Source organism: Aythya ferina (genome assembly GCF_964211825.1).
Source record: "Aythya ferina genome assembly, chromosome: Z".
NCBI classification, from domain to species: Eukaryota; Metazoa; Chordata; class Aves; order Anseriformes; family Anatidae; genus Aythya; species Aythya ferina.
The window spans coordinates 55,001,958-55,073,552 of NC_140299.1; the positions used below are offsets into that span (position 1 = coordinate 55,001,958).

Sequence of the window (71,595 nt, forward strand, 5' to 3'; positions counted from 1 at the left end):
GTAACTCTTCTGCAGTGCTCCTCTGAGCAGTGCTTGCTTTCCTCTAGCAAACATCTGCAGCACAAGCAGACTTTACACACCCCATCTGCCAAAGCTCCTATGTCAAAAATGTGACAAGCTGGAAAAGGAGAGCCTCATCACCCTGTCTTGCTCTTCCACCCAGAGCTGGGTGACCTGGGCAGAGGTGAAAGGAGAGAAGGGCTCAGTCCTGCACGGGGATATTATTCTGTTGCAGAAGTCATCTTTGGTACCCCTGGCCTTTCCTGGAAGAGATCTGCTCAGGGACATACAACAGGTTGCTGGCATGTGTGGGAGCAGCAGTTTCCCAAAATACCCCCAAAGTGAAGCATTCACTCTCGGGTTGCCTTGGCACTTGACTTGTCAATATGCATGCATTTCGAAAGATTTTTCAGGCTCCTTACAGGAACGCAGGATTAGCCCACCCCATTGTAAAGGGAAAATTTAGGGAATCGCCCTCACATAAACAAGCGTCTCACACCAGTGGCAGAGTCAGATTGAAGCAAATGAAATCACCCTACAGTTTCCACACTGGCAGCCAGTTTTGGGTACTAGCCCACAGCCCTGTCTATTTCACCAACAACTGAATCATGAGGAGGTGTCAGGATGCTGATTGCTCAAGGAGTGATTTGCCAGTTCTGTCACTTTGCTCTGGGTGGTGTCTGGAGAAGTCAGAGGCACTGGGGACAGAGAGTTGCCAGGAAGGTCTCAGTCAGAGATGTACAGGACTATCACTACAGAAACAGGAAGGGAAGGAGTTGTGTAGTACTTGAACTACCCATTTGGGACCATTTGGGAAATACGATATGGGACAACTGCCTACACAGCATAGCAAGACCTTCTGTCCAGCACCATGATATCTAATAGTGATGTTTCACTTGATCAAGAAAAACTGCCATGTAGGCCCCTTCTACACAGCCTTTAATTACCCGAAGCACCAAGGCAGAAAAGAAATCTGGGTCAGACTAAATGGGCCTGTGACCAATTTCCACTAAACTCAGCTGGAAATATCTTTGAGAAGAGAATTAAGACAAGGTCAGGAAGTAATGATTTTGAAACAGAAAGACTAAAAGCAAGAATGAGCCCAAGAGAATAAAATCCAAATGGGTGGGGCCCAAAAAAAAACTGAAAGCAGAAGACGGATATTCTTTGGGGAAGATACTGGAAAATACCTGGGAAATACTACGTGGAAAGGTGCTGCTACCCTTGGCAAGGCGTGTGTGTGTGAGAAGGAGAGGAATGACTTGAAACTATTTCTGATATGTAGACATCTTATCAAGAGCGATAATCAGGGACAAAGTAGAAGTCTCAGTAATAGATGGGTTTAAAAAAGGAATCAACCCACTCTGACAAATGCAAGTGCTAATTTCAGAAAAATCCTGGTTCAAAGCTATGTGATGAAGGAAATACCTGAACAAGGACATTGTAAAGACAGAGAATGTTCTCTAAACAGGGATTCAGATCTCAGCCTGAATTCCAGCTGTTCAGCATTCAGGTTTTTCACACTCTGGCTTCACATGGAAAATGGGAGCAAAGGATCATGCAGCGACTGTTTTGACAAGCCGTTTTTCCAGTTGCCTGGGATCTCATGAGTTCTGATAACTGTTCAGTTTATGTGACCATGCAGCCAGGTTCCTCTAGATGAGTTACATTTACCACAAGTTAATTACATCACTTTTCTGTAGATTGCTTCCAAGTTTTACCAGATATTCTGTACTAGGAGAAGGAGACTTTGCCTCCCAAAATCCATTTTGACCTTGCCAATTTTCATCAATTTAATTCAGCTGCAGGGTCTCACTCCTGAGTATCCCTTTCTTGATGGGGATAATGTGTTTAATGAAGGGATGATGGGGTTAACGTGTTTAATGAAGGGAGCTCAACTGAGACGGTTGTTTCTTGATCCCCTGTAGGCTTAAAACATCCATGATTCTCTGGTCGCCTTACATGCTTAGCCAGGTGGGTTTGTAAGGAGGAAAAAGTATTTTTAATAAGACCACCCAGTAGCACAAGAAAAGCAAGGAAGTTTTGGGGAGCAGAAGTTCTCCACATTTAGGCAGTCATTTGGAGAGACAGAGACAGACAGACACACTCAGATACAGACACAGGCACTGACACAGACAGACAGACATGGGATAGAGAGGAAGGAGAGAAGGGAGAAGAAGACAGAGTGGAGAAGAAGGAGAGAGGAGGGACAAAGGGTGACAGAGCAGTCAGAAAAACACAAAGGTAGAAAGAGAAAGAAGAGGGAGAAAGAGAAAAAGTAAATAGAGAGAAGGAGAGAGAGAGAAAATAGAGGGAGAGACAGAGGTAGACTCTGAGAGTGACTGAGAGACAGGGACAAATATTTTGGTGTTCATTTTTTATTAAGTAATGTCATATATAAATTTTGTCCATGTGTTATTATAAATGCCTGAGAGTTTACATGTTATTCTAATTATTTCCTTACAGTCCTGCATTCTTCTACAATGAACTTGGTGTAAACCTATCAAAGTCCAATCTCTTTTTCCACAGATATTTCTTTTCAGCCTTCAGACTGTTTAAGGAGTTTAATCTTTACTTTTATATATAAAGATCCATTTTTAGCGCTTCTTAGTTTTCAGAAATTATAATATCATTTGAAATTCTCATAAACTCCGTTCATAATTTCAGTCACCCAAGGAAGTAACTCAATATTCCAGTGGGGCCTCCAGGACTGATCAAAGAGGGTTGTGAATTCTGTGAATCAGGGTTAGCTACAGTTCAAAAAAGGCTTGCCAAAAAAAATAAAAAATAAGATTTCATTATCCATTCACAAACAATTCATGAACTAGAAGGGTGGGCAGGGGGAGGTGTATTTTGTAATATAAATTTTTCCCTGTAAGTCATTATTTACTTATATCTGAAAGATACAAGTCTGGCAGGAAAAACCAACAGGCAGAGGTTAGAGAGCTTTAGCAGGAATATCAGCTCCCTCTATGGAGCTTAGCAAATAATTCAGAGTAAATATTATAGATGATGAATTTTATCTTTTTCTCTGTTTGCAAACTGCCTTGAACAGCTTACAGTAAATTAGAGTTAAGTCAGATTCTGCAGCCCAGTAATGGAGAGGGCTTTTTAGACTTGGAAATCTTATTTCTTCAACTTCCAAGAAAACAGACATACTTTTTTCTTTTTCTTTTTCTTTTTCAAAAATACCTATTTTTATGATACTTCTGAGAAATCGTTTAGGCTGCAGAACATACCAGGAAAAAATCCAAGGAAAAAATCATACTTCATAACTGTCTTCCATCAAATCCCATAATGAAATGGTTATCATTTTCAAGCTAACATTATATTCTAAAAATCATATCTTTGACTTTGGTGAAACTGTTCACAGAGGTATATTCAGTTCAGGCAGACTTTTCTGCTCAAGAGATCAAATGAGCTCATGTGGTAGTCCCACTTAAACCTAATGAGTATAAGCCCACAATTTGGTGCTTTTATATTCTAAAACTTACATGAGCTCTCAGTGTGAGAAGGGGGGCAGAAAGTCACTTCATAGCATTTGTATGCTGAATCTTTGGTGTCTTGGAGCTATGAGGGTGCACAGGAAATAGAAGCAAGGGCACTTGCAACTTGAAAAAAAGCAGAGTCAGGAATCATTCAGGTGGGCATGCAGTAAAATGAAAATTCTACAATTCTTTAAGAGGCTGAAGGAACTGGATCTGTTCAGCCTAAAATGAGAAGGTGAAGTGGCTTCATGGCTGTCAGCAACTAAAAGATCAGAGGGTACAGAAAAGACAGAGGCAGACTCTTCACGGAGTTGCATGGGGATAGTACAAAAGGCAATGTGTACAAGTTACAATGCAAGAAGTGCTCATCAGATATTATAAAAGCATAGAATCAGAACATCTGAGTTGGAAGGGAACCCACAAGGATCATCACATCCAACTTCTGGGTCCCTGACAGACCACACAAAAATCAGACCATGTGTCTGAGAGTGTTGTCCAAATACTTCTTGAACTCTGGCAGCTTGGTGCCATGACCACTGCCCTGCGGAGTCTGTCCCAGTGCCCGACCACCCTCTGGGTGCAGACCCTTTCCCTAACCCCCAGCCTGACCCTCCCCTGTCCCAGCTCCATGCCGTTCCCTCGGGTCCTGTCGCTGTCCCCAGAGAGCAGAGCTCAGCGCCTGCCCCTCCGCTCCCCTGGTGAGGGAGCTGCAGGCCGCCATGAGGCCTCCCCTCAGCCAACCTCCTGGCAGGATCATTGTCAGCCAGCACCATCAACTCAACACCAATGTGCAGCTACACCTCAGCAGAGCTGAATTTTATAAACGACATTAAAATACATTTCAGAAACAAGTGCTGAATTCCAGTTTCATCAGCAGTTCAGTGAGCACCAAACCAAATTAAATAATGCTTAGGGAGACCATACCTCATAAAAATGGCTAATACAAATGGGGCTGTTAGAGTTGGCCTAAATAAAATTATTTGCTAAAATTAACTTCTCATGAGCAGTGACCTTTCTCGGCAGCATTCATTAGCTGGATTTTGAATTGTTCCCTCCAGCCTTGCTGTTAATGCAGTTTTGCTGGAGTTGAGTGAGGTGAATTGGGTTCTGAGCTACAGAATAATTTATAGTCACTGGATTGGAGCATATGTCACTCAGGGTAGCAATGATCCCACTGGCTTTTTTAATGGGGTAGGGATATGTTCCCTGCAGAGGAAAAGAATCCAGCTGCTATAATGAAAGAAAAAATCTGGATATCCTAGGCACATCATAACTAGGTACAGCTACAGATAAGACAACTCTCTCCTAACTTTTCTGGCAAACATTACAGTAGTTTCTTTTTCTACCTGGAAAGTTGTCTTCCTTGGATACTTTTGGGTTATTTAATAGCAAAACCCTTGAGATCCTCTTAAGCGGTTACAGAGTTTGTCATCTAGCAGTTCTGGGGAAAAAAAAAAAAAAAAAGATCTAGTCTTTTTTCAAAGTCTGCATTTTCCTCCTTTGGAATTCCACCAGACCATCCCTACCTAAAGAATAGGAGAGAATTGTTCCCAGGAACACTTTTTGCCACAAGCATACTCCAGAATGTCAGCCCTTTCTGCTTACCTGCCTGCTTGCCTGCTATTCACTGTTCTTAAGATGACACTGTGGTTCTGTGGCAGAACTAAAGACAAAAAAATACTGTTTTCCTTATGACTTAAGTGAAGACATGAACAAAGGAGCAAGTCTGCATATCATTTCTCTACATCAGTAAGAGAAAAAAATACTTAGTGTTACTTGTGTACCTCATACTACTTATTTTAGTATTATACTACTGTGACAACTCCTCCTTGACCTTGTTGTGGTAGATGTCATAAAAAAGCAGAAAAAAAATACTCATCCCAGTCCTCTAAAGCGTAGCATTCAAGCATGAGATAGGAAGAGGCCTGGGGGAAGCATTTTTAGGTAGTCAGTGTCAACAGCTGCAGTCTCAGCACACCACCAATTTCATCAGTGTTGAGTTTTGGGTTTCTTCTAAGTGTAGAGAAAGCTCCTCTGTGAGGACACCTACGAACGGGAAGAGCTGTGGCTTAGGAGGTATATAGAGATGTTGTCTGATCATACAGGAATAGGATTACAAAAGCCAAAGACTATCTGGAGATAAACTTGACAAAGGACATGAAGAGCAATGAGAAGAGATTCTTCAGGCACATAAACAGCAAAAGGAAGGCTAGGAATAAGTGAATATGAACGATGATGACAATGGTCATAGAAAAGGCCAAGGTACTCGATGCCTTCTTTGCCTCAGTCTTAAATGTTAAGACTAGCACTCAAGAGTCCCAGGCCCCTGAAATTCAAAGAAAGCCTAGATCAAGACTTTCAGGGGAAAGTGACTTTCTGCATTTACTGGCCACTTGGTGTCACTGTTACACCACAAGATGTAATTGCCAGTCATGATAATGAGGGTTGGTAATTTCAGCCTGGAAATGTAGCTACGCTGTCAATGACAGATACAAAAGGAACCGGGTTGCTTGGGCACTACTGCACCTGCTCAGAGAAGATGTCTCTCTTTTTTTTTTTTTTTTTTAAAAAAAAAAAGAACTGGGACAGTTGAAGGGGGTGAAAGTGAGGTGGAAAGGAGTAAGGTCTTTGGAAGAACAGGTAATAATTACAAGGCAGGAATGGTGTAAGGGGAGAGCACTGGAGTTCAAGGTGGGGTAAATATTCAGCTTAGTTTTCTGAGTGGGTGTTTCAAGTGAGCCACCAGCAGACAAGCAGGCTGTCTTCTATGGAAAGAAGGGCAGACCTGGAGAAACACACATTAATAGGACTGTGGCTTTCCTGTGAGAATTACCTGGTATGGTGTGTGTGTTTGCACGTCCCGTGACAGGACAGACTGTGCAATATCTCACCCATGCACACTGCAGCTGTGCTATTGCTCAGGGTGGCCTCTTCATCAGCGGGAAGCGGCCTGGGCCCCCTCAGGCCTAGCTCTCTGTACCTGCCAGCCAAGCCATGGACCAAACAGTCCAACCTGCATCCCATGGTCTTGCCATCCCAAGTGACTACTGAGGTCTTCACAAGGCACTTCCTGGCATCATCACTTCCCCATTCCTCGCCTGTAATCTTCCACCCTCCTCCAATATGTTCTTCATCTGCAACACCTCCCCTACTCAGGCCTGGCTGCCCTGTTCTACAAAACATGGTACCATGGGTGCCCAGCACCCTGACATGTTATTGACAAAGCGTTGCCACAGTCACTAGCACAGCTCTCAAATGAGAGAACAGCACTCTGATGAATTAGGTGCAAGAGGATGCAGGACTGCCATCTGCAATTAAATTCTTTAGCTGTGCCAAAGCAAACCTTAGTTAGTGAGGGAGGGAAGAATTCACCCAGGTGGTGGATCAGCCCTGTGAAGCCCAAAGTGTGCTATTTATGTGCACTAATGCAAGAAATCCAAGGTGGCTGATGCTGGCATGTAGAATAGAAACTCTTTTCCTGACAAAAGTTTGGTTCCACAGCTGTAAAGCATTTTACAGAGGACTTAAGGCTAAGGGAAATCCTGGCATCAGAGATCTTTTTTGAACTAAATAACACAGCATAAGGAGAGAGAAGAACACAAAATGTAGGACTGACATTCATGGTGGAACACACACAGCCCCACTGTCACTCAGCAGGAACCTGCACAGATTCCGTTTCAGTAGTTTGGGGCAGCTCGGCGCCTCCTGATTTTCATTTATGTACAGCCTCTGGGTGTCTGCTTCCTATGACCAGAGTGACTAGCCAAAATCTAAGGCCTTGCAAAATAGTTGCATTAAGAAAATAAAGTAAGTGGGAAAAATGGTAAATCTGTGATCTCGTTTCCAAAGAAGGCATAACATATACCTATCCTAGAGCACAAGAGGAGGTAAGATATTTGTGTTAGCCTCCACACCCCCCAGTCATCACTTGAACCCTAATTTCTCCACTTCTTCTTGGCTTACCCTCAAACTAGGACTCTGTGCCCAGCTCTGCCTTTCCCACAAGTTGCTGTTTGTGCTATGGGTGGGAATGTGCCCCCGTCTGGGCGGGTGCCCCTTCTGTTCCAGCTTTCTGACAGCATCAGGGAGCGTGAGGCCATCAGACGAGGGTGGTGACCACAACTTTCCTGAGGCCCAGCCCAGCGGAGCCATGACGTGCTTAGCATGAAGCGTGGGCCAAGGGACTCTGCAGGATGAGTGGTGAGCTACCAAAATCTTGTGCCTCACTCTCACACACCTGATGGTTTCTCCCTGTGCCTCTGAGAGGGCAGGCTCTGCCAATCTTACAAGGTAAGGCCTAGTGTCCATGCTTTCCTCTCCCTCCACCTCCTTCTCCACAGCCAGCAGCCTAGGGAAGGAGGGGACTCTCCACCAGGCTGAGCTGTCTGGTCTCTGCTCCCACTTTGGCTTGCTGTACTGTCCCTTTGCTCTTCCTCAGGCCCAGTGTAAGCTGAAACTTCCTGCTCCTCCTGTCTGCAGCAATGAGGACAGTTTGCCAGCTCCTCGCAGCAAGCTAAAGGAGCCATCTCCTGGCTCCATGTACAAAGGGAGGGCTCCATTTGGCAGCCACACACTGACTCTTGTTTTTCATTCCTCCTCCTGGTGAGGAAAATGTTCTGGAAAAGCATTCCAGTGTAAGTAGGGAGACCAGTTTGTTGGACTGTGGGAAGCATACTCAAGTTCTGCTTGGTCCTGTAACAAAACAACCTTCAGCTCTCTGCAACTGGTATTACAAATCTTGTGAATTTTTAAGAAAATCCCGTTCAGGTGAACAATTCTTCTTTTTTTTTTTTTCAAAATAAAATAAAATAAAATAAAATAAAATAAAATAAAATAAAATAAAATAAAATAAAATAAAATAAAACAAAATAAATAAATAAGCTTTCTCACACCAGTAATGGAAAACGAGTTTCTGAGGGTTCAGAAATGTGTGGGTTGAGTACCATTTTTGAGCACCATCATGGAGTTTTGAAAACCTGAGGTGGGAGGAATGGTATGTTTGCCAGCTAGGCAGGAAATCATTTTTGCCAAAACAAATAAAAGGCTTCAGCTTTATCAAGACCAAGAACTGTCTTGACTCCCAGCAGCAAACTGAAAAGGTCAAAAGCAGAATTGCATTCAGCTAAACTCTTTAATTTCATTAGTACTACACATTTTAAATTTTTTTCGGTACAATTAATGGACTTTTAAACAATATCTTTAAAGAAGGGAGCTGAGAAATCTCTGAAAATATCTCTCTTCCACTAGCTTACAGCACAGAGGTTTGCTGCCTGTGTCTCCCCATCAGCATAGCATTTCTCAGATAAGGGCACAATGAATTGATGACTCCCCACAATTTTTGGAGTCTTTTGCACTGAGCACAGCTGTTTTCAGCCCCCACAGAAGGGATTTGCTCACACCCCTATGATAGCAATGTGGACCCAATAAACTCCACTCCCTCTGTAGCACACCCCACCATCGGAAAATCAAAGTAGCATTCAGGAACCTGTGTAATTTCCCCATACTCACCTAACTGAGGTTAGATCCTGTTCCGCAGTCTCACCCCCTACAAAAACACTCCTCCATTGGCCTGAGTGTGTGGAAAAACATTTGTGCTGCCACGTGGGCAGTAGCAGCCATCCCTGTTCATCAATAAGTGAAATCAGCCCTGTGTGCTTTTCATACAGGTCTATCTGGATAAACCCTGAAGTCCTGCCTACAAAAGTTAGGTTTTTTTCCTGGCCCTGCTCCAGATGACTAACCATTAGTCCTTAGGAATTCTATTTTGATAAGACATGAGAGAAATATGATGCTTTTCCTTGAAAATAAACATGAGAAGGTGTGGGTTAGCTGTGTCAATTCACTGCTGGGCACCAAAGAGCACTAAGAGCAGTTTACCAGCCATTCCCCTTGCACAGCAGGAGGTCTCCTCCGCATGTTCTGATGTTATCTCTGCTGTGTTTGATTTAACCCTCCACCATTAGACTCTTGTAATCACCTGAAGACAACTGTGACCTCTAGCTTCAAAGCACAGGTGCCAAACACCAGAAAATAACTCTGCTATGATCATGGCTGAGATCCGCATCCCAGGACTCACGGTCCCAGGAGCACCCTAGGAGATGACCATCACACAGTGCTGTTCTCACTTGCAAAATACCACCCTGGCTGTAGTGGCACAACAGACCCAATATACCTGCACCATCACCTTCACTGTCTAGCCTGTCTGGTTTCAACGGAGCAGGATAACCAATGAAAGTCTCATTTTCTGCTTGACTAGTTCCTTGAAAAATTCTTGCTATGTGCTATTGCACCATATTGGCAATGGATTTTGGCAAGGAGGGAAATATTCTGTGATTCAATGCTACTTGGACAAAGCGCAGAATGCTGGGAGAAAAGGAGAAGCAAGCCTTGACTGAGGGTTTCCATCGCTGAATGAGGGACTTCAGCCTTTCAAGTCTCAAAACACAAATCTGCAATAAATATTTCTTGCAAACTTGTAACATTTATTGTTACAATATGCTGTTTCTGTTCTTGAAGTGATGCTCTACATGAAATGTTTTACTGGCTGACCATTCCTAGGAAGCAAAATGGATTTTCAGGGTACCCAGCTGTAGTGACTCAGACCTCCTACAATGGGGAGAAAAGCTATGGTAAACACTTGGCATTGTATAGGAAGAGTTTTTCATCCCAAATTGGGATAGAAAACACCATTTTGGAACCTAAACATTTTTCGTTTCTGTAGATTCTAAGCACCTTTCTACAACACCAATCTGCCTTTTCTATTTTCTTCAAATGGACGTCGTCAAATAAAACTAATTCACATGAGAGATCACAGTTTTTAGGCTCAACTTTTTGTCTGGATTTTTCCTTAAATTAAATATTGTTGAAACTGTAGCAATTTCATGGATCACTCCTTCAAAACTTTATTTCCCGGAAGGTATTACTCTGACAGAAATGTTCTATCCAGCTCTCAGTGACCTATCATTGAAAAAAGAAAAAAAAAAAGGAAAAAAAAAAAAAAAAGAGAGAGAGAGAGAAGAAAAGGAAAAAAAAAAAAAGCCAAAAGCAAAGTTATTTCTCTTCCTGACTAGTCAATGCACAGTGACATTTAGCTCTCCCTCTAGAGACCTAAGCCTGACAGAAACCAAACATACTGCTTTAATTCATCAACAGAAGTGTTTCAAAAGAGCGGGTATGATTCTAGTGGCTTCAGACACAACCTTAACACAAAACCATGAGGGAAGTGTAGTTCAGCAGAATGGTTGATGACTGAAGTCTAGAAATGCAGGCCATGCTCCTGGCATAGTCACTAACTTTTGAGGCAAATATTTTACTCTCCCTGTGGCTTTACATCCCTCCTGCCGTTCCCCGTTTTCTTTCTCTTTCAAAGGCAAGCATTTGATGAAAGGGCTAGCTGGGTGTATTCATAGCATTTAGTACAGCAATGACAGACTTCTGTTGGAGGCTTTCAGAGAAATGTACTGTACCACAGGACATGTTTGCACAACCTCGTCAATGCTTCACTGGACTTGGATGGATTGGTAGGTTCCTGGAGAAATTCCAACTCACTTGCTAATATGTTTTAGTGAAACAACAAAACATGGCTCAGTTCATTTTCAAGACAAACTTATTGGGTCACTATTTACTCCCTTGCAAATTCAAAGCCTTTACTGTTTTTCTTACTGCAGAAGCCAATCCCAAAGTGTTCTGGTAGACTGGATGCAATCACAACATGCTGTGACAATAAGGTTTCTTTGTCCCCTGTCACAGTGCCTGAATTGATTTTGCTGGATAAGTTTGCCTTTACAGGAGGGAAAGCTGTTCCCAGACATCTTCCATTTCCTATCGCTTGACTGCAGAAAGAAAGGGATAGAAGGGCAGTTATTCAGCTGGAGTTTGTTGCTTGTTAGGGAGACCTTTGCAACTCTTCTTCCCTCCCAAATATAGCTGTCTGAGAGACAGCCCACAGGCTCCAGCAGAGAGGTTCCACTGTGGCAGTAGAGATTCTCCCATCCACATTCCAGGTGTGTGACAATCATAGTGTTGGTCTTAACCTACAACAGAGATCTAATTTTTTATCACCCCACTGGGGAATATTTTGGAGTGAATCTCACTTAACTTGCTGAGAAAAGCCCTTCCCCTTCCCTTCTAGACTGAAAAAAGAATTGAGTTGCCAGTGAACAACAGAGAGGGGATAGAGGACAGGAGCAAAATTTCAGAGTCCAGTCCTTCTTTTGACACCCTCTAGCTTCTGTCAGCCTTCCCCAGGCTACAGCACCATCTGCAGAGAATCATAGGATCAAAGAATATCCCAAGTTGGAGGGAACCCACAAGGAGCATCGAGTCCAACTCCTGGCTCCTCCACACAGGACCACCCAAAAATCAGACCATGTGTCTGAGAGTGTTGTCCAAAATACTGCTTAACTCCAGCAGGCTCAATGCTGTGACCACTGCCCTGGGGAGCCTGTCCCACTGCCCAACCACCCTCTGGGTGCAGACCCTTTCCCTAACCCCCAGCCTGACCCTCCCCAGTCCCAGCTCCATGCCATCCCCTCGGGTCCTGTCACTGTCCCTAGAGAGCAGAGCTCAGCGCCTGCCCCTCCGCTCCCCTCGTGAGGGAGCTGCAGGCTGCCATGAGGCCTCTCCTCAGCCTGCTCTGCTCTGGGCTGAAGAGTGCCCAGGGGGTTGTCACAGTGCCATTACAGGAACAAGGGTCACCTTACAGTAATACATGTAGTTCCTGCCTCTGCTGATGTGAGAAAGTACAGGGGAAAGCTGACGCTGTGTTCCAGTTCTCCTGCAAAATGAGACCCTGCAAAATGAGACCCTGCTGGGGCAGGGTCACCCCAGCTTTCCATTCAGTTAACCCTGGGAAAGTGGCAGTGTTTGTTTGTTTGTTACCACACTCAAAAAGGAATGCTTTGTGCAGAGGCAATTGCTTTGTGGTTTAAACAGCCATGGTCTTAGACACATTGTCCACTGAACAGACAATTCACACCATTCCAGGAGCCTGATATGGACCCTCAAATATTTACTGTGGTACTGTTTGAAGAGGGAAGAAGATTCTACTATATACACTGGATCCATTTTTTCCAAATGTCCCAGCTCCTTAAGTCACATCATCTGACTTGCTCCCTATTAACCAAAAATTAAGGTTCTAACCATCACATTTGCAGAGAAATCTTGAAGGAAAAAAAAAAAAAAAAAAAAAAAAAAAAAGGGCAAGCAAATATTCAAAAACTCAAAGAAAGGAAGCTGAAGGAAAAATACATTGATCTGTCATTTTTAAGTAAGTACCAGTATTTTTTGAATGCAGAGGATTGAAAGTACTTTTCACAGCAGAAAAATCAAAATATGTTGCAAAGTAACTGAATGCTTGAGGTTCAGAGGTACCCAGTTTTGACCTATTTCTTCTTAGTAGGAGGAAACTTTGTAAACCAACTCACAGTATACAGGTAATGGCTTCTAAGCTGAATTTAGTGGTACTCTTTGAACAGAGTATGAGAATGATACACAGTTCAGAATGCAGTTCTCAGAGCTCATGAATATTTCTTCTCCAGTTCCTCTTTGAATGGCAGACTACAATGCATGCACAAGCTTTCTGCAGTACAGTATTTTGTGTCACAGTCTTTGGCTTAATTATTAGTAGATAATGTTGGAGTGTCTGACAAACATACAGATCCTAACACTAAGGAGGTATAAACTAAACTTAAATTCATGAGCTGGCTTATTCCATGTCTCATCCAAAGGTAAAGAACTGCAAGACAGGCTTTCTGCTAGTCTTGGACATATCAGAACAGCATTCTGGTGTTACAGACATAACAATGTTCTACATTGCCAGCACTTGCAGGACAACAGTTGGCTTCTGACATTGCAGGAGGGCTGTGAACCTTTTTCAGGATTTCCACTACAAGAGCATGTAGTATTTATTAAAGGAGTGCCAGGGTGCCTGCTGCACCTTCTCCCAGACTCAGCAAAGAGAGTGGAGCTGGTGATAGCTTCTGTGTGACCATTGGCACTATCTCCCTTCCCATGTTACCAGCTCCTTTGATCCACCAGCACAGCTACTTTGGCTCAAAAAAGAGACAAGTTAACCTGTTTTGCCAGTAAAGATTTGCAATATTTTGTGCCAACAATCACGATAGTTCACACATCTGTATCTCATCAACAGTTCCTGGTTGCTAGATATGAAAGCACAGACAGTGTTTATGCAGGATTATGACAAAAGCAGGAGGAAGACCCATGCAGTACCCTGGCTGTATCCTAAATGCCTCTATCATTTTTGCGAACAGCCTCAGACACTGAAATTTTCTCTAGCCTTCCTGCCTCGGTCTGTGGCTTCGTCTCCTGAGGACTGCAAATCCTACAAGACAATGACATAGTTTGGGTTGGTTTGTTACACATACATAGATCTTTACATTGTTGAAAGGGAGCTTTTTATATGACATCACCCTCCTTGAATTTGCAGAAAATAAAATATAGCTGGAGAAGCCAAATTTGCTGTGCCAGGCTGGGTGTTAGCAGCTGTTCCCAGAATGAGCTGGTAAATGTTTTCTTAAGCCCCTGCTGAAATGCAAAGTGGAACAAGAAAATTCAACTGAAATTGTATTTTCTGAAAAAGGGAAAGATTTCAGTGAAACAAATCATTTACTGAAATGCAAATCTAGTCAGCAAGAAAGAAATATTTTGTTTTCCTCCATAATGTCAGATATTCACTGCATCAAAAATGTTTACATTTTCATTCTGAATCAAGTGTTCATTACTTTAGTTCAGCTGAATCTTAAACAAAAAAATGAGATAAATGAAACTTTTTGTCCCAAAACAAAACTCTTAGGAGCTCTAGGTGGTCAACAAGATGGAAATTTTTACTTGGTGAGCTTTCAGCCACCTCAAATGAAAATAAATTTCAGCTTGGCCATAGTATTAAAATAAAAGTCCCTGTTGCTTCTTGTTGTATTTGTGTTTAATATCTTTATTGATGATTTGGGTGAGGGAACTGAGTGCACCCTCAGTAAGTCTGCAGATGACAGCAAGGTGGGGGAAGTGTCAATCTGCTGGAGGGTAGGAAGGCCCGTCAGAGGGCCCTGGACTGGATGGGTGGATGGGCAGAGGCCAGTGGGATGAGGTTCAACATGGCTGAGTGCTGCACTGGTCCTACACTTGGGCCACAACAACCCCATGCAGCACTATAGGCTCGGGGCAGAGTGGCTGGAAAGCTGTGCAGAGGAAAAGGGTCTGGGGATGTTGGTCAGTGCTTGCCTCAACATGAGCTGGCAGTGTGCCCAGGTGGCCAAGAAGGCCAACAGCATCCTGGCTTGTGTCAGGAACAGTGTGGCCAGCAGGAGCAGGGAGGTGATCGTCCCCCTGTGCTCTGCTCTGGTGAGGCTGCACCTTGAGTACTGAGTTCAGCTTTGGGCTCCTCACTACAAGGACATCAAGGCCCTGGAGCATGTCCAGAGAGGGGCTGTGAAGTTGGTGAAGGGCCTGGAGCACAAGTCCTGTGAGGAGCGGCTGAGGGAGCTGGGGGTGTTCAAGGCAAGGTTGGACGTGGTGCTTAGGGACAGGGTTTAGTGGTGACATTGGTGGTAGGGGGATGGTTGGAACAGGTGATTTCAGGGGTCTCTTCCAACCTTAATGATTCTATGGTTCTCTGAATTTCATTGTGAAATAATCCATTTCTAGTAATGTTCACCAATCTCTTGCCCACTATGGTTGGTCCTATACAAGTATGCAAGCTAAAAATAAACTATTTGCTCCAGAATTAGGTCTCCAGACAGAAATATTATAGAAATACTAAAGAACTGAAAGGCATAGTGGGGATCCAAGTGTAAAATGAAGACAGTCCCAATAAAATAAACACTCATCAAATGGCAAAGCAGGTACACAGGATTAAATTAAAGAGGGAAAAAAACAGGACCTGGAGATAAAATGGGACTGAAGAGCCAGCCTCAGCCAGCTCTGAATACCTCACTAAGGTGCAATCCAACCAATAGGCAGCAAGCAATACTTCTGTCTGTGCCTGGTACATGCCAACGTGGGTGTTTCCTGGGCACAGGCAGCCTGCTGCTGCACATGGTCCTTACCTCTGCTCTGCTCCCCAGCTTGGGCAAGGAGCTGTCAGACTCCTGCCCACCACCCCAGAGCCAGCACGGGACAAGAGGAGGGACTGTGGTTCGCGGGCTGGCACAGGCACCTGACACCTGCAATTCTGGTGCCTGTCTTGCAGAGGCCTGAACGCCATCTCACCTCTCTGCGCAGCCAAGAAAAAGCTGAGAAGGAGCCAAAGAGACAGGTTCAGAACCGGAAATTACACGTACACTATTAAACAAACATTTGCACAGAAATAATGACCTTTAAAGACCAGTTAGAACTGGCTTGCTTTGAAAATTTGCCTGCGTGACTGACACTGACTAAGAAACACCATTTAGTTACCTTGCGTAAAACAGAAGGTGTCCTCGGAGCTACTGCATTGTGTTTATTTTTAACTCACAGAGTTCAATAATTGACTACTCAGAACTGGTGGTTGGAGAAGCGGAAAGATTGCCCTCACTGACAGTAGTAATCAGGACTATTTATTAAATGGTCCAGGACCTGGTGAACAGAGCAGTAGTGTAGCACCTTGCCTAGAGGTGGAAACAGACTATACAAAATGCCGCATTTGGGGACCTTTTTACACTATTTCTAGACAACTAAACATTGTCCTCATTGACTCCTGCGGAGGAGCTAAGACCTTTCCTGCCAAGGTCCATATGTTATTTCATTCTCCTGCTCTCACCATCTGGCCTATCCACATGATGGGAGCTCTGGTATCAAGTCTGTTTGCTGTCTGAGGTAGGAGCTGTGATGTGAATTTGCTGTCTGTGTCTTGCATCATTGGACACCATTGTCACCTTCAGAAATACCATATCAATAAAACCTAGAGTGGAAAATGTAGCTTTACATTTACAGGTGGGGATAATCAATGCAGAAAAGATTGATGTAAGTAAACATCTGAAAAACGTCATGTAAAACAAATTTAATGGAGGAGAAGACCATTAATTGCCTTGATGTCTCAGAGTTTTTAGCAGATGCTCAATTCTATGCAAGCAAATGTCTCCAGAAGTTTCAAAAGCAGTTTTTTGTTTAGTTTTCTTTTCTGCTTTGCTAGAAGAGAAGGTGCAAAAAAATTCAGAGCTTTTAGGATAAAAAATCCCCCACAAAAAGATGCTTTCTTAGGATGTGTCATTTCCTGCATTTAATGAAACTGTGAAGGCTGGGGCAGAGAAACAGCACCAAGACCTTTCGTGAGCCTCCTCAGGTGGCCACAGGTTCCAAGGAATCTGTCTGTGTTGACTGACTTTAATTGAATGCACTACCTTACCCTCAAAGATATTTTTAAAAATACCCAGGAAGATGCTTTTGCAAAGTCAAACCCTGCCAAACGCTACCAGCCAGAGGCTCTTCAGAGCCCAGGAGGGCCTGGGCAGTTCGATTGTATGTCCCATCCTCAATCCTCAGGTGCCCAGAATGACCCGTCCCTGACAGGGTAGTTTAGGATAGCACCCAGTTAGTTGCATAAGCAGCAACGTGGTGGTCAATCCTCTTTTCCCCTTTGGATGAATTATACTAGAAAAAAATGCGGTTCCAGCTCCTAGATTTGGGTCTTGCAAGGTGTAATCAGCAGCGTCCCAACAGATAGATATATGTGACAGGTAAAGTGTGTCCTCAGTGCCTCAGGGCAGGCCCTGAAACAGACGTACCAGCATGCTACACACTGTCGATGAGAATGTTCTCCCTGGAGCAAGGACAACCTGATGCTTAGTGGCACCTTCTACCCCAAAACTCCATACAGCTGTGGGCTCTCCCATGAAAAATGCTGCAGCTGCATCTCGTCTTCTATAGCCAGCTCCTGTTTGCCAGTGAAGGTTGCTCAGGAGAGCTGAGGTCACGACACATCTCCACAATCTCATCGCTGCTTTGCTCACTAACTGTCCTGCAAACAATAAAATCTCGGCCTCACAGCTCTCACCAGCTCCATTGTTCCACAGTCAAAGAGAAGTGTCCTCTGAGCCCTGTATTCACCGGTAAGTATTACTGCTGCAGCTTTCCTATTGTGCAGTGCTTGCTGCTGAAGCTGGAACAAAATCTTGGACCCGCAGATTAAAGGAGCAGTGCTATAAAAATGCTCGAGTCAGTCCACTGTCAAGAGGCATTGACTAGCCTATGGTGAGCACACTCGGCACTGAGCCTCACCATTTTGCCAGTGAATAGGGCTGTTGTTCCCCTGGACTGCATGATGTTCCTTCCATATCGGAATTATCTCTCAGAGGTCCAAAGGTCCAGTATGTGGGTTCTTATTTTATCTTGAAGGTTAACACTTGCTTCATTTGGCAGCACGTGGGCAGGAAATTAGGATTACTCACCCAGAGACATGAGGAGAATGGAATCGCAGAAATGCCAGCCACAGCCAGATTAATTTCATTTTATTTTATTTTTTCATAATTGTTTTGTGTCATTTTAGGTTACACCCTTCCTCTTACCTTCAGATAACACGTTCTTATACCCAACAGCTACAAATGCATTTTGCTGCTTGTTGAAAGTCAAAATTCTGACAGGGTCACAGGCAAAAGACCATTGTGAGAAACACTAGGTATCATGAGACTGGCACGTAGATTGTTAGCACTGCCTGTTAACACTGACTCTTTACTGTCAGGGTGGCAGAGCAATGAAACAGGTTGCCCAGAGACGCTGTGGAGTCTCTTCCTCTGGCAATATTCAAAACCCACCTCGATGCCATCTTGTGCGACGTGCTCTAGATGACCTTGCTTGAGTGGTGGATTGGACTAGGTGATCTCCAGAGGTCCCTTCCAACCCCAACCATTCTGGGATTCTGTGAAAACAATGTGCTTCTTGGTGATGATCCCTGGCAAAACCCAGCACGAACTTCCCAAACATGAAAGACTCATTTTAAGTGAACTTTTTCCCAACTCTCTTTGCTAGCTGGTCTTCTTCTCCATAAACTGTCCTGTGATCTTCATATTCACAGGAAAGTCCCCACCTTATCCCATTACACAGCATTTCTCAGAGGTCCATCACCCATCTTTCCCAGCAAAAGGCCATGGCAAGATGTTCATAATTGTCCCTAAATTTAATCCATTAGGGAATCACTGAAGGACCTTGTTCTTGCATCTGCAGGTATGAAGACTTTCAGGATACTGAACTGGTTTTCTCTGACAATCTTCTTAGATCATAGGGTCTTTGCAGTCTTAGGAAATGTAGTTGTGTTCCTCCTCCCAAAGAGAAACTGGATTCAAATGAACTCAAAGAAAGCATGGGGATGCAGAGAGAATCCCAGGTACTTCAATATTTTATTTTTCTATTCTCCAAATAGGCAATGGAAGATTTTGACACCATGCATTTTTTATTTGCTTCATTTCTAGAAAGAAGACCCTTCCTGATCTCTGTTAGAGAGTGTATTATTCTTCAGACCCCTTCTGAAAAACCCACTGGAAGAGACAAAAGTTAAAGGACAAACACTACACACCTTGGTTAATGTACCAATGGAATGACAACAAACATTTGGTACAGGCCAGCTGGGTCTCTGCTGAAAAGGAAAAGTGAGTCACTTTCTGTTGACATCTTTGGAACACGTAAAGTGGAGGTTCCTGGAGACCAGGTAAATAAAGAGATAAATAAAATGAAGTTTCTATTGCCCATGGATTTAGGAGGTGGAAGGGAATGAAGTGCCTCCTGTCCTGAAGTAACATTCCTTTCTCTCTGACAAAAACCTCGTATATCCTGCTCACATACTCAAGATTAATCACCAAGCTAAGTTTGAGTTCAGGAGTGAATTATTTTCCATCTGAAATGAAAAGCGTCTATCAGGACTTTGGTGCAGAATGGGGTGGCAGGGGGAGTATGGCATCTCCTGTGGAAGTGTGGGAACAGTTCTTTGTTTTGGGTCCTCTGAGAGTGTTATTCGTCTGGGACTTTTATTCAACAGACCTCCTTCAACAACTGAGAATCTTGGACTTAGGTGCAAACTCTTCTATGCTTATATAAGTACAGTTATAAAACACTAGTGTTGATTCTGACGTGAATGACACCACCTGACAACACATTCTTCGCTATGAACACAGTAATAAAATTGCATGGATAAGGGAATGTTATGCACATACCTTATTGTCTCTAGGTTTCAAAAGCCACATAGCCATTGAATGGCTATGCTGGAGAGAGCTCCTAAGGACTGAGGAAGACACGCAGAATTGAAGTTGTAAGGCATTTGCATACAACGGCTTTTTAAAATCCTCAAAGAAGAGGAAAAAAAAATGCAGCTTATGGGTTTACCCCATACTGGTTTCAATACCACAGAATCACACAGAATCACAGAATCACAGAATTTCTAGGTTGGAAGAGACCTCAAGATCATCGAGTCCAACCTCTGACCTAACGCTAACAGTCCCCACTAAACCATATCCCTAAGCTCTACATCTAAACGTCTTTTGAAGACTTCCAGGGATGGTGACTCCACCACTTCCCTGGGCAGCCTGTTCCAGTGCCTCACAACCCTTTCGGTAAAGAAGTTCTTCCTAACATCTAACCTAAAACTCCCCTGGCTCAACTTAAGCCCATTCCCCCTCGTCCTGTCACCAGGCACGTGGGAGAACAGGCCAACCCCCACCTCGCTACAGCCTCCCTTGAGGTACCTAAAAAGAGCGATAAGGTCGCCCCTGAGCCTCCTCTTCTCCAGGCTGAACAAGCCCAGCTCCCTCAGCTGCTCCTCGTAGGACTTGTTCTCCAGGCCCCTCACCAGCTTCGTCACCCTTCTCTGGACCCGCTCGAGCACCTCCATGTCCTTCTTGTAGCGAGGGGCCCAAAACTGAACACAGCACTCGAGGTGCGGCCTCACCAGAGCTGAGTACAGGGGGACGATCACCTCCCTAGCCCTGCTGGCCACACTGTTCCTGATACAAGCCAGGATGCTGTTGGCCTTAATTTCCAAAGACTTATTCTGTTTGGCCATCATAACTTGCAAGTGCATATGGATGGCTGCAATAGTCATCCAGCTTTGGTTAAATGTGTATCTCAGCTGTGTTGTATGGACTGGCTGTGTAAAAGAACAGCCGGCTGTGTGGTGGTGCTGGACATCACAGACCTGATGGAGCAGGTCACCCTGTCACCTGCAGCTACAGCAGCACATCTGAGGGCAACACAGCCCTGCCCTTCAACCTGTTTTCTCTGCAATGTCTGAAGCAGGTCTTGTGAGCTATTTGTGATTTCTTGTCACCTGGATTTGTCAAGAAGTGAAAGACTGGTCTGTGTCACGTGTTACGTGCTGTAGATTTCAGCCAAAGACCCGCAGTCTTGAGCTGCTGAATGTTAGGCATGCCATTCTCACACAAATACTAAAGCTATCTCTCCCTGAATGCAGCAGTGTTTTGGCACAGAGCAAAGCTGTGCTTGCCCTTCATGGAGACAACTATGTGCCCTTGAGTTTTTCAGCTTAAACAGAGCCCTAAGAGCAGCCATCCATGAACACGGGGTCAAAGCTGCCCCCCATCTCTACCCCACCAGACTGGGCGCCCAACACAGCGCGGTGCTGCTGGGGGACTGCTTACACAGGAGGGAGGAGTTGGGGTTTGGTGTGAGACCTGTACCTCTTTGTTAACATAACTGTGTGACCTAAAGAAGGAAGCAAGAAGGGCTGCTCACCGTGCTCTGCCTCCTGCTGCGCCGTGACGTGTCCCTGCTGCAAGTCTTCTGGCACAGGGGAAAACAGCCCACATGGGTGGTGCCGGTCCCCTGGCAGGTTTAATACTTCCCCTGACTCCAGCCAAGGCTGCAGTCCAGAATGACTGTGCTGTTGGTTTTGTGACAGCCTAGAGCTCTCCAGAACAAAGCTGGGGGCCTCCCTATCACCTTCTCAAATACGTTGTGGCCCCAACAGCTGGGGGAAGGTCTTGGCTGGGCTAGACCCTAGTGGGCTAAGTGCTAGAGGGGAGAGGAGTCCTGAATTTCAGCAATTTCTCAGGTGTATTTGAAAGTCCCAGTGGTATCTTTTACATATTAAGTGCCAAAGTAGCTTTAAAAAGTTGCCCTCTCTCAGACAAAACTCAGCAAGACCTAACTGCTAAAAATGGCTCTCAGAACTAGGCTGGAAAGGATTGATGTACGTGTCTTAGCACCTCTGCCTTTCACTGCACCTAATTTGCTCAAACAAAATCCTTCAGTCTGAAATGTTCCAGTCTACTCCCTCAAAGGTTGTGTAATTTTCTCCTTTATGAAGCAGTTCAGTTTGGGTATTTTGAGGTAATTAAAATATTCTCAAAAAACTTTTCAGATACCAGAAATCTCAAGCATAAGTAATTCTAAGACACATGAAGGAAAACAAATGATAAAATAAAGTAAAATAAAATAAAATAAAATAAAATAAAATAAAATAAAATAAAATAAAATAAAATAAAATAAAATAAAATAAAATAAAATCTTTCACTAGGTTTAATGTTAGGAAAGCTTGAAACTGGTGCACTCCACACATGCTTTCTTATCCTTTCTAAAAGGATGCACATCTGTGACATTTAAGAATATGAACACCCTGGGGCACTGGGAACAGAGTCTCCTTTGAAGGCTTAGAAGGGACTTAGAGAGTCCTTGGGACTTTCTCTGTGCTTGGGTCTGCACAGCAGTGAATGTCAGGGAAGCCTGACGCAGTCAGTGGGGAGGCTTTCAGCGCAGGATTTTTGACGAGCTGTCACTTATACCTGTCACCTCCGCTGCCTAAAGCCTCCCTCTGCTCCAGGCTGCTGGCCTTACCTAAAGGCCTGCCTGGAGTCAGCTAGGGTCTCCACTTGCACTAAAAGCCCGGTAAGGACAGAATATGAATGAGAAGTTTCTCCAGAGCCTTCCAAACAGTTCCTCAGTGGCACGGAGTGTTAGGATGTCCCTCAGCTCAGCAGGGCATAGCCACAGAGCAGCTCAGCTGCAGGGCAAGGATTTCTTCAACTCTGCATCAAAAAAAAAGGTTTTAACAGATGTTGAGAAGAGGGGAGAAGCACGGTGAAAGCACCAGACTGAACCACAACAACGAGGAGCTGCACTATGAGTTTCTGACATAGGTCTGCAAGGGAAGGACCTAGAAGGAAGCTTCAGACCAACACCTCTACCAGCACAGCTCTGAGGGGCAGGACTGTGATAAAGAGTGGTACTAACAAAGCAGTGTTTGCAGACATCACTGGAGGCGTTAAGGTGCTTCTCAGGCCTCTGCTCTTCTTGGGATACCACATTTTGCTCTTGGAGCAAATATGATACAAGTGTATGATCTGCCTACTCGCAGAGCTTCACTACTGCCAAAGCACATGCTGGTACAGTAACCTGCAGTTCTGGGTAAGCAGGGTGCTGATGGAAATAGGGGCCTCGCTTGTTCTTCAGGTGAACTCAAAAAAATAGTCTCTACGTGTATGTAGGCTTCAACTTTCCTGGGTGCCATCCACACAAGTCCTTGCGAAGACCTTTGCCAAGAACAGAAAAGCTGCTCTTTCCTTTGCTTTATCTGAAACGTTAAGTGTCAGCTCACCTCCATGGCTGCTCTCACTCATCATTGTCAGTGTGAGAAAGAAGGAAAGAAGGAAAGAAGGAAAGAAGGAAAGAAGGAAAGAAGGAAAGAAAGAGGGAAAGAAAGAAGGAAAGAAAGAAGGAAAGAAAGACACTGTAAAAAGTTGAGGCTTAGAAAAGAACTGCAGCAATTTCTGCAGTGTGTCGTTTGACATACCACACCAGCCAACACCTCTAAGTCAAATATCTTCTTCCTTTTCAACAGGATCCACATCCTGAACCTGTTTTGTCATCTGCTCCATCCAGTGGTGCAATACTGAGTGGAACAAATGTAGAAATTACAGCCAAGACACACAGAGTAATTCAGGTGTTTAAACCTGGTGCTCAGTGTCATTGTAGAGACTGTTAGGCACCACTTAAGGCATTCAGCTGCCAGTACATGACCTATGGGGCCTTTTACAAGTTTTCAGTTCTTTACAACATTTATCACAGAATCACAGGATGTTTGAGGTTGCAGAGGACCTCTGAAGGTCACCTTGACACCTCTCTGCTCAGGCAGAGCCACTGACTGAAGGTTGCCCAGGACCACGTCCAGATGACTTGAATACCTTCGTGTCTCCCTGGTACTGCAGGACTGCACACGTGCTCCAGACGTGGCCTCACCAGTGCTGAGGAGAGAAGAGGTATCACCTGCCTCGACCTGCTGGATATAGTTTGCTTAATGCAGCCAACAATACCATTAACCTTCTTTGCCACAAGGGCACATTGCTACCATGTACTCAGCTTGATGTCCACCTTTTGGACCTTTGCTGCAAAGCTGCTTTCCAGCTGTTTGGCCTCCAGCATGTGGTGGTGTATGGAATTATTCTTCCCCAAGTGCTGGAATTTGTGTATCCCTTTGCTGAAGTGCATAAGGTCAGGATCCCTCTGGATGGCAGCATGACACGCTGATGTATCTGCTACTCCTCACAGATCTGTGTCACCTACAAATTTGCCGAGGGCACACGCCATCATCCAGATCACTAATAAAGATGTTGAAACAGACCTGGTCCCAGTATTGATCCCTGGGGTACACCTCTCGTTACTGGCCTCCAACCAGACTTTTCACCACTGATCACCACTCTGTACGCCTGAGTGTTCAGACAGTTTTCAGTGCACCTCACCGTCTGTTCATCTGGCCCATACTTCATCACCTTTCCTTTAAGACAGTGTCAAAAATCTTGCTGAGGTCAAGGTAGACAATACCCACAGCTCTCCCCTCATCTACCAAGCCAGTCATTCCATCAGAGTAGGTCATCAGGTGGGTTAAGCAGGACTTCCTCTTCGCAAATCCATGCTTACTAACACCAATCATTTTCTTTCCATGAATGAATAATTTCCAAAATTAACTGCCCCATCACCTTCCCAGGGATCAAGGTGAGGCTGATCATCCGCTGCTTGCCTGGGGCCTCCTTCTCACCCTTGTTGAAGGTAGGAGTGACATTTGCTTTCCTCCAGTCCTCACAAACCTCTCCCAGTTGCCGTGATCATCACGAGGAGTTTCACAGTGACATCAGGCACTGATGGGTGCATCCCATCCTGGCCTATGGCCAGTGTCCTGGTCATTTAAGTATTCCATGACCTGATTGTTTTCTACCAAGAGTACATCTGCCTTGCTGCAGATTTCCGCCCCACTCCTGTGGACTTCTGAACAAAAACATTACTTCCAAGGAGCTCGATGAGCGAACGCCACGCTGTGCATTGCCAGCAAAGAGGCAGTCACTGTGAACTGACTGCAGCACAGCCCAGTGGGGTGTGAAGCTACGGGCCTGCTTTCTGACCACAGGCAGTGCAAAAAAGGCATTCTTAGTCTGCTGTGTCCAATTCTGGGCTCCTTGGTTTGTCATTTGGGACCAAAGTGAAGGCATTTTTGATCATTCCCAAGAGCTGGAAGCTGCATAAATCCACCAGCATCAATAACTCAGACCCTCCTGTGTGTGCATGTAGCAGAAGTAGGGATTTACAGCTCAACAGCATGAACAGGAGAACAGTGGTGTCTGTTTCCCGTCTGCGCCCTTGTCTGCTCGGTACAACAATTTTCCAGACAGGGCCGGGAGCAGGTTCACTGCTAACTGCGGAATGACCACCGTTCTTCAAAGAAATGACCCGTGTACGTCTGGATCATTGCTGTTCTCTAACAGGAGCAGGTAGCTTCTCTTGTCTATCAGCTGTTAACTAAAGCACTACACGCCCCAGTCCTCAGATGTTCTCTGCTGCTTGGGTACTTTCAGCTGTGGAAGAAAACCTCATACTAACCCTGCTCTGACCAAGGACAGGGAGTGACTGGATGCCATACCAGGGCAGCCTGCCAAATCTTTCAGGGACACTTTTTAACCTCAGACGCAGGTTGCCACAGGGGTGAGCCGCGGTCAGCATGCACCTCTCTGAGAGCTGCGATGGGAGTGCTCAGTGCTCCTCGCTGCTCTGCTGGATGAGACCTGCCCAGAGCTCTGAGACCATCAGCCAGGGCTGTGTTGTGCTCGGATACCTGACCACATTGCTCCCTTCATAAGCAGCAAGCTCTGTGAAGAGCCAGGGCTCGCTGGAAAGCACAGGACTGTGGCCGGCCCCCTGCTGTACAGCAGTGATGTAGAGGGCAGGCTGAGGTATCTTCCCCAAGTTCGGATAAGGGCAGAGGTTGTCTGAGGAGCATCCCCTGACAGTGACGTTGTCTCCGTGACAACCAAGCACTCTTTTCTGCATGTTCTTTCTCTCCATCACATGAGCTTGCCTACCAGTCACATGGATCTCCTTCCTGAAGGATTAATTAGACCTCATGACTTCTGGTTATGGTCACTGGTCTCCTCAGAGAGCTTTAAAATCCACATGGCTTTCCTTGAGCTAATCACTACACTCTCTGTTGCTTTCATTTGTCTTTTCTAGCAGCAGAGCAAGTGTCAATCTATAAGACACCAAGGTAGAAGGGAGTCTTCTGATGTAAAAAGCTGCAAGCAAATCTCTCTCTTTATTTTTTTTAAATTACTTTTTATTTTTAATACAGGACACTGATGCACCCTTCTTGATTTCTAAGTAAACACCCTATGCCATCCCCAGTGAATCCTTCCTCCAGGCTGCTTCCATGCATCTTTATGTATACAAAGCAAATGTTTCCAGAGTTCTGCTTCACATGGAAATCACAGAGATTGTAGTTCAATGCTATATAAACAGTCAGAAGATAATTGCTATTACATTACAGATACTTCCTTGAGCTCCACCTATGCAGGATTCTGCAGGTGTAGCCAAGCCTGAAGCTTTTGAAATTAGCAATGCATGAATAAGCATGCTTTCCTTTGGCATAGCGTAGCTTGTGCACTAAAATATTATTCCAAGAACCTTATTACGTAGGGTCGTGTTATTGGGATTACAACATAGGACTTTGCTAAAACCTGGCTCAGGGATAATATCTGATTTCACTGAGTGCTGGAACAGGCTGCAGACATGGAAATAAATTTGGTGGTTTGCTCCTGGTAGCAGAGAGATTTTCAGATGCTATTGATTCTACTTTTAATGAGTTGTGGCTAACTAGATACATTAAACATTGACCACGCTGTATGCCACTGGCGATGGAAACCTATGCACCTTTTCCATGTTAACACCCTTGGACATTAGGAAAGGGCTTTGACCTTTTTTTTATTATTATTATTTTTTTTTTTTTTAAAAAAAAGAGCTAATATTCATCTTCTGTCTGAATCAGAACAAATTATTGTGTTTTATTAAGCCCGCAAGCCCAGAGATTTTCCACATGGAGCTCTCCCATTCCCCACCCTCTCAACCCAAAGTCCCCACTGCTGAAGGCTCAAGATCCCCTTTCCACTCTTGTCCAGACAAACCTGTCTGGACAGACTCTATATATAGGGGATGAAAAGGGACTTATCCACTACTTCATCTACTTCATCTCTACTTCATCCACAAAAGCTGGCTGGCCCCAAGAGGGCTGCAGAATGCCAGTGGAGAGCCCCAATTGGCCTGAGGTGTCCACAGCTCTTCACTGCAGTGCTTGGCAGAAACCTCCTCTTGTTCTGTCACACTGGAAGTGCAGTTCTTTCCCTTCTCCTCCACTAACTCTACTGTCCTAATTGTTGTACTGAATTCCTGCCTTGTTTCGAGTGGCATTTCTGTAAGTGAGACTGCATGAACTACATAGAAGTGTCTGCCCTGTTCTGAGAGCTCTCGTTCACATGCCTGCTTAGCAGGAACAGCCTAGGGGCAAGTAAAAGGACAGAGAGGAGGGTAGAACAAGAAGAGCTGGTATAGTGAGGTTAATTATTTAATCAGTGTTTTCTGGCCCTCCTTGCCTCAAAGCAAGGGGTCAGAGAAGTTGACATTTACTCTCAGCTTCCTGCACTACCAGCTCAAGGTTCTCGATTCCCACGCAGGAGCAGAAGAAAGCCTACAAAACTCCCAGGTCCAGTTTCAGCTTTCTCCATACCCAATGCCTCCTCACTTGGGCAGGGCAGAGACTCCAGGCCATAGAAACTTCAAAGAGAGATCAAGCGAACCCATAAGATGTTGCTGAGGGCCCTGATGAAATTAGCAGGGAAAGGGAGGTGCTGCCTGCCTCCCAGTAGGAAATGACAGGGGAGAGGTGCGGAGAAGCACTGGTGGGCATGGATTTTTGAAGCCCTGGTGCTGTCAGTGCATACCATATATATACCACTTTACTATCCCTCATATTAATTTCCCACGCAACTGTGCAAAGGCAAAGCCTTTGTTTTTCCACTCCCTTGTTACCAGACAGCAGGAATGTGTTGAGCTGTGTGCCAGCTGCCTGACCAGGCCAGCAATGCAAGCAGAACCTCGTCAAAGGTTTGCTTTGTGCACGTCCCAGCCATGCCTCCTGCACGAGGCCTTGCACACGTGTGTTGTGGTGCCCACAGTCACAGGGATGACCGCAGAACCTGCATGAGAGCATTGGTGACCCCTCAGCTGGGGAAGGCAAGGCAAAGGCACACACACCGAGCTGCTCAGACTGCTTCAGTGCACAGCATCAGGCACTTAGAGGGTGTTTAAGTGCACCTCTAAACACGGGGGCTGTTTTCCTGCACATGGGGGAACGCAGCAGTACAACCTGCATGGCACAAGGGGCCAGGGCAAGAACCTCTGACCGTCCTTGCAAAGTTCATTTGTCTGCTGACAGACAGCTGGTTTGTTTTCAGAGCAGATTCAGGAATGCCTCAGCCTGATGCCCAGTGCTCTGGGACTCCTGCTTTGCTCCTGGGAACAGCAAAAAGACCCAGCCGACAGCCAGAGGCCTAATGCTGGGCGTAGAGCTCGTGGCAGTGACCCACCAGACACAGTTCCTGCCAGACTTGGGTTTTCCACAGTGCCGTACAATACAGTGCTAGAGGAACAACTGAGTTAGATGAATGAACGTGCATTACTGTCAGTCCAGAACAAAGGCCAGTTGTTCTGGAGGTGGATTAATCATCAGGAGAGTAGGAAGTAAAGGCCACATGTGAGGCAAGTGAGATTTGGAGAAGCAGGATGACCAATCTCTGCTGAGGTGGAAAAGTACAGTAAGAGGGGAATTTGGCTCCAGGAGGTGCGTGGGGATTTGGTTTTTGTATGTTTGCTTGTTTCTCTGCTTTGTAGTGCAGTCCCGGGGGAAAAACAGAGCCTCCAGCTCCAATTCTAATGGCCTTTGTCAATGGGGAAATTATAGCAGACAAGTATCTGGTACGGGGAAATTTAAACGCAGCTTGTTTTCTGAAATCTCCCTGGCAAATTTAAAAAATAAAAATAAAAAAATCCACCTGCATATATACTAATCTACATGCAGAAACATATACACATGCATAATACAGCCCTAGGAGAAGAAAATCTATTAAGTGAGTATTTCAGTGCCAAGAAACACTAAGAGCTGCAAGCACATGGGGGGAGAGGGAGGATGTGATTTCAGTAGAAGAGTGTTACACTGGCAGGGTTCAGATTAGACTGAAGAAGGAAAAAATTGGATATTTTTCTGAGGGAGAAAAAGCTAAGAGAGTAATAGAAAATATGCTCACAGTTAAAACGCGTAAGATATACGTGGGGAAAACGGGGAAAATAATGCAGCATACAGTTCACAGCAAACTAACCAAGTACCTCCTTTTTCTCTAGTTCTCCATGTACCCGCTCTTTTAAAGCTTTTTGTTGCTGCGTTATTGTTCTTCCATCTCTGATGCTTTATGCAGCAGCCTGCCTTGTAGGTATGTAATGGGATAAAATGAGCAGCTAGAAACACACTGCTAACAAAATGCAAAAAATGGTAAACTGCCATGGTTACAAAGGGATGAATTAAAGCAGCTAGCTGCACAGCAGGTTGATCCCGAGCTAAGAAAATCTTTCAGCAACAGCCATGACCACTGCTGTTGATTTGTGCGTAGCCGTAAATCTGGATGTGGAGGAGCCACTTGACTGAATTTGCAGGTGCTGCACACTGATCTGCTTACTGGAGTGCTTTTTGCTGTAAACATGTTAGGCTGAACATGTTTGCTTCAGGAAAAAAAACAACAGAGAGAGAGAGAAAAAAAAAAGGAATAAAAAACAGGAAAGGAGGGAATGGCTGTAGATGAGTCATTTCTCTGCACACAGCAAGGCCCACATACCAAAACCCAAAATGCAGTTTGCAAAGAAGTGCGGGTACCCCAAAATGACCCCAAATGATGCCAGGGCACCGCGGGCTCGCTTGGGATGGGGTGCCCAGTGTGCGGGCCCTGAAAGGAGGGCAGAAACGCGGCGCTGCAGGCAGGACGCAGCCGTGAAACGGGGCACACAGGAGCCAGAAGCACGGGGAAGCATCCACCCAAAGTTGTGCCTGCAGAGCGGTGCTTGGAGGAGCCTCTCGCTCAGCATCAGTGCCGTGACAGCTCTCCCAGCTCATCGCCCGCTGCCAGCCACGCGCCCCTATTGTTCCGAGCAGCCGCGGGCGGCACTAACAACACCGGGAGAGGCAGCAATTAGCTGGGGACACCCGCTAATTGCACCCCCAGCCACCTGCACCCCCAGGAGGGGTGGATGCCAGCCGGGGACAGGCGCCGCCCGCCTTCCTCCACCCCAACACCCGCAGCCTCCCCCTCGCCCACCCGCCGGCCGAGGGCGGCGCTTGCGGCTCGGGGCGGTCCCGGCGTGGCCCCGCCGCCGTTCCCCGGTCCCCTGGAGCCTCTCCTGTCCCTGTCCCCATCCCTGTCCCCATCCTCGTCCCTGTCGCCGTCTCCCCGGGCCTGTCAGGGGCCGCCATGGGGACCAACGCGCCGCCGCGCAGGGAGCCGCCCGCCCGCGGCCCCCACGTAAGTCGGGGCCGGGTCCCGGGGGGCTGAGGGGGCTGAGGGGGGCTGAGGGGGGCTGAGGGGGGCTGAGGGAAAGCCCCCTGCCCCGGTGGGGTCCCGGGGGGGGTTGTGGTGTGAGGGGAGGGTGCGGAGACCCCTGAAGGTGGCCGTGGCCGCCTCGCCACCTGTGGAGCGGGCTGGCTGCCCTGACAGGGAGGCACGGTGTGTGGAGGAGGCACCAGCCCAGGGTATGGTGCCTTGGGAATGGCAGCCCACGCTGTGGGGAATAAATTAAGGAAGTGGGATGCCCACCGGTGCATGTGCTGCTCAGGGAAAGGGGATTTTTATGGGCAGTGTGACACTGAGGCGAGGGTAGAGCCGGGGACCCCACAGGCATTTTCTGTGAACCTGCGTGGTGTCCTGTGGTGGGAGCCACTCGTGGGGGTTTTCCCACAAAGTGCCTCCAAATATCCTTCCAAGTGCCCTAAATACCTCTTGGAAAATCCTGTTCAAATTGCAGGGGAAGTAAGAGGTAGCACCTCTCGCAGCGTGGAGCCTCAGCATCCCAATGGCAGGGACGTCTGGGCTGGTTTCTGACACACGCTGCCGGAAAGGTGTTCTCTAGCCACACGATTTTGGGTGGTCTCCTGCATCCTGGCACGCACCCCGTCCCGGGAAAAATGGGCTGCTTGTCTCTGGGTGGTGTTTGAGGTGTATGGACTTTCCCAGGGGGACTCGGCGCAGCCGGTGGACGTGCCACGCTGAGGTGAGAGCATCTGTCAGGAGAGCTTTCCTGCAAAGTCAGGGAGCCTGGCAGCATTTGGTTTTACTTCTTTGTGATTCCGGACTGTCTGTCATTCAATCACCGCGTGTTAAATCAAAGCTCTCATAAAACATAACACGGATAGCCAACCCAACTGAGAAATGAGACTATCCTGTAGGTTAAGTAAGAATAACCACTGAGCATTACTCAGATGCTTTTCATGTGAGTGTCTGTTTCAGATAACTATCGAAAGGAAGGAAGGAAAGAAGTAAATTACCATTTACCATGGTTGTTGTTGTGTTGTTTTTTTTTTCCAAACCATTATTTTTTCTTTCTTTCTAAATGTCATCCTGAGCTCTGAAGCTTTTCTCTTTGTCATTTACAAGGTTCTGGCTTCCTGTCCAAGTAAAACACATTTACAGAAGGTTTGTGGCAGGCTTTTCATACTGTCTTTAGAGATAGTACCTCCTTTAAAATTGTGTGCTTGCTTGTAATTTTCTTTGACTTTTGCTTGTTGCTTGGAAAAGAAAACCGTTCCTGGAGATTGCTGGTAAGGAAAATAAGAGCTACAGATATTCCAAACAAAAAATGAGGACGCTTCATTCCTGACCCAGAATTAAAAACAAACATGTACTTTTATACAGTGCCTGATACAGAAAACAGTGTGCTTTCAGCTGGCATTTGATCCTTCCACGACATCCCAACAAGCATCTTCTAATGGAAAATATGAAATTGTTTCGGGAACTAGTAACAGCCATTAACAGCCATAGTGTCAGATTTAAGATTGCCCTAAAAGTCACACAGTTAAAGGTGATGTTTACCTAACTAAGGTGATGAAATCTGGTATGTTACAAGCTACCAAGACAGAAGGATGTGCTCTTTTCTTAGTGAACAGCTACAGGGGGAAAAAAAATAAATCATTTCTTTTCCCTTTTTATATTCTGTCTTTCAAAATTTCCTCCGCCATCTTTTAAATTGTAAACTGTATTGTGTAGCGTAACCATCTTTACAATCAAATATTCTTCTTCCATCACTTTTTTTGTTTTTTTTTTTTGGTCTTAGCGAAGCTAATAGCCAAAGTAGAAGTTCACAATGTACACACAAACCAAGTTTATTTTATATTGAAAAAGGGAGGAAATACGTGTTTACTAATATTATTCTTTATTCTTGACATTAGATCACTGCTTGATTAACAGTTTTTGGTGTTTTGTTGGTGTTTTGTTGGGTTGTATTTTTGTTTTTTGTTTTTTGTAACTATGTAGTAGCATTAATATCCCTTAAAATTAGAAATTAGGAATTACCAAATATTCGTGAGCAGATTGTCTGCTGTCTTTGACTAATACTTGAGAGTTGATAGTTTTCCCACATTGAAAACACAGCTGCAAGCAAGACAGATGCTGTAGCACCTTATGAAGGATAAGGAAGGTGTACGTGTATGCATAGATATAGATATATATATATATATACATACATACATATATACACACACACTAGCTGGACAAGAAGAACCAGTAGGAACCTCTAGATCTGCTCACAATGCAGGAAGTATTCATGCTGACAGGAGGCGAGTTCGATGTTGTAGTCCTTACTACCAGCCGTTTACCATGCTTTTTAATGCCATATGTCAAATTTAAGTGGAAAAAATAGGCAGTGTTATCAGTAGATGAATATTTGTGGTTCCTGCCCCCTTCTCCTAGCTTCTGGTCTGTTGCACTTCGTGCTCCATGACAGCACAGCTCTCTGTGTGTTTGCCAGAGCTCACAGCCTCCACAGACCCACGTGTGGTGGACCCAGTCCACCCTGTGTCTCTCTGCACCCACACCACCGGGACAAACAGCCCTGCTCCATTGCTGAGAGGAAGGTTGGAGCGAGGGCAGAGGGCTGGCAGGTGGAGGGTGAAGGCAGGATTAGCACCATGACACGACTGGAACACAGAAACTTTGGTATCTCGCATCTTTAGGGTGATAATACAGCAGGCCTGAAGGAGAAACGATGTAGCTTTAGCTTCCGCGGAAAGCCAGATAGAGAATTAAACTCAGTCTTGTAAACTTCCCTCTTTAAAGAGAAATATGTGACTTACCATTGTGATAAAAGCCAAAAGTGACCAGAACTGAGAAGGTTTATGGGAAGAACTTGGTTTCACTCTCTAGTCTTTCACGTTTGAGAGCCATTTGCATCCAGCTGACGTGGCTGTTTCTGTGGCGTGTTTGCCTCGACCCAAACTGCCTGACAAATTTGTCTCCTGCCTGAAAGTGCCGGGGGATCTGGTACTTGACAGGCTTATCTGCTGTTCTCCCCTAGTGGTGGCATCTTGCAACCAAGTCGGTTCCTCCCCGGCTTTTGTCCAAATACACTTCAGTGTGTGCAGTGGCTGATTAAATACACCCCACCTAGTGTTAATCAGACTATCTTCTCTATTAATTAATCAATTTGGACACACAGCACAGGCTTCAGCAGAGTGCATAGAGCTGTCCTGAGTGAAAATCCTGCTACGAGCATCACCCCAGCTCGGCTGCCATCGTTGTTCAGGACCAACTGCTTCGAGGCCAGCTTGGGTACGTTAAACTGTGCTACATTCCCCAGAGGATGCTTGACGTGTGTCAGCAAGCATGAATCAGCAACAGCAGTCGAGTTTATTCTAGCAGAAGCGGACAGGGGTGTAGCTTGAGACAGACAAGCCGTGTCTGTAAGAGCTTTTAACCCAAGCAGAGAAAGCAGGCCCCGTTGAAGAGTTGGACAGATCACACAAGCCGAGATCACGCAGCATCACATGACGGCAGCAGAAAGTGGGTCAGTCCCGCTATCTTATTTTTAGAGAGAAAGAGTGCCAAAGAAAAGTTTAGCATTTCTGTCAGCCGAAATGACGAGAACGGCTCACGCTGTTAGAGATTGAACAACGTGATAAAAGTCACTTCGAGGGTGTCAGCACTCTTTCCACTGCTTTGCATTGGTTTTAGATGGTATCCTCCTGCCGCGCACGGAGTCCCCCAGCACAGAGGCTGCCTTACATACCGCACATCTATTGCAGCCTACAGTCACTGGAAACTTGAGTCAAATTTCATAGATTATCAGAAGATATAAATCACACCATAAAGCACCAGGTATCAGCATATGCCATCTTTCTAATGAGAAAGATCTGTTACACATCACTGGCAACTCTGAAGAAAGTCTTGTGGTATTTTGTAGCCCATCTGTAGTAACCTCGACGAGAACCACAACTCTCCTTCCTACCTGGGGTTTTGATGGGCCTGGTTTTAAGGTAACCTCCCCAAGACAGAACAGATTTTCACACAGTTTTGCATTTCCTCTCCCTTGGCAAAAAGCTCTTTGCCTGACCGCTGTACCCGTATGTCCTCTGTCTGTCTTGGTGCAAGATACTGAGCAAAGATGTGAGAGATCTGTGCTGTGATGAGGAGGGAACAAAGCCCCGCATCTCCCTTTGCGTACCATAAATGGCTTTTTCTCATCCTCCCTCTCTTCCCATTCTTCTGAAGCATCAGGTGGAAGCTGCAGGCCCCTGATGTGATGATGCTGACCTAGCTAATGCACCGCTGCGGTCACCTACAGTTACTGTTGACTGAGCACTGCCCACCTGGCAGTTTTAACGGGGAAGAACAAACAGAAAGAACAGGAAGGGAATAACTTGTTACGCTTTCCCTACTGTGTGGATCAGCTTGTATTGTCCTTACACTGTGTTGTAGGCACTGCCTGCTCTTTTCCTATACAGGATATTCGTAACAGCGTGCATTCACAGCAGCTGAGCACTGTGGCCACTTTCTTTGGAAATGATGACTGTGTCAGAAGGACCTGCTCTTCTGACACCCCGATGTCCTTACCTTTAAAATCCAAGCTGCTTGACAGTGGTTTTGGCTGCACAGTGCAGAATGGACACAGGCAGCTGCTTCTAGGTAATTTTGGAAATTTTAGACTGAGTTTTCACTTCCTTATACTCAGCAAACTGGTTTTGATGTAAATAGAATCGATGTAAATGAAGAGTTAAGGAAAGAGTTAAGGAAAGCCCCACCTGATGTAGATGCTGATTTAAAAAGACATATTCCTTTGCTTTCAGGCATGAGGAAGTAACCCTGTGCTTAACCTCCGTGCAGAAGATGGCAGTGGCACTGACTCAGTCTGCCCACACTGCATGACAGTGCAGCTATGCACTGACAGGCCCCTTGGTGCAAGTCCAGACTGCGCTTTAGCACCTGTCACCTCATTCGGGATGGTTTCCCAGGCAGGGTGATCATGAAACCAGCTGCAAGATCTTGCTCCTTCTGTTAAAATCCTAAGCAGTGTGCCCTCTCTGGAAAGAAGCAAGCCCATCTTCTGCGTTTCCCAGCTCTTTGCGTATCAGTGTCCTGCAGGGCTGCCCCAATTTCTGCATAGCTTTTTAATGCAGAGGGTGGCAATGAATTAATGTGACTACAGAGGCCCTGCTCCCCTAATGAGCCCCAGAACTCCCTCAGGACTTGGTGGGAGCAGAGGCCATCTTCTGAGCCCTGAGAGATTGCAGGTAGCAAAGGGGGCTGACAGGAGCAGGCAGATTATGGCTGAACCTTCTCCTCCCATCTCAGCTCTCTATCAAGTCTTTGTGTCTCTGCTGGAGAGACTGGGGCAGGGCTCACTCCACAGTGCAAGAGAAATTTTGTCCGAATTATGCAGTGTGAGGTCTGTGGGGGAGAAATAACTGACAGGAGCATAAACTTTGCCCGTTGTGCTGCAGTTTGTGCTGCAAGATGCTGAAACACTTCTGGAGAAAACATATCAAGAGATGCAATGATGCCGTGCTAAGAATAACCCTCAATGTGATTGCTTCTAGCTTCATAAGTACTTGCATAATTCAGAATTTATAAATGTCTACACTCAACCATACATTCATTTGTTTGATTCAGGCTCTTCCTCAGTATTCCCAGATAAATAAAACAGATAATCCACAGTTGAAATGAAAATTAAAGCTGAAGAAGAACAGAGAAGCTGCTCCAGAATGCCATAGAAAAAGAGTGTGTTAAATGTCTAGAAGATTGAGTCGTGGTCTTGGAAAATCAGAACAAAACTCTAAATGAAGAGCTAGAAACTTTGGAAGATCTTTACTTTCATAACAATGTGTAAAAACAGAAGGTAAAACTTTCATGCACTGTAAATCTCAAAGGAGAATTTATCTAAATATATAAACACTGAAATTTTAAGCTAGATGAAAGGTGAAAAACAAAACTTTTCTACCTAGATTTCATAACTTAAATACTATATAGATTTTAGTTAAAACACGTTGCTGGCAAAGTGCAAAAAGGAAGTGAGAAAACCTCACTGAAATTCTTGCTGGCACAACTGGAAACTTTACAAAGTCACAACTACATCTAGAATAAAAGGAGATTCACATTTTACCAGGTGAAAGTTAAATGCTTTTTTAAAAATCAGGACTCTTTTAGGTGTGTATTCTCCATTCGTGGAGATCTTGAGAAGCTGCCTGGGCATGGTTCCCAGCTCTGGATGATCCTGATGGGGCAGGGGCTGGTCCATGTGGCCCGCAGATGTCACTGCCAGCCCCAGGCACTCTGTGGGCCCGTGGCTCTGATTCTGTTTCAGTGAAACCAGCTGGAGCCGCTCTGGTGAACTGATCACAACCCGAAAGCCCTTGCAGGAGACAATTCAGACCTGCATATAATGATATTTCCAGAGTGCACACGGGCTTTTGAGCAACGTGTACAAAGAAAATAGTGATGCACAGAAGAGTGAAACCAAGGGGGCTGTGAATTGAAGCTGTGGTGCGACCCAGCAGCTGCTGCTACCGCTGGTCAGCACAAAAACCTCCCCAGAAACCTGAGACGTGGGTGTGCTGCCCTCTCCCTGTTCCCGAGACACTGAGGCTTGGAGGAGCTGTGACTCACTGCACCACAGGCCTCTGAGGATTTTCCCAACCTCCCTGTACGATGCTTTTTATCACTTTCTTGGGAAGCAGGCACTTGGGGCAGAACTTGAAACACTCCCAAGGAGAAGTCTCGCCTCGTTTTGTTTCGATTGACAAACTGTATTGCCACAATGGACACTTGGGGTATTTTTAGTTGAGGGTCTCGGTATTTGTTCCTCAGAGCCTTGTGAGACTTTTTCTCCCCTACTAACGTATGGGAGAAGAAAAGTCCCCGTTCTTTGCATCTATTTTAGCTGTGTTGAACACGGGAGCCACTGCTGCGGTGGGTCTTGTCCGTGTGTTCCTCCTGGTTTTGTGTTGTTTTTTTTTTTTTTTGACTAGGGCGACGTGTCACTAGGCGGCAACACTTTTTATTTCGGCGCCTCCGCGCGGGCTGAGGCACTGCCGGCCGCCACCACGTCTGCGCTGAGGCCCGCGAGGGGGGAGGAGGGGGGTTGTGCGCATGCGCATGGTGCGGGCGTGGGGTGCTGCTGCTGCCGCAGGTGAGGGGGGCGGTTGGGGCGTGAGGGGGGAGCGCGCGTGTCCGCGGGGGTGCAGATACCCACATATACCCACATAAACCCACACATACCCCCACATACCCACATAAATCCACATTTACCTCTATATATATGATTATACGTGCCTGTATATGCATATGCGTGTATATATGTGCGTATATCTGTGTAGGTGCTCGGGGAGTGGGTGCTGTGGGGGGGCGCAGCCCTTCGCCCCCTCAGTGCCAGCTGTCCCCCTTTGGATTTATTTAATGCGCGTCTGGCTTCCAGCTGCCCGTTCCGGCAGGAGAGATGAGCAGCAGCGGTACCAAAGCTGCCCCTGCACCAAGGCCTTCCGTGGTCTTCCTCATAAAACTTCAGAGGCTGAGCCCTGGGAATGAGCCTGCTGAGGGGCTCCCCGAGCCCTGGCTGAAGGGGAAATGCACAAAAGGCACGGGTTGCTTTGGGTCCTGGCCTGCCGGCTCGTAAGCCTTTGGTGCATCGCCCTGTCTGCCTCGGAAGTTGTTTCCAGAGGCTGCTGTCACCGCCGTAACTAGATTTAGGGCCATAAAGGTTAGGGCTGTAGGGGTTCGACCTGTAGTTGTTCGACCTGCAGTTATGGGGAGCCCTGACGTTTTTTGGGCAGCGTATAGACTCGTTGTTCCAAGCCCCTTTTGCCTTGGCTTCTCAGTTTGTATTGTGTGGGGTATGTACACGGCAGCGGACGGCTTGAGTGGTCTTGTGAGAGGTTTGCTTCTAATTATAGGAACCTTATTCATGATGGTTCAAAGGCAAGCTTACAGGGATGTCAGAAGTTTCCTTCACGTCTTCAGTGTGATTTCATTAGAATTAGTAGCTGTTCTCAGACATGCAAAGACAGGATGTCCTGCTTAGAAGCACCTCCGAAAAGCGGTCTGTGTAGAAAAAAAAGCAGTGCAGTTAGATCTCTGTCTAGCTTAAGGTTTCAGTCAGTGATGCAGGGTAATGCCCTCTCTGATCTAACTTTATACGTCATTTAGAACTCTACAAATATCCTTTCTCTACGTTTTTGACATCAAGTACTGAGTTGCATATATACACTTAAAATACTTAAAGCCTGCTGGACAAAAAGAAAGAGACAACAGCAACCATATACACACATAACTGCAGAAGTTTTCAGCAGGAGAAAGTACTTTGTCTGAATGATTATTTTTTAACCCTTTGAAAATGTAAACTGGTAGTTAATTAACATACTATTTTTGAAGCAAAATGATAAAGAAAATACAATGAATCTCTGCTCATTGTAAAACAATATCTATTACTTTGTGGCAGAACCCACAGAGCTCAGCTTAATTTGTCATAATAATCAGTTGCTGAAATTCCAGGTTGTGTCTGTTCTGCTGAAGTTGGTTGGTGCTGCTTTGCTGGGGTGAATGAGAAATGGCATTTCTGGTGAGCTGAGTCATGCCAGACGTCACTGGTTTTTGCCACTTTATTTTCATTTTGAAAGGTAAACGACTCAGGAATCACTGTTGTTGGAGTTGTGCTAGGGAAAAAATAAATCACCATGCCAGTTAGAGTTTTGTAGAGCCCTTACAGCTTGCAAGTGGAGACTAGAAACATGTTTTACCCTTGTAAACTCAGGACAGATTCCTGATAGTCCTGACATGACTTATGCAAAATATTTTTTCATCGTGTATGATAAAACCTAATAAGCATTAAAAATAGGGAGATCTTTAAAAAGTTGCTGAAGTTTTATATATACATCATGGGAGTGGGATACCTAATAATAATAGCCTAACAGACCTTATTTTAAAAATTTACTGGAAAAATTACTGAAAATGTTTTTGTTTTAAATTATTTGTGTGGTGTACAGTATGCTACTCCAGACTATCATCTAACCTTGAGTCTTAACCAAAAGAATAAAATTTGGGCCTTCCATCATAGCTAATATCTTGTGGAAGTAATTCTCTGTTTTCCTCACCACAAACTTCTATTGCAGTGTAAAAAAAATAAATAAATAAATGTAAAAGAGCATGAAATTGGACAGTCAGTGTTGTTGTCATGCTTGCGTAGCAGCTGCGTAGTAAGAGCTTCCCTAGGTGTCAAAATGAGTAGAAAGATTGATACTGCTGTATCTCAGTCAGAAATGAGTGATCCATGTCCATTAAGCTGGAAAAAGTTAACTTGAGTTTACTTGCTACCAAAATGCAGTAAAAATCTGACATAGCATTAGATTTCATACCCAGAGGATGGTACTAATTTGAACTCCATTTTTTTTCAGTCCAGTTATTTTCAGAAGAAGTACAGAAAACTTATAAATATCTGATCTGATATTCTGTGCTACTAACTTGGTTACAGCTGGGAGAAGAAGGGGAGGTGGCAGTGCAATTTTAGTTCCTATGTCATTTTTTTAAGACATAACTATTTTTCTCTAGAGTTTTGTTGTTATTGTTGTTGTTTTTCCCAGTTCTTACGTTTCGGGCAGGGGTGGAGAGTTGTGAAAACAGCAGGGTGAAATGAGTAACATGGGACAGGTAAACATTAAACATAATGTAGTTTAATCAGCTACTTTACAAGCTGGAAAAGTTAATTAGAGGAAATGTCTTGTTACAGTAACTGTTGATGTTGCTAGTAAAAATAGTCAGTTAGTCACTTCCTGAGAAATTTTAATTCTCAGGAACCCTTTAAAATAATAATAAGGACAATGATAATCATGGTGATCTGGAGTTCTGATTATTATTAACTTATTATTATTATTATTATTATTATTATCCTTACTATCTCCCAAAGTTGTCTGTAATCTAATGTTGTATTATTTAATATCATGATGTACTTTGGTCTGCAAAATAGTATGGAAGGGATTAAAGGGATTATGAGTCAATATTTAACTCACTTTGCTTCACCAAAGTGTTTTTAACAGATATGTAAACTGACTTGACCAAAACCGTTTTTTTCTTTTTTTTTTTTTTTTGTTAATGGAGTCTGTCAGTGGATGTAGCTCTTACTAGTTTGTTCCTTTGTGTGGTTTTGAATAGATTTTTTTTCCGTAACTTACTAAGGCACCAATAATTTTTTTTACATAAAAATTTCCATTTGAACAGGGAAGGCCATTCTGCTACTTACAATCACAGAACCATCTGGGTTGGAAAAGACCTTCAGTTCTTTTTCTTGATGCACCACCAAGTCCAACCATCAACCTGACCTACTGAGCCCTTGCACTAAGCCATGTCCCTTAGTGCTTCATCCACGTGCCTGCTAAATACCTCCAGGGATGGGAGCTCCACCGCTTCCCTGGGCAGCCTGTTCCAGCGCTTCACCACACTCTGCATGAAGAAATTCTTCCCAATGTCTATTATAAATCTCCGCTGGTGTAACTCAAGGCTGGTTCCTTGCATATCATAACTTCTCACCTGACAAAAGAGACCGACACTCCTCACTGTGGCCTCTTTTCAGGTAGCAGTAGAAAGCAACGAGGTCTCCCCTGAGCTTCCTCGTCTCCAGACTAAACACCCCCAGCTCCCTCAGCCAGATGTAACCCCATTTACTACAACCCTCTGAGCCAGAGCAGTTTTGAATGTTGTGTGGTTGGACTTGGCCCATTGATCCAGCCTACCCAGATCCCCCTGGTTATAAATGAAGTCTCAACTCCATCTGAAATTAGTAATATTTATAAAAGGCAAGTAAACAGCACTGGGTGCGCGGGGAGCCTACGCTCTACCAACATGCACACACCAACATCGAACTTTCTAAACATACAGAACATGGCTTTTACACAGTAAACCCGAGCACGCCTATACATATGTACAATCAGAAAAGGTATCAATTGAAACATAAACATGGCAAAGCTTTAAAAGGCAAGTGTTTAACAAACAATCCTTTAAGTCTATTACTATTAATGACCACGACTGGGGGAGCATAGTTGGAGTTGGCAACCCTGGTTGAAGTGCTCCCATATCTCCCATGATTTGGCCAATGGTGTAGCAGTCGGATCAGTAAAGGAGCCCGCAGCTCCCTCACTGTCTGGCAAAGCACACGTGTCTGACTGTGGTCCCACACAGCTCTTGAAGGCCTCAGAGACTGCTCGCCAGGTGCCGAGCAATCCCACTGCAACCTTGTCGTTTTTAGTTGCAGAGTCCCACGCCTTGACCTCAATTTGGTCCCATATTTCAGGATCGTAAACTGTCTGATTGTTAAGAAGGAGAATAAGCCGTAAGGTTACCAGGACAGTCTTTGTTCCTAAGGACGTATGATTCCCCATAATGCGCAACTGCTTACCAGCGAGGGACAGTTGTGTGCACGGCTCCGCTTCTCTCAGCGTGAGCTTCTCTCCAGCTGTAAGCTATTGGTTGTCTGTTATCAATGGGTGAGATTATGCGCCTACAGTTCTGGGCTGTAATTATTTATGCTTTTCACTAAGCACACCATATACTTGCTATAAAGATTATTATTAATATGTTGTGTATTTTTTTTTTCAGGAACTGTATTTCAAGAATCTTTCAAAACAGAAACAAAAAGAAGTCATGGAGAAGAATGGAAACAACCACAAACTACGTGTCTGTGTTGCTACTTGCAACCGTGCTGATTATTCAAAATTAGCTCCCATTATGTTTGGCATTAAGGCAGAACCACAGTTCTTTGAGCTTGACGTTGTAGTGCTTGGTTCCCACCTGATTGATGATTATGGGTAAGGTGGATTTTTGTACCTCTCCCAATCTGTTTCTGCTGTGTTGGCAATAACATCATAAATGCTGGGTCACAAACTACTTGTCATCATGAATGCACATAACAACAACATTTTTAAATATAAATTTTCAGACATTTCAAGTACTTTTTATTTCATTTCCCAGCTCCTTTTGAGATTGCATATTTTTTTCAAACCAGCTTAGTAAATGCTGTAGCTGAAGTTTTCAGCCAAATCGTAGAATTTCTCACTTCATGAGAAATTCATTCAAATTTCCCTCAGAATCTGATGATTATCAAACAACAGTGTGTTACAGTTTTGAACTTTCACAGCGAAAAGATAGTCTGCAGTCATTCGAAGCTGAAGCTCTTCCAATTTGCATATTTACTGATTAAAGTCTTTATATATTTGGTATCACAGTTGAATACTGTTAAGTTTTCACATCCAGGATTGCAGGGAAAGAAAGGGAGAGGTCATTTTACTCTGACGAAATGAGTAGCTAATAGGTATATTACGTATGGTTTGGCAAGGGAGATTAGGGTCCCCTCCATAACACCCTGTATGTAAGCAGTCAGATCACCTTCATGGGAAAATGGAATGTCTTGTTCTGGATCCCTTCCTTTGGAAGGACTTCCTGTATCCCAGGTGAGTATACGCTTTGCTGAGGGAATGGAGAAAAGCAGAAAGAAAAGCATGTTTATTGCTGAGGTTGGTTTCTGCTTTTCTCTGGGTGCATTTATCAGGTTGAGCTCAGTTAAATGAAATTGATAGGAAAACACTTTGCAAGACAAAGTTAGATGTTAGCATAAGAGCCTCAGCATGCCAGCATCGCTAAACTTTTAGAAATGCTATGCGTATCTTCAAGTAAAGACACATTTTGCACTTGCTAACTAGATGTTTTGGCACTTCATAAATTAAAGTGTGATTTTCTGTGAGGTTGTGGGAAGTTCTGTTACCTGAAGCTACTAAGGAGTGAAGTTCCACCACTGTACATTCTCAGCCTTATGCTCTCTGCTTTATACTGGCCATTGTTTTCATGCAGTAACATGGCAAGGTGTACATGTATTCAACACTATAAAACTAACCTGATTTAAAAAAAATAATTAAAAAAAAACTTTTTTCTGTTAGATGATAGCAGCAAGGTATTTTACTTGAACATAGAGTCCTCAGCTTTGCATTGTCTCTTCTATTTATACATTTGTCCATTTTGTATTTATACATTTGTTGTTTGCTTAGCAAAGGATACACAGGCCTTTGTTCAAGCATAGCACTGTTACAGTTTTCTAGTATGCAATTATTCTGTCAAGCTGTGTTGCTGTAAAACCAAGTTGCGTTTCCTCTAACCCTTTTTCTCTTACCTTCAGGAACACCTATCGCATGATTGAACAGGATGACTTCGATATTCATACAAGACTGCACACTATTGTGAGAGGGGAGGATGAGGCAGCCATGGTGGAGTCAGTGGGCCTGGCGTTAGTGAAGTTACCAGATGTCCTGAATCGCCTGAAACCTGACATAATGATCGTTCACGGTGACAGATTTGATGCTTTGGCCCTAGCCACATCTGCAGCCCTGATGAATATCCGCATTCTTCACATTGAAGGCGGGGAAGTCAGTGGGACCATTGACGACTCTATCAGGCACGCTATCACCAAACTGGCCCACTACCATGTGTGCTGCACCAGGAGTGCGGAGCAGCATTTGATAGCCATGTGTGAGGACCACGACCGCATCCTTTTAGCGGGCTGTCCCTCGTATGACAAGCTCCTCTCTGCCAAAAATAAAGACTACATGAGTGTTATACGTGTGTGGCTAGGTAAGCAGTCCACTTCTTAATGTTATTCCTGTGACTTCAGACAAACTCTGACTGGGTTATTAATCTGTGGTCCACAGGGACTGGGGGATCTGTTGACCAATGGCTTTGAGTAGAGTACAGGAAGCAACAGACAGGCTTGTTGCTAGCAGGTTTTAGTTTATTTAATTGGGTATTATTATGAACGTGTTTCCACACAAACAAAACAAAAAACACAGACAACAACAACAAAAAAACAGTATGTTTGCTCCCAGTATCAAGTATTGCTACAAATCTGTCTTAGCAAATACATCTGATCCTTTTACAAGGTCAAAAAAAAAAAAAACCTTCCTTAAATTGATAACTTCTTTGATATGAACAATTTAAAAATAGACTTTTTCCTATATGAACAGTTATGATGGTATAAAGGATGTATCAAAAGAGAATCGGAGCTATTTAGGACTACTTACAGAAAAAAAAAATCAAAGGGATTTTATATTTTGAATATTCTTTTGAGGAATTCACTGTAACAGGGCCATTCGTGTTAATTTGCTTAAAAGTAATTTTGGTAAATAGTGGAGTTTGGTGTTTGCTTTTTGTGTTTGACAAAGCAATGTCCTATCTGGCACAATAACTTGTGTACTTAGAAGGTAGAATCTTACTAGATCAGTAGGTGAATATTTAGCAGATAAATTGTTTAACAAATGTACTAAAACAAGTACGGCTTTCACGTTTTTAAAGCAATGGGAATAAAGTCTTTGCCTGATGATGGAGAACTGGCAGAAAACTTGAGTAATGAGTGATAATGAGAATTCTGTACTGCTGTAAGAATGATCATACCTGTCCACCTGCTATTGTGAAACCGCACTGCAGGACATGATTTTCTCAAAGCCATTAGTGAAAGTTCAGAGCTGCTCCAGGGCTTTCATGTTATTCCAGATTTAGAGTGATGTCAGAACAGGTTCTCCACTCTGTCGCGGTCTTTTGCAATGCTTTAGATCTAGGCCTGCATGTTAACAGTGTATTGGGTTTTAGAGAAAGGTGAAAATTATGAGTTTTACTTAGAGAAGCAAGTAACAAGCTAAACCTTCCTGTTATCCCTCAAGTTTTATTGTAGCACTGAAATTTACATGTAAGATATCCCATTCAGTGCCTTGACTGTGGAGGCTTTTACGTCAGTAGTTTCAGAATTGTTGTTGTCTCTTCTTCATACTATTCTTTACCAATTAAAAAAAAAAAAAAAAAAAAAAAACCAACCAACCAACCAAAAAAACAATCAAAAAACAAAACTACAACAAAAAAGAACAATCAAACATAACCTTTTCTTCTTTTTCCATTTGAACAGGTGAAGATGTCAAACCCAGAGATTATATAGTTGCTTTGCAACATCCTGTAACCACGGACATTAAACATTCCATAAAGATGTTTGAGCTGACTCTAGATGCACTCATCTCCTTCAACAAAAGAACACTTGTTCTGTTCCCCAACGTGGATGCAGGTGAGTAAAATGCCTGCGTGACAGAAGGACAGATAACAGATAGTATGTAAAGCATATACTGGTTCTTACAGAGTGTTTTTATCCCAGAACCTCCAGCAGGATGGAGCTGGACGATTTCAGCATCAGGCTTGCATCCACTGCAACTCCATGTCCACATTGCTGGAGAACATCTTCTCCACATTCAGGAAGAAGATGAAGGGAAACCATGTGACATACAGAAACAACATTCAATGCCTCCTTCACTAATTAAAATATTACAGGAAGGCTTTTTACAGTGGATTTTGGGATCACACTTAGGCTTCTATGCCTGAAAGGGAACAAAAACAGCTCTGAGGTGACAATTAAACTGACTGCTTTCAGCTCCTTTGCGTGTTGAGGCTTTCAGCAGAGCAATAGAACTTGAATCATTTATTTGTGCCTTTTGTTTTTCTGTAGGAAGCAAAGAGATGGTTCGGGTGATGAGGAAGAAGGGCATTGAACATCATCCCAATTTTCGGGCAGTGAAGCATGTCCCGTTTGACCAGTTCATTCAGCTAGTTGCTCATGCTGGCTGTATGATTGGCAACAGCAGTTGTGGTGTCAGAGAGGTGGGAGCATTTGGTACACCTGTTATCAACCTGGGGACGCGTCAGACAGGAAGAGAAACAGGTTTGTGTTTTATAACCACAGGTTTGCGTTTTATAGTTATGTAACTACTTTAATTTCTTTATATTTCTGTTTTGTTTTGATTTTTTTGTTGTTGTTCCATGGAATAAAGTAAAACAAGTGTCATACAGAGACCATCCTGCAGTATTGGAGCAAAATAATTTTTGACCTATTTTAAAAATTTGCTTGCTATTCCTGTACCATGTTAGTGATGTTTGTGTGTTTTGCTTAAAATAATGAGGCTTTTGACTGTGGACAAGTTAAAATATATCTCCATTTGGAGTGTAGCAGAATAGGCAACTTTGTTTTTTTCTTTAGTTCAGTGTTCCGTGTGCATACAATTTTCACTTTAAAAACAGGAACTCATCACTACTTCAGGAATTAACTGTATTGTGGTATTTCAGTGACACAGATATGGCACAAACAGCCACTTGCCTCCCTCTTTTCATCAGTGCTCTTTTAATTTAATACTAGTACTTTGTTGAAAGGTACTTTACTCTCCAGTGTTTTGTAAGGCATGACAGCATCCTGTAGGAGTCAGTGTTGCTTCACTGGGAGCAAGGGCAGGCACAGAAAGGTTGAAGAGTAATGTTCATTTGGCTGGAGTCTTTCCTGCTCATAGTAAACAAAAATAATTATACGTACTCATTTCTAAAGCAATTTCTAAATTGATCTCTTCTTATGCCTCATCTTATAAGTAGCTGACCTGTCCTATTTTGTTAACTCTCACTGTCTAGGTGAAAACGTTCTTCATGTTCGTGATGCTGACACACAGGATAAGATTCTGCATGCTCTGAAGCTTCAGTTTGGTAAACAGTACCCATGGTAAGTACCTTTGTCTTCCTTTGAGATGCTAAAGCAGTAGAGAAATAGGCATTTAGTTCTGACGTGGTCATACTTGATCACTCTTTCTAGTGCACTAATCTGAGGTTGCAAATTATTTTTCATTTTACATGGCTCATTCAGAATCATAGTGCAATCTCTGGTGTGGGGATTTGTGTCTGGAGAGCAAAATGTTGCTAGGATTATTTTGGTATAACTAGAAATTTAACATTCAACAGAAGGTTGAGAAATTCATATGTGAGGCTTAGATTAACATGATAGCTTGCTCCATGGTAGCAGCACGAGGGAGAACTTCCTGACTGTCTGCCCCTAACTCCTGAAGGACATGTTACTTCATAGCTGGATTGACTTCAGGCATGATACACAGAGAGCCCTGAGTGCAAGCTCCCAGGGGAGCTGCTGGATGAATTCATTCCTCTTCAGCCATACAGTACTGACTCACAGTTCTAAAATAACTGAGTTCTTAAAAGCTTCAGGAGATTACATGTGTTTAATTAAGGACAAAATTCAAGAGTATATTTTTCAAGAACCTCAGTAAAGTAAGAAAAATAAATTCTGGAATAACAAATGTGTGCTTTAGGTATGGCAATATTTTAAAATGAGACTTCTCTGTAGCAAACTGGCATGAATGTACCATTAATTGTTACTTAGTTGTCATCTTTCTGATAAGCACATCTTGTCTGGGCATGCAGTATATACAGAAATCAAATTTTTAATTTATGTAACTTTATAACTTTATTGTCCTTTCATTAGACACTTAATTTTTCTTCTTTTTTTTTTTTTTTTGGCATGATTAACCTTCCATCCTTCTACATTCTGTGTTCCGCATTCCTAAATGGAGCCAATGCCAACTTGCATAATCTGTTGTGTATGATATTTAAACTACTGTATTCTACCATATCCCATGACTCACTTGAGTAGTCTGAGGTGCAGCATTGTCAGAATAGTCATACCATAATTTCGTAATGTTACAGTATTACAGCCTCCTGTCATGTAAAAAAAATAAAAAAAAATAATTAAAAAAAAAAAAACAACTTCATAGATTGCAGTGTTAGTTACATTTAAATTGATCTCTTTTCTCATATTACAGCTCAAAAATATATGGAGATGGTAATGCTGTTCCAAGGATTTTGAAGTTCCTCAAATCCATCAATCTCAAAGAGCCATTGCAAAAGAAATTCTGTTTTCCTCCTGTCAAAGATAATATCTCTCAAGATATAGACCATATTCTAGAGACACAGAGTGCTTTGTCTGTGGATCTAGGTGGAACAAATCTCCGAGTAGCAATCGTCAGTATGAAGGTAAATACTCTGTTATTCTTTTAGCTATTCTGCAAACTCCACTGGGCTTTGTGCATCTGCTCCTGTGGTGGGGATATGTGTATAACACAAAAGACCTTCAAAAACAAGCAGTCCTACTGGATTTTGCTGTTGAGGGATAAAGTAGATTTTCCCCAACTGGGTGGACTTCTCATCCAGCCTTGATGCAACTTGCCTTGCTGGTTTGCTTTTCTAAAGCTGCTGTTAAAACTAGCAAAGCCCATTTGCTAGCACTTGTTCCTAGCTACTTCTTTTCTGTGGGAAGTCCTAGAACTACAGGACAACTTTCTGATGTGTCTTCTGGATTTTCCTGTCCTAATCCTGCAATATTAACATTACACTAAGGTTCCTTAGTACCCACAGATTCAGGTGTGTATAGTTCTTTTCATTGCCACTGCATGACTGGTAGGCTTTAAAAACAGTCCCTTTCTCTTGGGACCTCCTTCCCACATATGTCAGACGTCACAGTAGATGGTGCTCCAGAAATATTTCAAGTGACTCAGAATCATAACTGCTTAGAAAAAATGTTACTTCTGAAAGGATGGTAAGTTGTACATAGAAATTTCAGGTATTTCTCTCTATCTAACTCGCCTCTAGTTGGTAAAGTAGCAGTGTCTATGAAACCATTCAAACTTCCAGGCAGTCAAATTGGAAACATTTTATTCTTAAAGTCCTGGGATTTTATGGACTTATATAAAGTCCGTGGATTTTATGTCCTTTTACTATTTGTTATTCTCTTTATCTTTTTAACACTTCAAAAATGAGCTTAACAACACTGCTGTATCACAGTTTACTCCTAACAACAGTTCCAGCAAGCCCTGTAATATTTCCTTGCACAACCCACATGTTCATTATATATTTTATTTCAGACAGGTGGTTGAAGCATAATGTAAGACCTAATCTTGCGAGCTTGTCCCCCATAGTCACCAGGAATCTTACTACACAGAACAGTTTGTAGGACCAAGACCTAAGATATACTTCCTTTTTTTTTTTTTTTTTTTTTATGAAAAGAGAAAAGTTGTGACTTCCCATTTTTAGGTTGACTTGTGTTGAAATTCAAGAGAAATTTCATCATAAAGTACATTTCCATGCATCATGTTTGTGATTTTTATTTTCTAGGGTGAAATAGTTAAGAAGTATACCCAGCTCAACCCTAAAACTTACGAAGACAGACTAGGTTTAATTCTAAAGATGTGTACAGAAGCTGCATCAGAGGCAGTAAAACTGAACTGCAGAATTTTGGGAGTAGGTAAGTTAATAAATATTACCTTCTTTTGTATTTTCATCTGAGGATTGTAACATGTAATTAAATCACTATCAATTAATTTAAAACATTTCTCTAAAACAGATCCTGTGTATTTGAAACACTTAAATTACATTCCTAACACACACACCCAGAAAATAAATTTAAAGTGACTATGAATATGAGAAGCTGGCTATAAAAACTGAAGTTGCCCTAGTCTGTAGCAGCCAGGAATGCAATCTGCTAAGCTTTAACAGCGCCTAAGTCCTAACCTCCAACACGATTAATCTTAGAGGAGAGGCTCCCGCTTTACTGAAAAGGTTGCTGTTTGTGTTGTGTCTGAGCTTCATGGTTGTGGTTTTGAATGACGCATTCTACAGGTTCTCTAAATGAAGCCTGTGTAAAGTCTGTGGTATATAGCAGAAGTGGGCTTTTAAGTTAACTGCAGTCTCAGAATTGTGACCCAGATGCTGTGTGTATATTGAAACAGCTCTTGAAACGTAACTGCAGCTGAGTCCAATTTCCACTGTTGCCTATAAGCCTTTCTTTATGGCTAGGATCAACTGTGCAGCAGAATCCTCAGTTACACTACAGCAGAATAAACAGGCTAAAAGGTTAGATCAGTTTTGCAGCTCACAGAGACAAAGGCAACCTTTTCTTTCATTTCCGTCTTACTTATTACATAGCAGAATCATAGAATGGTTTGGGTTAGAAGGGACCTTGCAGATCATCTCATCCAACCCCCCCTCCCATCCCTGAACACAGTCAGGGATGGGGCATCCACAGCTTCTCTGGGGAACCTGTTCCTGTGCCTCACCACCTGCATCATTTAAACTTCTTCCTTATATCCAATTTAAATCTACCCTCTCTCAGTTTAAAACCATTGCCATTCATCTTGCCACTATAGGACCTGGTAAAAAGGTCCTGTCTTTCTTACAAGCCCCCTATAATATGTCCTGAAAGGCCACAGTAAGGTGGCCTTCAGAGACTTCTCTTCTCCAGGCTAAACAATCCCAGGTCCCTCAGCCTATCTTCATAGGAGAGGTGCTCCAGACCTCTCTGATCATTTTTGTGGCCCTCCTCTGAATCTGCTCTAACGAGTCCATGTCCTTCTTGTCACAAGATATATACACACACAACAAACCTTTCAGGCTACCTGTCTGGTAACACACATGACTTAACCAGCCAGACTATTTTACTGTGCCCAGGTGCTGAATCTTGCAAGCCTCAAACTTCCTGTAGAAAATGTAGCAAATTCTGCATTAATCTGTGTTCAAAATATCAAAGAACAGCTTATAATCAGCTAGGTGTATTATGTGTTACAGAAGCCAATTTACAGAGTTTTTATGTGGGGAAAAAGCTTTCCTTTTGTTTGTCATTCTACCAGGATAACATCCCTATTTATTCTTCAGCCCACTTAGTTCCGTGACTGTTTACTGTTCAATTCCTCGTGAATGAGGAGGTGTGCTACAGAATACAATAAATTTCTTACCTGATTACTTTATTTTTGTTAGCTGCTCCTTGCCTCATTCAGCCTTACAGTTTGAATCAGAATGCTAGTTGAGATTAAGATTTCTCTTTAGAGAAAGACATAAAATTCCTATGGGAATAATTAATTTGCTAGATGATAGTTATTTCCTTAAGGTTCATAATCATAAGTTGGAGTGTTCCTATAAGTTTGGAGGAATTTTTGCAAGGCAGAAGAGAAAGGGTCAGACTTAATCCTGGAGCCATTATCAGTAACTCTGGCTAGCTGTCATAGGCAAGGATAAAAGTAATAATCATTGGAAATAAATGAGAAGAAAGCTTTCTGTTGATAGCTCTATGAGAAAAGCTTTTTCTTTCTTTGGGTCATCACTCGAAAAAATAGCTACATGAGCATAACTTGTATTGAAGAACTCCCATTAATACAAAACATGTTTAAAGAGCAACTAAAAAGCAGAACACTGAAAAAAATAGTTTTCAACATCTTTGTGTCTTGATGTCCATGTTAAGTCTAGATTGTAACAGCTATGTAGTTAGTTTCTATGCTTTTGTTTTTGTTTTGTCGTGGTGGTTTTTCTCACTCAAAGAATTTGTATTAGAAACAGCTTTATGAAAATGAGGAAAAAGATTAACATTTCCAGAGAACACCAGCAGCTATTACTGATTTTTATTTTTATTTTTTTACCAAACACAAATTTTAAGCCAAAGCAGATACAGTTGTATGCACAAATCCTGCTTTGAGATACTTATGAGAGCTATTCACTCACTGCTCTTGGACAGTAAATTTACCAAAAATGCATTACCTAGCTTGCACTCTGTAATACAGAAGTAAATTCCTGTCGGTATCCCAGTCTGCTTGAGAATCACTTACGTAACTACAGCAGAGATGCCTGCAGCAGTATTTAACTTACCTTTCTGGAGCTGATAGTAGAGAAAAGAGGATGAAGAGACGGCTTCTGCTATTTCCGTGTTTGTCTATGTTGATTACATACTTAGGACAAAAAGTAGGTATGTTTTAACGAGCTTTTGCTGACTTAACAACTATTAACTAAGGTTTTGTTGCAATAAACTTTTTTTTTTTTAATTCTAGGGAGAATTTGAGCACTTTTACAGTTTGCTCTTGTATTGTCTTTCATACATTACTAAAAATAAACATAGATATTAAAATTCTTTGCAATCTTGCCTGACGTAGGAAGACTAACGTCAACCATTGCCCATTTAGTTAGTCCTAAGATACTAGGTGTGTCGTGACTAGAGCAAGGGAGTTCTGTAACTTCGCTGTACATGTCAGAAATGGCACTGCCAGAAATACATGGAATTTTTTATTTTCGCACTCTGATTCAAGCCCTGTATTATAAATATAAATACTTGTCAATGCACAGAGGAAAAAAATATTTTTACTCAAAGTTTTATGTAGACTTAATTTTGTTTTTTCTCTCCTGTATTTCTGGGACTTAGGCATTTCCACAGGTGGACGGGTAAACCCCCGAGAAGGAATTGTGCTTCACTCCACAAAACTCATTCAGGAGTGGAGCTCCGTGGATCTCAGAACCCCAATATCTGATGCTCTGCACCTGCCAGTCTGGGTGGACAACGATGGAAACTGTGCAGCTCTAGCTGAAAGGAAATTTGGTCATGGAAAGGGAATAGAAAATTTTGTAACGCTCATCACTGGTACAGGTGGGTATGTTACAGCTCAGTGAAACCCAGGGTCAAAATATCACTACCATCACCCATAGTCTCATCTGATCTTAAAAGCATAAACAACACTATTGTGCCTGTAAAACTTTTATACATTAATTTCTTAAACCAAAAATCCTTTTGCCACTGTATCTATTTGTTCTTTTGGGGGTACTTTTACTTTTATTCAGGCAAATTAAACCTTTTGCACAGTACAGGCTTCTCGATAAAAGAATTTCTGCTGATACAGTTATGCAGGCAAGCAGTTTTTTCAAAATAAGCAAAATCTGACCAACTTTAGCTGGAATATTTTTGCTTTATTCAGCTTTATAGATCAGTTAATTCTCTTTCATCTGCAGAAATAGAAGTCAGATCAGGACATACATGTAGAACAGCTAGATAAGCACCTGAATAAGACACACAATATCTCAAAAGCAGATGTGTGCAACTTTTTTTTTTTAAAAGTCCTTTAGAATGGTGGCAGTAGTAACTGGCTGATAAATCCCCACCTGGGGTTTGTGAAGGGGCAGCAGGGGCCTGGGTTTAAATGCCCTGGGTCTTCAGCACAGAGTTCACAGTCATTCTACAGCTGTCAAACTGTGCTGCTAAAACATATGAAGCATCTGAAATGCAAAATTTTAAGGCCACTTGGAAGGTTAGTTTTGTGCATAAAGGGCATGACCCACAAGCTCTTAAAGATCTGTCATGGTAGTTCAGTACTATCCATAGGCCTTTAATATAAGCTTGGAAGAAAGAACAAGCATTGCTTACTGGTTTGTTTTATATGAATAGGAGGGAGCTTTGAGCTTGCTTAGTAGGTGTATTGAACAGAGAAGAGCTCTTCAGTAACCAGTTATTTTTGGGGATTCAGTATAGAGGATCATGGATGCACATATTTTATCTTGTCTGTATTAGAATATGTAAATTTCAATGTCCTACAGAATCGGGGCCTTTAAAAACTGTATTTTGTCTTTTTTACTCATGGCTGGTTTTGTATCTTTGCAGGAATTGGAGGTGGAATCGTTCACCAGCATGAATTGATCCATGGCAGTTCATTCTGTGCCGCTGAGCTTGGGCATATTGTTGTATCTCTGGATGGACCAGAGTGCCTGTGTGGTAGCCAAGGATGTATAGAAGCATATGCCTCTGGCATAGCATTGCAGAGAGAAGCTAAGAAGCTGCATGATGGTATCTGTGTACTTCATTTTTTTTTTAATATTTAGATAGATTCCTAAGCTGTAGTGTATTTAAAAAAAAATGCAAAGAAGACATAAAAAGAAAGAATAGACCTGCCATCTTTTCTGAGGAGAAGACAACAGGTATACAGGCAGTGAGCTTAGACTTCTTGTGTGTGGCCAGGGTGAGCTGCCACAGCCTGTACAGTACAATACAATTATATTTCAGTGATGGCAATACGCAGGAAAGCCATACTTGGAACCTCTGACTTCAGAAGTGCAATAATCATGTAGTACAGTTCAGTTTCTTCTTTTTAAGTGTGCTGTAAGGTAGCCAACTGGACAGGGAGCCTGTGAGAGATTTAGTTTCACAGGGATCCTCTTTCAGCAACAGCTTCTCAGTCTCAGACTGAAGCTGAGAACATTTTTTCTTATTTGGTGAAGTTTTGGGGCAGATGATAGGACTAGTGAATTATCGTGCTACAAGTGTTTGAATTTGATGTCCTGCTTCTACAAAGAGTTTCCTGAATATGCATATAACTGCTAAACTCAAGACTGGCCAGTTTGCTCAGGTTTCAGTATGAAAGTGAAAGAGATGGAAAAATCTTAACTGCCTGTTTACTCTTCATTTCTTGACTTACCACATCACCATGTTTTTCTCTTGTCTTTCTCTCCTCCTCAAACAGCGGATCTGCTTTTAGTGGAAGGAATGTCAATGAAGAAGGAGGAAGTTGTTAGTGCTGCACATCTCATTCAGGCAGCTAAACTTGGGAACACAAAGGCAGAAAGCATTCTCAGAACAGGTAAGAAGACAGCCACAGGCAGAAAACCCTTACATGGTTAGATTTTGGGGGATACACTATACCACTGCAAACAACAGTCCTGCATTAGACTCAAGGAACTCTCTGTGTATAATTACTAACTTTAATGAAAAGTTAAATACAGTGTTATAGGAAACTTGAGCAAAAGATGTCCTGAAGAGTCTCTATGTTATGTTCCTGCAAAGATCAGGTTTGGGTTTAAATTAAAAAAAGAAGTGAGGTCTCAAGATTTTCATATTGGAAATTTTGGGGATGTTCCGTTGTAGTCAAGGGAATGTCTTGTCTGAGCAAGCAAAGGCAATTCACATTATTTTACATTGGATAATTCACTATTTTACTAGCTTCAGACATAGTCCCCTTCCTCATACATAGCTGATAGCACTGAGAAAGTAGAATAATGCTTTGCTATTTTCTCTTACATTACAAGTGTGGTAATGCATTGCTTGGTCTTTCACATCCATATCGTTGAATAATGCACTGTTGTGCCTTTTTTTTCTCCTTGAAGGAAAGAGTAATGGCAAACTAACACTTGTGATAACAAATTAAAAATGTTCTGCCATATGGAATAAAACAATTTCCTAGCTACTGTGTTACTAGCTGCTAACAGACCTATTGCAAAAAATGATGTTTGGACTGCTTTGAGTGTTCTACTTAATTTTGTTTTATTTTATTTTTTCAGCTGGTACAGCATTAGGCCTCGGAGTTGTGAACATTCTACACACCATGAACCCCTCTCTGGTGATCCTTTCTGGAGTCCTAGCCAGCCACTACGTCAATACTGTCAAAGATGTGATACAGCGACAGGCTCTGTCCTCTGTTAAAACTGTGGATGTGGTGGTCTCAAATCTAGCAGATCCTGCTCTTCTTGGAGCTGCTAGCCTGGTACTAGATTATACTACACGTAGAATATACTAGGTACCTGGAAGAATAGCAGAAACGGACTGTTTAAAGTAATAATGGGTGGAGGGAATACTTTGCCCAAAATTTTTTCTTTGACCAGAGCAGCTACAGAATCAGAGTAATGTTCTGAATAGTTAGTGACTACTTCAACATTTCCTAATTAGGTATTATCTTTTTGTATTTTTTCTAAATTTCATCTGACTTCAGAGGAATCAACGTGCAATTCTGTTGTTTTTAATCACTTCTCTTGGCAAGCCCAGATGTTGCTTTTAAGTGTAGCTGAATTATTTATGAGCATATATTGACGTACGGTAGGGAGTATACGTGTTGTGTCAAATTATTAGCTAATACTTGGGGATACACATCTCATTTCCCACCTCTGCGGAATGAGAAGTCTACAGTGTGACCATCTTTTTTATTTCTAGGCTTCCGCCCACAAAGTAAATGCAAGATAATCACCAACAGCAGGTGGTAGTTTCAGTGGGTGGAAACAAGGGAAGGTGCCTCCACGAACAAACAAACAAAAAAGCTGCATTTGGAAACTGTGGCTTTTGAAGGACTTGGAGGAAGCAGTTATTTATTACATCATCTTTAAAGGGCAGAGTCCCATTTTAGAAGCTTTGCAAATGAAGGAAAAAGACCACAGTCTAGTGAGCTTACGGACTGCCAAAGCAGTCCAAACAAACTGACAAGCGTAACAGTGAGCATCTTTGTGCTCTGGCTTTAGCCAGCAGTAAATTATTTGAATTTTATTGTTGGGGTTAATTTTATTTTATGGGGTTTCCTCAAGGGACTTAGTCCACCACTTTGTCTCCCAGATTAGCAGAGAGGGGACTTTCTTCTGTAGCGGCCAGTTAGCTAAAATTCAGTAATGGATTTTAAATTGCATCTGAGCGTAAAGACTACCTTTTGAGAAATCTCATCCACTGCAGAGTGACACGGTGCGTCTCCTCGGCAGTGCTGGTGGCTGCAGGTACGGTATCACTGTCCTGCATTCACCATCATCTCACGGGATGGAAAGTCAAATCTGAGCCTCATTCTCGCGTTCAAGGCACCCACTGGCCTTGGAGCAGAGTATGTAACTACCAGTAAAGGCTTGCTGGCCTAGTTAGAGGCTTAAGATCACACAGCATAGTCGTGTTCCACATTTAAGGGAGGTGGTTTCTTTAGCTAGTTCTTGATTCATAATTCTGCCTTTATCTATCTGCTTTTTTAGCACACTGTACAGTTATTCTGGTAATGACAATTACTTCACAGAAGCAGAAACTGAGAAGCAGAACAATCTAGCTGATCAGCTATCCCAGAAAGAAGACACCTGCCAGAGAAACAATCCTGGGTCCTTCACGTAGTGACCTAAACCTTCTGTGCCACATTCTTTCACAGAATCAGCAAGTAAGGATGCACTGGCTCTTAGAGCCTACTACAACGTAGCTAAGTTATGTCACCAAGGTCTCTTAGTATTCCTTTTCCTTTATTTACTCAGTGAATCCCAGTAACTTCAATACCAGAGCAGTAGCTCCATGAGCAAGTCGAGGAGAAATGTGCTTTGCTCCACAGTGATAGCATCTCATGGCAGGGGTAACAGTGCTGAGGCTCTAACAGAGAGGACCCCTGTTGTTTGCCCTTTCCATCCTCCTCCCATCACAGGGAATGTCTGATTAAAAGTGGGACCAGGCTTTTGCTTTTCAGACCTCCTGATGCAAATAGCATTTTGATAGTTCAGACTCCAGACATGTTTTTTCCCTAGCAGGTGAAGGGATGTTTGAGGCAGTGAGAAAACATGAAAGGTATTTCAACATTTTAAAATACTTGAAAAAAAAATAACATTAAACATCTTTAAAGTCTATTCTCTTCAAGAAACTTGTTCTTCAAATGCTTTTGAATTTTTTTTTTTTCTGGCAACTGAACAAGAACTTGCTGCACTGGGGCAAGTGGTGTAGAAGTCCTTGGTTTTCCCTGCGACATCTGTGGGTTTGTAAAATTAAAAAAAAAGTTCATATTTAAGAGTGTAGTGGTGATTTTTTTCTCTGCTTTTCTTATTACTTCTTCATTCCATGTTAAGAAACACCCCCCATGCTTCAGACACATCATTGTGTACCAAAGGTTTTCTGGACATTGACTCGCAGTTGTACACACTCCCAGGGGGAGAACATCGGCAGTGTTGTGGTGTCTGGTTCATTGCTGCTGACCCTGTGCACTTCAAGGCACCCCACACCTTGAAAGTCAAAGAGGGCAAACCAGCCTTTGTCTCCACTGCCAGGAGGGCAGAAGGGGAGTAAAAGCAGACGCGAGCAGCTGACATTCTGTCCCCAGCTGTTACCAGACACTACAGACGTGTAAGACATCCTGCAATGCCTTCTCATTACCTTATGGGCATCATCTGTTACAACCACCTGCTGCAGAAGACCTCTAGCAGTACATATGCTGCATTGCTCCTCATCCTTCCACCTGGGGGAAAAAGACTGCTTTGTCCACCACAGTCCTGGCAAAGCACAAGGGCACTGAGAGCCAGGACTTGGGTCTGTGAGCAGGCCAGCTGAGTTTTGCCAGCTGTCCTGCACATCTGTGCTGATACACTGCAAGCTACAGAGCTAAGTTGGTTTGTTTTTGTTTGGTCTCCTGAGCAGCAAATTTAGTTACTATTTTCTGTCTCTGATCCACTGTCTAGACTGAAGACTCACAAACGCCTCAGCCTTCTCATAGTGTCCTTCCTCTACTTAAATTTACTGAAATGGTCAGAAAGTTGTGTGTGTTACCAGCAGAGAAACTGTCACGTTGTATCACAGAAACACGTAAGGTACTGGGCAGTAAAGCACAGACAGGCTTTATATTCTGAACTCAAGGCCACAGACAGGGTGGTGGTCAATGTCTCAATGTCCAGGCGCAGGCCAGTGATGAGCGGTGTCCCTGTGGGGTCTGTCCTGGGACCTGTGCTTTTTACTGTCTTTATCAATGACATTGACAGTGGGATCAAGTGCACCCTCAGCAGGTTTGCAAACACCCAGCTGAGTGGTGCAGCTGATACAGCAGAAGGAAGGGATGCCATCCAAAGGGACCTGGAGAAGCTTGAGGCTTGGGCCCACGTGAACCTAATGAGGTTCAACAAGGCCAAGTGCAAGGTGCTGCACCTGGGCTGGGGCAATCGCAGACATGAGGACAGGCTGGGAGAAGAACTTGGCAGAAGAAATTGTCAACTGAAACACTTGCTAATGCCATGTATTTAGTGCAGCTATGTTTTAGTTTGGCACCGAGCTATGTTTACTTCATAATCTGAAAGCAGATGCTTTGCACTGTGGGCCCATGAAGTGTTTTTAAATGGTCATGATGTTCTGAAGAAGACACAAAGCAAAAGACCCTGGATTAAGTTTTCACACACCATTGTAGCACTTCCAGATTGATTCATCTGGCAAGACCACACAAAGCACAGTGAAATTGTATACTTTTCATACAATTTCATATATACAATTTCTATAGCCCAAAACACTTGCTGCCTGTACACTGTGCTCTGGTATAAAATCAGGGTAAGATGACCACTTTTTCAGAATGAACAAGGCAACAAGAACATAGGAGGCAGACAGTTTGCTGCTGCTGTCATAACTGAGGGAAGCTTTTGGGCACACAGCCCTCCTGCTGATCTCATGAAGATGTCAGTAGTATCCTTACCAAATCTAATACTGGGCTTTTACTTCAGTTGAAGAAGGCCTCATGTGAAAGCTCGCATTTTTTCCATAGGTCTAAAAAGAGATAAATACTTCTCTACATCACTTCTGCCTTGCTTTTAAAATGAGACCACCATTGCTACAAACTCCTGTAGCTGAATGCCTTCCAAACTAGATTTTCCAGCTTTTTCTTTGTGTGTAGCACATTATCAGCATTTAAAATTCCTGTGTGAAGTGCTAAACCTGTGTTTAAGTGCACGAAGAGTATATTTAAGATGAAACTTTAAAGAAATATCCTGTTTTTAATTTCCAGAGGTTCCTTCATTTATCAGTTTCACAAACATGTGATATCAGTATGGTTACAGTACTGTTTAAAATGCTTGGTAAGATTTTTGTCCCATCCATACCTCATATCTTATTTCACCTGACTGCGCTGGGTGAAATACCTGCAGCTGGTAAACAGCTGCCAGAGGAGGCAAGAGCAAATACCTGTAGGCCGCAGGCACTGCAGTCATTGTCATCACACCCAACCACCAGTGACACTCGCTGAACTGATGCAATGCCAAATTAAACTGCTCAGCAGCGTTGAGTCGCCCTTCCACAGCCCTTCCTGTCAGCCACATCACTGCTGTTGAGATAAGCATCAAGGCGGGGAGGGCAGTGAGCAGCACTGAGTCGCCCAGCTAGGCCAGATGCAGCACAGCGTCGTCACGTGTAGCCACGGCACAGGGACAGAAGCTGGCTCCACAACAACAATGCCAGTGTTCAGAAACAGACAAGGGGCTGGATTCACCCAAATAAAGCTCATTGTTCTTCTGTTCAGTGCCACGAGTAGTAACTAAAATAATTCCCAGACACAGCCTGAGCATGGCACTGGTAAGGCCCCACCCAGAGCACTGACTCCAGGTCTTGGCTTCCCAGTAGAAGAGTAAACATGGACATAGCGGAGAGAGTACCACAGAGGTGATTAAGGGACTGCAGCACCTCTCCTGTGAGGAAACGCTGAGAGAGCTGGGGCTGCTCAGCCTGCAGAAGGCTCACGGGCATCTATCGGCGTGCACACATAGCTGAAGGGAGTACAGAGCCAGGCTACCTTCGGTGGTGCCCAGCGCCAGGACAAGAGGCAGTGGGCACACACAGGAGCAAGGGAAGTTCCCTCCGAACACAGGCAGCACTTCTGTGCCGTGCAGGTGCTGAGCACTGGCACAGGCTGCCCAGAGAGACTATGAGTCTCCTCCGTGGAGATCTTCCAAAGGCATCTGGAAACAGTCCTGGGCAGCCAGCTCTGGGTGGCCCCGCTTATGCATAGGGGCAGAGAAAGGCAGTGAGCTTGTGTAAGTGAATAAAAAAATCAAGGAAAATGAGGGAATTAACAAAAACTCAATGTAAGAGCTAGAAGAGCTAACCAAACCCAAAAGAAGATGCTCATTGAGTGTCCCAGTTGGATGGTATACACAAGAACTGCGGACCCCTTGATAGCACTCAGCTCATAAAACACTACTTTAACTCTTGTAATATTGTTTTGGCCTCAGATCTGGGAGCCACTGGCAGTTTTATCAATTACAGCACAAAGCTATGCACTTACCACTGTTAAAACATCTGATGGGATCCATGTGGTGATCAACTAGCTCCATAGCTCATTCTTTCACATGACAGTAAATTCCAATTAGCATCTATTTTAGCATAGCACATCGTAGATGAGTGTATTTTATGCAATGAAGTTTTCACTATTAAATTGCCATTTTATTTTAAAAGCCTGTGTTTGTAGAATGTTGGGGTGATGGGAAGAATGAGGATTTTAGTCAAGCTGAATGCGTAATTGGTCGAGGCTGGCACCTTGTATCAGTGTTCAAAGAGCTTCCTCTGTTTGCTAGTCCTTTAAAACTCACCTGTGGCATTCCCATGTAGTTCAGAAAATATTTTCTTCCTTTAATCTTGTACAGTATTAAGCTTTCACAGCTGTAGTCTGCTATCACTTTCATCCATCACCACTCAGCTGTACCTTGTGGGCACACTCACAAACATGAGAACAGTCCCGGTTACTGTAGTTAACACTAGGACACAGCATACTTCAACTGGAGGCCCAACTGGCAACCATTTCTTCAGTGTATTATCCACCAAGGCAACGAGCTGCTATTAAACCAGTTGCTGTGCAACAACTCCACAACTCTCAGCAAGTTTTAGTCAGCATCTGGAGCCCCCTTCACACTGTCTGTACTAAGGTTCCAGCTCATGCCAGAATGTATTAAAGTAGCCCTCCTACACACTAGCTAAGATGCTGTATCTGCCAGAACATGATTGAAAACAGCTCCTCTGAATGCAGAATGAGGCTGGAGAGCCAAGGAAGGAACAGGACAAACTTTGTGGATGTGTTTGTTTCAAACCACTTTGGGAAAGAGAGCTCCAGTCTAGTTGGTACAGAAGCAGCAGCAGGAGCACATTTTGAATCTCCAGTCCAGCACCATGATAAAAGCCTCTGCAAGCCAGTATGGACAAGGACACAGTTGCCAACACACAACTTCATTACAACCACAGAGCCCAGCATTGCCTCTCTCCTTGACAGCTCAGCTTAGACAGCCTCCACGCAGCAGAGCTTTGCATATGGAACCAGTGTTGAATACTTACTCAGTGAAATGGGCAGTCTAACAAGCAGAAGTGTCAGAAGCTTTAACTGTTCAGTGCCCTGTACTGCATTTCTAGCCCAAGATCTACGTCTGGAGTGAATCACTTAGAAGACTACCCAGAACTGCTTACCTGCAGAAGGTAGTGTCCTCAGTTCCACTAGAAGAGAAATAAGCTCCTTACCAAGCCTGCTGCTCCAGTTTCCCAAAGCTCCTGTCTTGTGTAATAAATTGGATAAGGAAGCAGTTTTAACTAAAGCTCTCAGGAGCTTTAAGAACACTTAGAGACAAGCAGGACATCCTCTAAGAAACCAGGAGGAGTGGCTGCTGGCTAGTCATTCACCAGCACAGTAAAATCCCCATCAATTAAGAGATATGTTTGCTCACACACAATTTAAAGACTCCCCGTGGAAAACATGCAGGACAACTTCTCAATTCATCCAAAGTCAACACATTTTGCAGTTTAACAGATCTTTAATATCAGTACTTTTGGAAGTGACATCTCAGTGCAAACAGCACAGAGGCTACAGTTCTGGAGGTCCTCCCAGACACAAAAGAAACATGAGGAAGAACATGCAATCAAACAAAGATCAGCTCTAGATACATCATGAGGTTTGGTCCAAAAAAAACATTGAAACAATTAACCCAATTACTGCAAACACAGCTTCTCTGAGTAAGGTTAAGATATTGCATTTGTAGTGTTTCCATTGTGCTTTCCTTCAGCGAACCAGCGGAGCCTGCTTGAGTGAGATGAGGACTGAACGCATGCGGGACACGTCTTTAGCCTGCTTACTAGACTTGGGATTAAAGTCACAGAGCTGAGCCACGCGTTCCCACTCAGTGCCCGGAAATACATCTTCTGCATCGTTCACAAAGGCTTCTTCAGCTGCCCTGAAAGCAACGCAATGCACCTCATGTTAATGCCCAGCATAAGGCACTCCTTCCCTCTTACAGGATGCAGTTTCTTTCACTGTGTTTTGTAAGAAATGTGACCTGACAGCTGCTTGTGAACATTATGGCTATTTAAGCTCCCACTGCCCCAACCCTGGAGATGGAAGTAGGTTGCAATAGTATGCTGTGCACAAGCAGTGCAGAGGATTGCTGTGTAAAATGTTGGAATACAGGTGTTTGGTTTTAAGAGTAGTTATTGAGTCTTTGCCTACAGGAGTCACCACACAAACTGCCAGGAAGCAAGGTACTCCTATGTAGGCATTTTACATGTATTTATGAAGAAATGCCCAAGTCTCAACTATTGAAGCCTCTGCCACTTGATGGCTTGCTTTGGACACTTGCCAACTAGAAATTTACAGTTCCCTGCAAGCATGTCTTACAACAGATTCCATTTGAGGATTTAGATCAGCCCCAAGGCCTCCAGGCCATCAAAAAACTATCTGCTGATGATTCCCAGTGCTGTCGTGAAACAGCATGAATCAAAAGGAATTTAAGTCACAAATCCCACGCCTCTGGGTGCTGTAGTCTAAAGCAAATCTCGGCAGAGAGGGTGACTCATCTGGAGTCAGCTAGCAGGATAAACACATTTTGTCTGCTCCCTCTCACCCGAAGGATACTCTAAGGAGGCTTTTTGCAACACGGACAGGTTAGTGACAGTGCCTCCCCAGCAGTATCCTTTTGTTTTTTCTATGCTGCCAACAGCATTGCTTCAACACATGTGTAACACTCCAGCATCCAGTTTAGGTGATCTGTGGGGCCCTGGTGGCTGCCTGAGTGCAAGAGCAGTAAGCATCGAGAGATCAAACCAAATCCATCTACTCCAACAAGCGGTACAGAGAAAGCAGTGAGGATGACTCTCCCATGAAGGTTCAGCACTGTTCACAGGGATGGTAAGGTTACAGACACCACCGAAGACAAGGGTCACTACAACACCGCTACTTTATGTGACATGACACTTTTAAGGGGCAGTGAAGATTTGTTACTTAACTGTTCTAGGCTGTAGCAAGGATGATTTATGTTTGTGCTTAAAGGTGAAGAGAAGAAAAGAAACAAGGAGAGAAAGTTTAAGTCAGATATAGAAAATGAGAATGAGTTTAATGCAGATGGTCAGCTGGCTCAACATGCACTAGTAGCTCGGCCTACATTCAGGAAACATGCTGCCAATTTTATTCTGCAGCACTTGCACTGCGCATTTGCAATGGCTACAGGAAAATAAGTGTTTTATTAGAAGGTCTAAGTCAACTCCAGAAGACTTCAGAACAAAGTCAAACACCACCTGTAAATCCATCATTTCACAAGTCTTGCTTTACATCCATCTACAATTAGGTAATAAGTTCCACACAGGACCTTCAATATAAATGCACTCAAGGCCACACCATGGCTCACCAGTACACCTTCTAAAGGTGTCACCTTAGAATCTGTGACATGGCCATCTTTCAATTCAAGTCTACAAATTAAGGGAAGAAATTAAAAGACATGAACAAGCCAATGAACATTGCAATCCTTCCACCCTGCAGAAACTCGCATACTCATTGGGGCTTGAAAGTCATGGCTGTATTCTCACTGGTCATTAGTCTGGCAACAGGTCTACAAATAAGTGCTCATAAATGTTCTGCCAGCAGCTAATGCTGATTTTCCAATACCATCTTCTTGTCCTTCTCATCTGTTCTAACAGCACCCTAAGTTCCACAGGCACCTTTTCTACCCTGATTTATGGCAGCTGAGTCCTTCCCATCTTCTCTGGTTTGCAGAGCATTACATGCAAGGCTTGCTTGAATATTTTTCTGATTATATAGGCAAATGGCACAGACCAGGAGCACAATGCCTACTACACAGAATGCAGAGTTAAACATTGTACTTCACTGTGGTAGCAAGTGGTAGCTAAATACAGCACCCACATGAGGCTACATGTGACATTAACCCATACATACAAAGCATCGTGCTAAGCAGCGTTCACTGGCCTATAAAGCCAGTGAACTGTGAAGTACTGCACCTTACAGACTACTGAACTCACTAGCAAAATGCCGGTGGTACGTGTACTACATGACTTAATTTAAAGGTGCTGGATGTTGTACAGATTCCCACAGGAAAACTGACTCTGACCTGCAGCATTAAGTGCTGTGTGAAAGTAAAGGCTGTTCATGTGTTCTATCTTCTACTGGCCTGAGATATTCAGCAGAAGTCATACTTGGTCATTCAGCACCATGTCTGATCCTCCTCATTACCTAGTTACTAGCAAACAGAATTAGTAGTTAAGCAACATACACATAACCAATCACATCAGCGAAGGGTTGTTTGTAGAAAGCTTCATCTGCCACCCTAGGTAGCAAGTAGTCCAACAGGCAGGCAAGCAGGCAGGAGAAAAGAGATAAGGATGAGAAGTACAGAACACAGCTGAAGGCAGTTTTTAAAAAGTGCATTAATCTCATATTGCCTAGACCTCACTCTCACAGGGAGGCCACTTCTACCACCTAGAATGTACCAGTAAGGCCACTGATTCACAGGGGCAGCATAAAAGCTCTATGTCCTAGGAAACTGGGACCAGCTAGCCTAGGGCTAGCCCCAGTGTTAGCATTAAACTACCTCCAGTGGACAGAGACTAATTAGGGAGGTCTCACCAGGCTGATGAGAATGCCAAACACCCCCAGAGAAACACTGTGCTTCCATGATCGCAGCTCTTGTTAGATGGGCCTTTCTCCTGAATGCACACCCTGAGCTCAAACTGCATCAAGATAAAGCTATGGGGATATCATGAGATCTTGCCACTGCTTGTACAAGTGGCAATCCTGTTTTCTCTTCAACCTATCAGAAAAACTGTACCTCAGGGAATGAAAGCATCAAATCCATAATTTTGTAGGATACATAGGCCTCCTTTCTTCCTTTAGGAAGTCTAGTAGTCCTAGGTAAACTAGGACTACTTCTGACAAGCCTGCTGGCTATTTAGATAGGAAAACTGGCATTTCAAAACACAGTTCAGCCTGATGACTGTGGGTTCCCAATGTATAAAGTAGCCCTGATGATTACCTGGACAAAATGACACTGGCAGCCCTAAGTCTGAAGTGAAGATCTAAGTCAGAACTATCATATTTACCTTTATGTAGACAGAAGTCAAAATTCTGCAAGGAGCTTCTAAGGAACTGTAAGAATTGACTAGACTGCAGCTAAGCCATTAGTTTCTGCTCCACAGTACGTAATAAAACAATTCAAGCCTTAAATGTAATAATTTAAATAGTCATCATTTAGTTCTTCACTAGCAGTACTGTGTATTTCTCAAACACTTCCACATGAAACAGTCTGAGGTTTTAAGATATCTAATGGAACAAGTGGCAGCAGAGTAACTAGAAGGCCACTTCTGTGTTTTTGAGAGGTTGCAAGTAAGATTGCTAGTTGCGTGGTAGTCACTGAAGACCTGTGCAGCCAGGTACATGCAAATAAGGAGGCAGATTGATAAAGTCTGGCCAAGTTCAAACATTTTGTCTTAAGGACATAAATAATTTTGCTTCACTATCTTAACACTTTCACTTACTATTCTTGGACACAGAATCTAGACTTTAAGATAGCTTAGAGAAGAGTGTAACACTGGACACCCATCTCTTAATTAGAGAGGTTACTAAAGTGGGATGAAGGATTAGTGCTAGACATTCTAACTTCTCTCCCCACCCAATTACTTTCACAGTAGCATAGGTCTTCAAATGGCTGGAGAAATCTTACCTGTTGCTGGCTTTTGTTTTCTGGAGCTTTTCATCTTGCCTGGCATACCACTCCTCCAACTCCTTTATTGCTTTCTCTTTCCATTCTGCTTCCTGCTTTCGTGAGTTAGCATCTAAAGATTTAAGAATTGATCTGTCAGGCACATTTGTTCCACTTAGATCTTGCGGACATTTCAGCTGATCGTTCAGAGTGCACCCTAATGCAGAGTGTTGCTTGATCCATTCAAATAAGGGTTAGAAGGTTTCTGATTTAGGCCATGATAAGTCCAATGCCCTCAGAATTCGGAGGGTTAGCTAAACAGAATGCCTGTGTTGCAGACAGCCTACTTCAGCTTAGGCTAACAATCCATAGACTAATTCAGATTCAGTTAAGTCTGCAAACTGTTCAGAAACACTTTGCTATAGTAGTACTAGAACAAAGCTCAGAGTAAAGCCTCTGCATTAGACAAAATGAGGGAGCATGACACTCAGCTTGCTTTTACACCCAGCCCATTTGTTCAGGACAAACTCATCTGCTGTAACCAGTACAGAAGAGAAACAACAGGCTCAGCTCTATCTGGAATCACGTTGTATACAAAGTTTTCCTAACAGTTTCAAGGCAGTGTCTCCTCCCAAACCGAACTGGAAAGCACACCAATTTGGAGGCTCTTAAAAACTGTCCACAGGTAGGTGTCACTTAATTTGATAGCGTGGTTTAGTTACAAGTCCATTACTTAAGTTAGCTATTAGGTTAAAGCTACATAACAGATGGCCTCCATGACAAAATTCTTCTCCCTTGCTCAAAGAGCAATCTTCTCCCTTGCAAAAAGAAAAACAAGTGCTGATGGTTGTTGCATTAACTCACTGTTTTCTGCTGATAAAAGCTGTTTGTTTTCTGTTACAGGACTGAAGAACAGCTTACTGGTAAGTAAAGGGCAAGCCACTTGAACATTCTTGGATCAAGGTTCAGCGATCCACTTGCTTGCTGGATCCCACCTACACCAATATTAACAGTCTCCTTACCAGAAGGCTCATCCCCCAAGCTTCCTGCTCAAGCTCAAGAGGCAAGTTATGCTCTGAAGAGCTAGAAACCCCAGTTTGAGAAGTTCACCTGCTGGAGAAATTGCCACTTCTGAGTCACCAGCAAGAACACTACTGCAACAAACACCCTCCTTACCAAGCTGCTCCAGGCGCTCCTTTTGCTCCTCTCTCCACTTACGAATGCTCTCTGGCTCTGACTGCAGTCGATCTACTTGTGATATGGCAGCATAGCAGTCTGTTGGACCGTTACTCTCCTTAAAGGGAAGAAATAATCACATCATTTACTCATTACAGCTGAATTTTTCAGGTAATTGCCTGCAAGCTACATAAAAGTAGACACCACCTGAACTGAGCACATGACATTCATCTTACACTATACCACATCTTCACCATTACAATGAAAGTTTCCTTGCCACAAGTTACAGCAGGATTGATGCAAATTAATATAGGGCTGCCTCTGGGAATTTAGGATCAAACAAATTCAAGTTGACGAGGAGTTCAAACTGTGCCAGAGCTCTATGCCTGAAGAAAGCAGAAGACAGTGCCTAGTGCCTCAGCATGCAGTTGCAGGCCTACAGATCCTGCAGCTCATTTCACCTTAAATACCTGCTACAACAGTAATTTTTCAATTTTTATTGGTTTTGTGTACAGGAGTTTAAAATGTTCTCTGTAACTTGCATTTGTCTGCCTCAGAAAAATGTATAAACCTTAAAGGACATAGGCTTTTAATATCAAAGGAATTACAGAATTTGTATTGTTGTAAGCAGCTTTTTAAAACAGGACACAGTTTAACACTTAAGCAACAAAACAGTGCAAGTACTAGCATACTTTTCACCATAAAATAGTTCAAAGACTTGCAATGAATAGTGTTATTAGTGCACCAGACTTCCAAAACTAGCGAATACAGTGCTTTTTGCTGCAGAGCATACTCCAGCAGTTTTTACTGGTTCACTCTACTCTGAACAGATGAAATACCACTGCTAATAGTACTAGATTGCAGTTCATGGCAGGTGTGGCTACATCCTGCCTTCTTTGGGTCTCTTATAGTCCTCAAAATGAAGGAATATTGCAAAGATAATGAGGAAGGTTGGTACAACAGCACCAGGTTTCACACTGAATTCAAAACAAAATAAATTGGCCAGTCACAGGGATAAATGAGTTACAGGTGGCTGAAGTAAGTTACATACAGCCCATTCAGTCTATTCTTCCACATTAAGAGGAGGCTCCATCAAATAAAGCAGTCAATTGATTAGAACTATTAGAACTGCAAATAATCAAAATACTTCATCTACCTTTTACCATGTAATGAGGCACAGAGGAACAATAAGAAGCAGTTTTCCTACCAATCTCACAGCAACAGTGGGGACAAAAATATTAGTAGCAGTGAAAGTAGCTTATGTCTCCAGAAGTCTGTGTTCACTTAAAAGTCTATGGAAAAATAGCTCATACGCTGTGTCCTTTCCAAGCATTCACTTAAGCAGCACTATCCAAGCAACTCCCACAGCAGGAAGCATCCATGCTTTAGCCAAACTTGTCTTAAATTCAGCTACAATGCAGCAACTGCCTTAACTTGCCCTGTTTTTCCCTGACATTGATAAATCAAGCATCTCCTTTTGTTTACCATGCGTAACATGCTTTCATAATACGAAAGAGCTATCTAGCCAGCAGTTCAGTTTCATGCAACTTTATGTCACTAAGAAATGTGCAGTGTTTTCAATCAGTTCCTTGTAAGACCAGGGCTGATAGATAACCAAGATATATGAGCTATCCTTAAAAAATAAGCAATTTAGAAATCTCTGCTTTAAAGTAGTCAGAACATGCTTTGTTCAGTTTATTAGCCAGTGGCAAGTCAATGTTAAGCCATCCTACAGCATGTCAACTTGCTCAGAGTGGTTCACACATAAAGCAGCTGTCCATTTTGATTTAAGTTGACTGCAAGCTCAGAGGAGAGCACAATATGGGCATAACATGAGATGAGCTATCAGAATAGAAGCTCCTCTTCAGACATGAGGTACAAGCAAATTAGATAAGGGCAATGGGAAGCATGAGCCTAGACTGAGGTAAAATCCTTACAGCAGAACAGCACATTCAAAATAAAGACTAATTCTACCTTACCTGATAGACATCTCCATTAATCACTCCATCAACTGCACCTGTAAAGAAATAACTGTAGTTTAGCCACTTGAGAAAAACAATACCACTGGATTTATTGACTACTGTAACTTGTAGGGAAAGCTATACTGCAGTATCCAATGTGGGAGTTACGTAAATGCTTGTCACTTGATACCTCACAGGGTCATTTCCTTATCTCTGCACTTTTACTCCTCTTCCAGAGGGGCACAAGGGACAGCGAGCCATCATCCTTTGAAACCAACAATACAAAGTCAGCTCTTCACCACAGGATCACACCACAAGCCACATGAAGAGCAGAACTGGCATTACTGAACAGCTGCTACTGGGAACATCCACAAATTATTCCCACTTTCTCTCCTGTCTTCGAAAATGAGTACTAGACAACTGTTCAGTAGCTAAGCAGCATGACCTACTCATCCATCAACCTGGAAAACTAACAATCCAGTATGGCAACCCTTTGTAAATATTAGCATCATTTGGATACTTCCTGATTCCCAATTAATTCAGAAGTTATAGCTAACATTCCTACCAAAAAACAACTCAGCTATCTTTTGCTATCATGTTTTATAGCTCTCTACTTCAGCTGCAGCGTTATTCCTTCCAAAGTGACATTGGCAGTGCAGCCTTAGGAACTTGACCAGCTGCAATCTTTGCCAGGGAAGCTCAGAATTTCATCTTGAAACAAAGATGTGAGAACACCAATTTTGAGACAAACATTTGAGTTTATGAAACCATTTAAATCACCAGACTATGCAAAAGGCACTAAGATTTTCAGTAACTGCTACGTCTCAGCAAGGCACCTTTCTGGAATACTGGTACATTACACCTGTCTGTGTAAAATAAGTCATGTCACTAACAGCTTCGCCTCACACACGATACCCAGCACGCGCTGACTTGGGCAGTGTCAGCTGCAAGTAACAACGCTGCTGAATAGGTCTAGGATGACTACAGCCCACAAAGGAAATACACTGACACTCCACACCACTTAAACATGCCACAGCTGTTCACCTTTTTCTGCTGAGCTGGAATTAGAGCTAAGCCAGGGTCCGTAACTCGTTCCGACAGGAGCGGCTTGGCTCAGCCAGCTGCCCACTCTGCCTGACCTGGGAGGAGCAGAGAGCAGCTCACCCCTTCAGACAGTCACTCTGCAGGCAGAATTTTGTTGCCACGACACCCAAAACAGGTTAGCCTTTAACTAGAGGTGGTTCTCCTCTCCAACAGGAAGGCAGCTGCTCCATGAGGCGTACTCCATGGAGAGCACAGACTCACCAGCTAGGCAAGTGGGTTTAGTCTTGAAGATTTTTCAAAGAACCATGATAATACAAGTAGGTCTTGTTACCCTAACAAAGAGAAAGCATTCATCAATGTCTTTAGCACTCAGGCTGGTAGACCACGTAGGTGAAAGGAAAAACATTCTTGCTGAGAGCTGCAGCTGAGGAACAGATGTTTGTCTTAGGACTGCTTTCTTCTGCTTGGAAACAGCTGCTAATTGGTGCTGCAGAAAGTGCTTTCAGAGAGTACACGAGTCAGAAGCATTAAAAATACTAAAGCTTCCCATCTGTTTTAAGCTCCCTAGAACTTGTGATTAAGATGCCGAGTCAGCATGCTGACTGCGCATACTGCCAGCTGAAGATGAAATGGTTCTGTATCAACATCCTATCACATGCCAAGACAAGCACACTAACTGGAACAGAACCAATGGTCAAATATTCTCTTTTCAGCTCTCCAGTCTCAGTGTTCAGTCTGAATTAGTTCATCTCAGTAAGCAAAGCTAGATACATACCAGATTTCTGTTCGTACAAGTATGTTTTTTTGCACCGGGCTTCCTCCAGACAAAGCCTAAATACCACTATCACTATCATGCTTTCATCAACCATGAACAATGAGTTCTCTACTGGCTTCAGAGTCCATCCAACCCCAACACAGTACTGCATCTTAAAGCTCATGAAGTTAACATCACACTTTTAAAAAAAAAAAGTTAGGAATAAG

General features: G+C 43.4%; 2 protein-coding genes across 10 annotated transcripts in view; one reads left to right on the forward strand and one right to left on the reverse strand.

The window, feature by feature from the left end:
* Positions 1-30,152: 30,152 nt before the first annotated feature.
* GNE (glucosamine (UDP-N-acetyl)-2-epimerase/N-acetylmannosamine kinase) lies at positions 30,153-57,516 on the forward strand. 6 transcript variants are annotated; one of them, XM_084503273.1, is made up of 13 exons: positions 38,797-38,937; positions 40,532-40,883; positions 41,906-42,114; positions 43,476-43,927; positions 45,249-45,401; positions 45,837-46,049; positions 46,784-46,871; positions 47,980-48,190; positions 49,328-49,457; positions 52,395-52,616; positions 53,622-53,804; positions 54,478-54,594; positions 55,292-57,516. In XM_084503273.1, the coding sequence occupies exons 3-13, from the start codon at positions 41,951-41,953 to the stop codon at positions 55,525-55,527; spliced, it is 2,169 nt and encodes a 722-aa protein (XP_084359399.1). In that variant the 5' UTR covers positions 38,797-38,937; positions 40,532-40,883; positions 41,906-41,950; the 3' UTR covers positions 55,528-57,516. The 6 variants fall into 6 exon arrangements, with proteins under 6 accessions (XP_084359397.1, XP_084359398.1, XP_084359399.1 ...); XM_084503271.1 differs by lacking the exons at positions 38,797-38,937; positions 40,532-40,883 and adding an exon at positions 30,153-30,304; XM_084503272.1 differs by lacking the exons at positions 38,797-38,937; positions 40,532-40,883 and adding an exon at positions 37,349-37,454.
* Positions 57,517-62,246: 4,730 nt separating this feature from the next.
* CLTA (clathrin light chain A) overlaps positions 62,247-71,595 on the reverse strand; it is a 13,317-nt gene continuing 3,968 nt past the window's right edge. Inside the window, exons 2-7 of one of the 4 annotated variants that reach the window (XM_084504424.1) lie at positions 69,589-69,626; positions 67,610-67,727; positions 66,455-66,566; positions 65,009-65,062; positions 63,732-63,767; positions 62,247-62,683 (exon numbers count right to left, since the gene is read on the reverse strand). In XM_084504424.1, the coding sequence (XP_084360550.1) occupies positions 62,512-62,683; positions 63,732-63,767; positions 65,009-65,062; positions 66,455-66,566; positions 67,610-67,727; positions 69,589-69,626 (530 nt within the window). In that variant the 3' untranslated portion in view covers positions 62,247-62,511. The remainder of the gene's footprint in view (positions 62,684-63,731; positions 63,768-65,008; positions 65,063-66,454; positions 66,567-67,609; positions 67,728-69,588; positions 69,627-71,595) is intronic. The other 3 variants (XM_084504426.1, XM_084504425.1, XM_084504427.1) reach the window with 3 other exon arrangements.

Coding starts and splice junctions, on each gene's coding strand:
- GNE (XM_084503271.1), top strand. CDS start 30,254: ATGGGGACCAACGCGCCGCCGCGCAGGGAGCCGCCCGCCCGCGGCCCC. Junction 53,805..54,477: donor AGCTAAGAAGCTGCATGATG/GTATCTGTGTAC, acceptor CTCCTCAAACAG/CGGATCTGCTTTTAGTGGAA. Junction 54,595..55,291: donor AGAAAGCATTCTCAGAACAG/GTAAGAAGACAG, acceptor TTATTTTTTCAG/CTGGTACAGCATTAGGCCTC.